Source organism: Rhinopithecus roxellana, chromosome 19 (assembly GCF_007565055.1).
Source record: "Rhinopithecus roxellana isolate Shanxi Qingling chromosome 19, ASM756505v1, whole genome shotgun sequence".
Lineage (NCBI taxonomy): Eukaryota > Metazoa > Chordata > Mammalia > Primates > Cercopithecidae > Rhinopithecus > Rhinopithecus roxellana.
Genome location: NC_044567.1, coordinates 65,024,601 through 65,096,689, shown reverse-complemented (window position 1 = coordinate 65,096,689; position 72,089 = coordinate 65,024,601). Strand labels below are relative to the sequence as shown.

General features: G+C 40.4%; 1 protein-coding gene across 1 annotated transcript; it reads right to left on the bottom strand.

The window, feature by feature from the left end:
- Positions 1-23,474: 23,474 nt before the first annotated feature.
- ZNF624 (zinc finger protein 624) lies at positions 23,475-70,264 on the bottom strand. Its single transcript, XM_010387734.2, has 6 exons — positions 70,181-70,264; positions 66,045-66,133; positions 63,724-63,789; positions 38,061-38,187; positions 36,978-37,073; positions 23,475-27,243 (listed from the first exon to the last, which is right to left on the bottom strand). Exons 2-6 carry the CDS (start codon positions 66,129-66,131, stop codon positions 25,022-25,024), a joined length of 2,598 nt encoding a protein of 865 aa, XP_010386036.2. The 5' UTR covers positions 66,132-66,133; positions 70,181-70,264; the 3' UTR covers positions 23,475-25,021.
- Positions 70,265-72,089: the final 1,825 nt, after the last annotated feature.

Sequence of the window (72,089 nt, the reverse complement as noted above, 5' to 3'; positions counted from 1 at the left end):
CACTTTCCCATGGAGTTTGACATGGGGCAAAAAAGGGCAGACAGTTTCAGGGTACTCAGTGGAGGAAGTGGTTTATGTAGAAAAGTGAAAGTCAAACAACTCCATGTTTCCACAGCTGAGATGTCAGAGAAGCCTAGGAAAAACAAAATTCCCCCAAAGAGGTCACGTTCTAATTGTGTTTTAGTCCCAAGAAAATGACTTAAAATACTCGTTGGATTAAAATATCTGGGTAGTGCCAGGCGTGGTAGCTCACACCTGTAATCTCAGCACTTTGGGAGGTTGAGGTGGGCGGATCACTTGAGTTCGGGAGTTTGAGACCAGCCTGGCCAACATGGTGAAACCCTGTCTCTACCAAAAATACAAAAGTAGCCAGGTGTGGTGGTGTATGTCTGTAACCCTAGCTACTCGGCAGGCTGAGTGCCAACCCAGGGTTACTGGGTAGGATTAAGTAAGCAAATGTAGCAGGAGAATCACTTGAACCCAGGAGACGAAGGTTGCGGTGAGCTGAGATCGCACCACTGCACTCCAGCTTGGGCAACAGAGTGAGACACTGTCTCCAAAAATAAATAAATAAATAAATAAATAAATAAATAAATAAATAAATAAAATATCTGGGAAGTATGAGGTGAACTCAATTGTGGAAAATGAGGGGTAAAGGAGAGAATTTGTGAGATTGAAAAAGCATGGGGACAGTCTGAAATATTTATGAATCATGGAAAGATGGTTCGATTATCAAGGCATAGTAGGATGCCACATATTTATATTTATTCAGAAACAGCCATTGGGAATTTAGTTGACACTGTAATTAGACTGGGTCAGTAACCTAATCATGTGCTCTGACAGATGCAGCCTTGGGGAGGGGAGATATTTGGAGTCATCTGGGGTTGGGCTTGAACAGCTTGACCTTTCCCTTTGAAGAAAGAACATTAGAATTGTTGGCTCTGCCGTGTATGTGCTGAAATGAGTGTCAGTGAAGCTGTGCACTGGAAATAAGGAAAGGTGGGGACTGGTGTTTGGGATGTGGGGTCAAAGCACTGGAGGTCCCCCTGTGGTGGGAGAAAGTGGGCATGGGGAGTAATTGTGTGAACAGGCTGAAAGAAGCGGGGCTGTGGGAAGAGGCAGTGTCTATAATCATTCATCTAAGAGGGGAAATATCCTGGTAAGAGCTGGCTCTGGCACCTACCCCTCAAGATGAGCATGGTTAGGAATCTGAGATTCAGAGAGAACAGAGCTAGGTTCAGTTTCAACCTTGTTTATTTTTTAGGCGTTTAATTTTGTTATTGAGCCCAGAGTTCCAGACTAGCCTGGGCAACATAGAAAGACCCCATCTCTATAGAAAAGAAAGAAAATTGTGTCTATCTCCAATCCAATGGTGAAACTAGGATGTCTGTAATCTCCTCTTAACATCCTGGATCATACATTATTACAGAGCTAGTTTGGTCACATCACTTGTCATGAGGAACCAATCCATAAACAACTAGGTAGGATTAAGTAAGCAAATGCATGTAAATCTCATTTTATATACATTGTTTATTACATTGAGACCTTAGGTAGGGTCTCAATGAATACTACTAGGCTTTTTTCTCTTTTTAGGACTTGAGGGTGAAACGGTCATAATGCTGCCTCTGTTCATGACATATTGTCATTATTTGTCCATGCAGTGTCTTTATTGTTTTAGGTGGTCCTCCACAGTTCACACACTTTTATATGTGTGTGTTATGAGATACAGGGATATTGCTGTGGCTGCTTGTTACTATGCAGAAGTCCAGCTACCATCTCACCAGAACACAGTGAGTCAACCAACCTTCCCTAAACTCTGTATTTTATAAGCCTGTCTGTCCTATGGGCCTTGTGGGTCACAACAGCAGCATAATGACATAGGTGCCCCTGCTTCTCTTATGTGCTAGATTTATGTGATGAGAATTGCTGAACCCTGCAACGTGGAATGAGTCATTACACTGTTCCATCCCACCAATAACAGATTCCAGTGTTGCCTGGCCAAGTGTCCAAGGCCATATGGGGCATAGCTAGGATGGAGGTGCTGATGCTGCCTGAATCCCAGAGGTGGAGGGGCTAAGATGACTGAAGGCAGGTTACACAGAGGGTGGGGTGTGGGTACTGCAGGGAGGGTGGGAGACTCTAAAGGACTGGATGAGTGTTGGAGAACCAGCGCTCATGCACCTAAACAAGAATACGCAAATGAGAAATTCCAGATGGTATCTGTAGTTGTGGAGTCAGGAATCCCCATGCGACCACTCTGAAGGGTTCCTAGGATTTGGTGTCAGAGGAGGAATGAAATTAATACCTCCGGACACAAGGTCTAATGAGAGTATAAACCCTCTGACTTTCATTTCATTATCTGTAAACTGACTATGTGACTATCTCCATGTGAGCAGCAGTGGGGGGAGCCTTCTCACCTTTGACCCTGGGAAGGGAGCCCCCTCCCTCACCCCCACTGTGTGTGTAAGATCACTCTGCATGTGCACATGGGTGGAGATGGGATAGGGTCACTCTCAGGTGAATGTCTGGGGGTTCATGACTGGTGTACCTGAAAAAAGATGGTATTGCATGGTTTTTTGTTTTCCTAGCTTCATTTGCTTAGTTATTGAGCTGTCCCTGAGTGTGAAAAATAAATCCACTCACTGTTTCTCTTGCTTCATCTTAATTAGAAATGAAGACTAGGCTGGACGCGGTGGCTCACGCATGTAGTCCCAGCACTTTGGGAGGCCGAGGCGGGGGGATCACGAGGTCAGGAGTTTGAGACCAGCCTGGCCAATATGGTGAAATAGTGTCTCTACTAAAAATACAAAAATTAGCCAGGTGTGGTGGTGCATACCTGTAGTCCCAGTTACTCGGGAGGCTGAGGCAGAAGAATCGCTTGAACCCGGGAGGTGGAGGTTGCAGTGAGCCGAGATCCTGCCACCATACTCCAGCCTGGGCGACAGAGCAAGACTCCGTCTCAAAAAAAAAAAAAAAAAAAAAAAAAAGACTAATTTGACCACGGCCTCCTTTTGAGATCATTCTTTTGCCAGACTCCTCTGACATCTCAGGCTGACTGTCTTCAAACCTGTCTACGAACACTCCTTGCTGGTGTCCTGTGCAAAGCCCCTCTGAAGAGTATCACGGAACATTCTGAGACCCAGTCCCCGTCCCAGTGTGCCCCTTTCACTATAGCTGCCTTGGAAACCTCCGGCCTGTCTTCAGTTGCTGCAGCAATTTCTCCTATCATTATCTTGATGATGATGGCATCTGAAAGCTCCGTCTAGATTTCATTTAAGGCACAGTCTCTGCGTGTTATAGGCACTTAAGATGTAATACATTTCCAACTGAGGCCCTCAACTTCCTCCCCAAATAAAAAGTTACATGTCCTCTTATCTCCAACTTCAGATAATGGCTCCACTAGTACCCAGTCATGAATCTCTGACATGGCCTCTCAAAACCACTGTCAAGCATAGCTGTGATCTCTACACGGAGCGCCACAATCGTCATTTACTTCCACACCAGCACCCAGACAGTATTCCCACCCCGCACTCACACTGCTCAGTGCCAGTTTAAATGTCATTTTTTCAGATGATACAATAGTTGGCATTTAAAAAACCAAACCAAACAATAATGTCTCAATGTCCAAAACTGACGAACACATTTTGCTTAGTTCTTTCCCAAATGTGGAAGTGGATCTGATATATAATTATTTTCTCCCTCTGCTTCCCAACATGTTCTTCTGACACATAATTTTTAGCCATACCAGTCATAATGAGGGTCCCGCAAAAGAAGTTTTTGTAAGCTGAAATTAATTGACCGCTGTTTAAGACTGTCACTGTGCCATGAGGAATTGTTGGACATGTTCAAATGAAAATGAGATAAGCTAAGAAGTATATTTTAACGATGTTATTGATTAGTTTGCTTTCATTAAAGCCAGGAAGGCAAATGTATTAAAACTTTCCTTTGGTACAAACTATTTAAAGTTACAAATGATGTGAGTTTTAACACACTCACTTTACAGTTTCTTATGTTTTTAAACTACTTTCACGTTGCAGCAAAACGAACCTTAAAGGCTTCACAGAGGCGGGTCCACGGGAGGGGAACGCCCGTCTCGCGGTCCCACCAGGCTCACAGGGACGGAGCGGCCTGGGATTCCGCCCACCCCTTCCCGCCGTCAGCGCTTCCTCCTCCTCCTCGGAGGGTCTGGGGACTTCTCCCAGAAGCCGCCACCTCGCGCGAGGACACAGGGCGTTCGCCGCTCCCGGAGGGAGGGAACTGGCTTGGGGCCCTGCGGCACCGCGCGCGAGTGAGGCAGAAACCCACGCACCATGCAGAAAGCCCAGAAAAATGTCCCTGGAGAAGCCGGGGAACAGCTCCCTCCACAGCTGTCAGGGCCCGAACAGGCTGTTTCCTCACGGAGGTCTCCGCCCCAGGTTGTCACGAAGCCGCCACCACGCCTCCCCGGGGTCCTGAGGGAACGCAGCGCTCCGCCTCACTGCACACACGGCAGTCCGCAAGCGAAACACGCTTGCGCTCCGGCAAGTCCGCCAGGGCGGGTTCGCGCGCCCTCTTGCGGCCCTCTCGGCGCAGTGCAGGGAGCTTTGCGTTTTAGTGACTTGCGCTCCCTCCAGCCATCCTCTATTGTTTTTTGGTATTTTTAGTAGAGACGCGGTTTTGCCACGCTGGCCAGGCTGGTTTGGAACTCCTGACCTCAGGCGATCCACCCTCCTCGGTCTCCCAAAGTGCTGGGATTACAGGCGTGAGCCATCATGCCTGGCCCTGGCCATCCTCTTTAGTTACTGAACTTCAGATTATTCAAAGCCATCATACTCCACTCAACAGCTTCAGAATATCCTCTAGTATTCTCCAACACACATGGAACACTCTCCAGATTAGACCGTAAATTAGGTCACAAAGCAAGTCTCAATCAGTTTTAAAAGACTGAAGTAATACAATATTTTCTATAACCACAATATAAGGAAACATTAACAGAAGAAAAACTGGAACATTCACAAATATGTGAGAATTAAACAACACTCTTAAACAACCAATGGTCAAAGAAAAAATAACATGGGCAATTGGAAAATACTATGAGACAAATGAAAATGAAGCATAACATACCAAAACTATAAGAATCAGTGAAAGCAGTTTCAAAGGGAAAATTTTAAGAGTAAACATTTACCTTTAAAAACCAGAGATACCGGCCAGGCGCGGTGGCTCACGCATGTAATCCCAGCACTTTGGGAGGCCGAGGCGGGCGGATCACGAGATCAGGAGATCAAGACCATCCTGGCTAACGCAGGGAAACCCCGTCTCTACTAAAAATACAAAAAATTAGCCGGGCGTGGTGGCGGGCGCCTGTAGTCCCAGCTACTCAGCAGGCTGAGGCAGGAGAATGGCGTGAACCCAGGAGGCAAAGCTTGCAGTGAGCCAAGATAGCACCACTCACACTCCAGCCTGGGGGACAGAGCGAGACTCCGTCTCAAAAAAAAAAAAAAAAAAAAAAGAAAAAAAGAAAAAAAGAAAAAAAAGATATCAGGTAAATAACCTAACTTTACACCTTAAGGAGCTGGATAAAGAAGAGAAAACAAAACCCAAAGTTAGGAGAAGGAAGATGCCATAGTTTAAATGTGTCCTCCAATGTCCATGTGTGGGAAACTTAATCTCCAATGTAACAGGGGTAAGAGGTAAGACCTTTAAGAGGTGATTAGGCCATGAGGACTCTGTCCTCATGAGTGGATTAATGCCATTATTAAGGGAGTGTGTTCCTTACAAAAGGACAAGTTCAGCACTCTCTTGCTCTCTCTCTTCCCTTTTCTTGACCCTTCTGCTTTCTGCCATGGGACACCATAGCAAGAAGGCCCTCACAAGATGCTGGCACCTTGATCTTGGACTTCCCAGCCTCCAGAACTATAAGAAGATAAATTTCTGATTTTTGAAAAATAAATTATGCAGTCTGTGGTATTTTGTTGTAGAAGACAAATGGACTAAGAAGGAAATAATAAAGATTAGAGCATAGTTAAACAAAATAGGGGATAGAAAAATAGGGAAAAATCAACAAAACCCAAGGTTGGTCCTTTGAAAAGGTCAAGAAAATTGACAAAACTTCAGGTAGAGTAAGAAGAGAAAGATTATTAAAACATTACTATTTTATTATTTTCATAATTATTGAACAATATTTAACAGTACTATAATAAAACTATTGTAATATGAAAAATTTTATATAAAACTAAAATTAAATCAGAAATAAAAGTGGGGACATGACTATTGACTTTGAAGAAATACACAGAATTATAAGAGAATATTAAATCAATTGTATCCCTTGTATCCCAACAAAGTGGTAATCTAGATGAAATGGATAAATTTTGAGACAGAGTCTCACACTGTCATCAGGCTGGCATGCAGTGTCACGATCTCAGCTCACTGCAACCTCTGCCTCCTGGGTTCAAGTGATTCTCCTGCCTCAGCCTCCCGAGTAGCTGGGACTACAGGCTCGCACCACCACTCCCAGCTAATTTTTGTATTTCTAGTAGAGATGGAGTTTCACCATGTTGTCCAGGATGGTCTCAATCTCTTGACCTCATGATCCACCCACCTCAGCCTCCAAAGTATAAATTCTTGGAAGCACCCAGACTTCCAAAACAGACTGAAGAAGAAATAGAACATCTAAGGACATCTTTTTTTTTTTTTTTTTTTTTAGACAGAGTCTTGCTCTGTCGCCCAGGCTTGAGTGCAGTGGCACGATCTTGACTCACTGCAACCTCTGCCTCCCAAGTTCAAGCAATTCTCCTGCCTCAGCAGGAGTAGCTGAAATTACAGGTGTGCGCCACCACACCCGGCTAATTTTTGTATTTTTAGTAGAGACGGGATTTCACCATGTTGGTCAGACTGGTCTTGAACTCCTGACCTCGTGATCTGCCCACCTCAGCCTCCCAAAGTGATGGTATTACAGGCGTGAGTCACTGCACCTGGCCAGGATATCTTTTCAAATAAATAGAATGAATTAGAAAACTTTCAACAACAAAAAGGGCCAGGACCAAATGGTGATTTCTACAAAACATTTGAAGAAGAATTAACACCAATCCATCTCAAACTCTAACCATCTGTCCTACACCCAAAAATAGAAGATAACTGATCTAACCTTTTTTATGAGGACAACATTACCCTAATATTTGTAAAAAAGACTTCACAAGAAGAGAAAACCAATACGATGTTTTCTCAGTACAAACCAATATCTTTCATGCATACAGATACAAAAAAACTTCATCAAAATACTACCAAATTGAATTCAGCAGTATATTAAAATAATTACACACTATGATTAGTTCAATTTATTCCAGGTACACAAATTGATTCCACATACAAAATCAATTACTGCTGTATCCCACATTAATAGAATGAGGGGAAAAAATCTCACATGATTATTGCAATTCAAACAAATATTTGACAAAATTCAATACCCTGTCATGATCAAAACAACACTCAAAAAATTAGGATTAGAAGGGAGCTGCCTCAGCCTGAAAATCCCACAGCTAACATCACCCTCAGTGGTGAGTGTGTGTGATGAAATCTTTCGTCCTAAGATCGTGGATGTCTTGTCCTCTCACCACTTCTATTCAACATCATACGGAAAGTTCTAGCCACAGCTTACACAGTAAATAGAAATAATAGGCATCCAAGTTGGAAAAGGAGTAAAACTATTTCTTTCACAAATGACATCTAGTATATTGAAAATTTTAAAGAATATACACACATGTGCGCACGCGCACACACACACACACACACACACACACACACACACACACACAATTAGTGCTCATCAGTGAATTCCGCCAAACTTCAGGATACAAGATCAACAAACAATTGGTTTTATTTCTATACACTAACAATGAACAATCTGTAACAAAATTAAGAAAACAATTTCATTTACAATATCAATACTAAAAATATTTGGGAAGCTGGACACAGTGGGTCACGCCTGTAATCCCAGCACTCTGGGAGGCCCAGGTGGGAGGATTGCTTGATCTCAGGAGTTCGAGAACAGCCTGGGCAACATAGCAAAACCCCTGTCTCTACAAAATATACAAAAATTTAGCCAGGTGTGGTGGTATGTGTCTGTAGTCCCAGCTACAAAGGAGGCTGAGGTGGGAGGATGCCTTGAGCCTGGGAGACAGAGGTTACAGTGAGTCAAGATGTCACCACTGCACTCCAGCCTGGATAACAAAGCCAGGTCTTGTCTCAAAAACAAACAAACAAACAAACAAACAAAACCAAAAGCAATTGGGAATGAATTTAACCAAGGAGTTGCAAGAGTTGTACACTAAAAGCTACAAAACTTTGTTCAGAGGAATTAAAGAAGGTCTAACTAAATGGAAAGACATTCTATGCAAATTTTAAGATTTAATGTTATTAAAATGGCAATACTACTCAAAATGACCTACAGATGCAATGCAACCCTTATCAATACCTCAATGGCCTGTTTTTGCAGAAAGTGAAAAGCTAATTCTAAAATTCATATGGGTGTTAGGTGTGGTGGCTCATGCCTGGAATCTTAACACTTTGGGTGGCTGAGGCAGGAGGATCATTTGAGGCCAGAAATTTGAGACCAGCCTGGGCAACATAGCAAGACCTTGTCTGATTTTAGGGCAACACAGGATTTTCACCCTTTGCCTGCAGGTCACTGCAAGATGAGCGCATAAATAAAGGCTGAAGATCACAACCAGCGCTGAGTTTCTGAATATCAAGCATGTAGATCTCAGGAACCATCGGGTCACCGTCTCAATAGGTTCTTTTAGCATCCAGGGATGTCTTAAAGCCCCTTGGTGCAAGGCAAATGCATTTATTGATTCATAAAATGTGCAGATCAGTACTTTTCAAGAAAGGAACATTTTGAGGAAGAGCCCCTTTATGGGGTTCTCTGTGCTGTCATGCTGTGCAGTAACTCATCTGCCTGGGGTGAGGGTGGTGGCAGAGTGGAGGAAGCCACTACTGTTATCAGGGACTCGACTCGGGGTCCACTTGACCCTGACCATGTTGGGGAGAGCCTTGACCTCTGACCTCCCAGGCGGGGTCGGAGGATTCTGGTGAACTAATTCTGTGTAAAACCCTCACAGGCCTGCCCCCGCCCTTTCCCAAAGTGCCTGACTATGGGAAGCACTCTTCCTGCATCCAAGGAGTGCTGTCCCGTCCTGAAAGGGAGTCTCCACTATCCGTGCTTCAGCCTTTCCCCTTCTACAGTAGAATTTGTGCCCTGGGCTGCCCCTCTCCTCTCAGTTGGTCTTTCTGCTTGTGTGGACTCACAAAGAGCGCAGGAAGAAGGACGAGGCCCACCGGCTGTGTTGCAGGGGGGCGGCCTTGCTCTGCGCTCCACCCAGCACCATGTTCACCCCCAGGTGCCTGGGGGTTTCGGTTTCTTCTGGCTCACGGGGGTCATGCGAGGACCGCAGGCTGCTGTTCATTGGATTTGGCAGGAATGTTATCATCCTGGGCTTTGGGGAAACCTCTTCTGCCAGCCCCCTACGGTTGTGCTTTGGCTTCCTGATTTTGCCAGGCCTGTTCCACGCCCACGGCTTTACCATCTGTGCCACCATCTTGGCACAACTATGCAATGACTACCGCCATGAGATACTGAATCACCTCTTTGTAAGGCATTTCCTGAGGGCTCAGCTGGGGAAGGGCGGGCAATGTGATCCCACGGGCGTCCTCAAGTCCTCTCACCCTGGGTTCTGCCCCCAACCCCGGGTTCTGGGTTCTTCTCATCAGAAGTTGGTCTTCTGCTGCCCTTGCTATGAGGCCAGTCAAGGGAGGAGTCTCGGTTCTCCAATCACAGGTGCCTTCTCCTGAACCCCAGTTTCTGAGAGCCTGGACCCATCTTTGGCGAGTCCCAGGGCAATTAGAGCAGTTCGGACCTTTCTAAAGGAGCACCCAGCAGCGCCTGATCCTTGCTGAGCATGGTGGGGAAGGGAGGAGTGTGGTAGTGATCTGAGGCCAGAGTTGCTCTGGGGACTTGGCAACTGTCCCATCTCCTCTTTGAGCCTCTGGGGTATGGCGGCCGATTGAGAGCCTCCCATCTCTCTGGCTGATTGCCTCTCTCTGTCTCCACAGAAGAATCATGCCGACCCTGTTGAAACCATCATCCAGGTGCTCTGGAGGCAGCACCTGCCTGGACCACAGCAAGCTCAGCCATGAGCCCAGCCTCCATGGCTCCCTGCTTGGGATCCAAGTGCTTCCACATTGCACCCCTGGTGGTCAAGGTCAAGGTGAGGTGTTCCTCGACTTGGAGAGGGCACTGAGAGGGAAGGCCAAGGGAGCACTGAGACTCAGCAGTGTGCCTCTAACTGGGGGAAGGGCAGTGAAGCACAAGGATCTGGTGCTGGGCTGGACAGAAGTGTGTGCCCAGCGACAAGGTGCTTCTCCTCCGTGAGCTCCAGCTGCTGCCTCTGGAGGGTGCGAGACAGAAGCAAGGTGTGTTGCACTGAGCACACACAGATCATGCATGGGGTTGGAGAGTTTTTGAAAGTTTTTCCTTGTTTTGTTTTTGTGAACTGGGGGACTCAAAATTGTTACCTATGGTTTTTGCTGGCCATTATTTAGGTGCTCTAATGTTCACCAAAATTCTTGTCATTTCCTCTATAAAGCCATCTGCCCATAACTGTTAATGCATTCCTTGGTATCCATTTGTGTTTTCATTTTTAATTTTCTTTGAGGATAAGACTGAAAGTACCTCAAGAGAAAAATATAAAGAAATTTTAAGATGACAGCACCTAAGGATGCATTAACAATAGGATATTATGCAATGCAAAGTTTTCAAGCATAAGAATATTACAATGGCCGGGCGTGGTGGCTCAAGCCTGTAATCCCAGCACTTTGGGAGGCTGAGACGGGCGGATCACGAGGTCAGGAGATCGAGACCATCCTGGCTAACACGGTGAAACCCCGTCTCTACTAAAAATACAAAAAACTAGCCGGGCGAGGTGGCGGCGCCTGTAGTCCCAGCTACTCGGGAGGCTGAGGCAGGAGAATGGCGTAAACCCGGGAGGTGGAGCTTGCAGTGAGCTGAGATCCGGCCACTGCACTCCAGCCTGGGTGACAGAGCGAGACTCCGTCTCAAAAAAAAAAAAAAAAAAAAAAGAATATTACAATGGACACCAATATACTCTATAACCAGATTCATCTAGACTGATTTATTATTTGTGCACACTTTTTTTTTTTTTTTTTTTTTGAGACGGAGTCTCGCTCTGTCACCCGGGCTGGAGTGCAGTGGCCGGATCTCTGCTCACTGCAAGCTCCACCTCCCGGGTTTACGCCATTCTCCTGCCTCAGCCTCCCGAGTAGCTGGGACTACAGGCGCCCGCCACCTCGCCCGGCTAGTTTTTTGTATTTTTTAGTAGAGACGGGGTTTCACCGTGTTAGCCAGGATGGTCTCGATCTCCTGACCTCGTGATCCGCCCGTCTCAGCCTCCCAAAGTGCTGGGATTACAGGCTTGAGCCACCGCGCCCGGCTTATTTGTGCACACTTAAGGTCTCTTTTCCTCTTTCTCTTTTTTCTGTCTGTACACAAACACACACGTACAAACATATATGTGCACGATATTTTTTCTCCCAACCATTTGAGGCTATTTAAACATCATTTGAGGTGTGTTTTTACTAACAATGGAGATATCCTCCTACATAACCACCTTACAATTATCAGCTACTATATTAGGGTTCTGCAGAGAGACAGAACTCATAGGATAGAGAGATACAGATAATAGGTATAGATATAGATACATGAAAGGGGATTTATTAGGGGAATTGGCTCACGTGATTATAAGGGCTGAGAAGTCCCACTACAGGCTGTCTTCAAGTGGAGCCCCTGGGATGCCAGAAGCATGGTTCAGTCAAAGGCTAAAAGCCTCAGAACCAGGGAAGCTGATGGTGTAATTCTCAGCCCGAAGTTAAAGTTCTAAGAACCCAGGAGGCTGTTGGTATAAGTCCTAGTGTCCCAAGGCTAGGGAGCCTGGAGTTCTAATGTCCAGGGGCAGGAGACAGTGTCCCAAATCATTTTCTCTCCTTTTTGTTTTATCCAGGCCCCAAGCCATTGGATGTTGCCTTCCTACATTGAGGGCAGTCCCTCCCCACTCAGTCCTGTCACCATTCACTGTAGAGGAGTTTAAAAACCATGGGAATTCCAGGATATCCTGCGGAATTTCTGGGAGCAAGCTCTTGGGAAATTGACAGAGCTAGCCACGGGCAGGGCATTTTCTCACCACTTTTCTCTGTGCTACTCTGGTTTCACTGGTCGCATATCCCCAATGGACACAGCATTCCCAGAGAGTGTGGAAGGAATCAAGGACCCCAACTCTGTGGGCTGGATCCAGCTTCAGCCTGATTTATACTCTAACGTCCTTCCCTCTGACTTGTAACGCTGTGAGCACAGCCACACAGAAAAGCTACCAGGAGGAAGATAGCAGCTTTTCCCTCAGAAAACATAAGTCCAGAATCTGCCCAGAAGCTGTTTCTCAGGATCGGAAAAGAATAGTGATCTTGCTACACTGATCCTCCGCTCACATTTCCAGATAGACCTGGATTGTCCTGGGACTCCCACAACCCAGGGAAGTGGAGCATCAGGATTTTCTATGGCGATAATGTGGCCGTAAGGGACAGAGTAGTGCACTGCTCCTGTGAAAAGATTAGGAGAAACTGCTGGTGCAGATGGGATGACAGAGTGGAAAGTTTTGAATCCTGCTTACCTCAATTATTACGAGGTAAAAGCTCATTTTCTTCTTCTAGGGATTTTATATGGAAAGAATAAGCCTCCTCTGATCTCTATGGGATGCAAACATTCTCAAATACAGAGAAGGCAATGTCAAAATCACAAGGATGTGATCGCCCAAGGCAGGCAACAGATGCGGGAGCAGGAGGCACTCCCACATGCAGCTGGTGAGTGTGCAAAGGTTTTGGAAGGCTTTGGGCATGTGAATTACAAAGCCTTATCCATATGTGTTACTTTGCCTAAGAAATTCCATCTTTTATGATCCCATGGAAACAATTCGGTTGTTTGCAAAGACTTTCCTGCAGGGTTATCAAAATTGTATTTATAATAGTGAAAAATTAGAAGCAATTTTAGCTCTTGGTTCCATAAATAAAGTCTAGATTTTTGAGGTATGACAGGTGGGGAAAGACAATCAGGTTGGGTTCCCCAGAAAGTTGTGAGATGGAGATTTGTATGGAGGCTTTCATATCACAACCTGCAGAAGAGAAGGAAGTGGGATTGGGTAGAGGGAGAAGTTAGGCTGCTATGCAGTCTCAGTAAGGGCACCAGTTGACCCCAGGAAGAGCTGCAGAACTGAGACAGCCCTTCAAAATTACCCCAACTTTGAGTGAAAGGGCCAGAACTTTGCCCCATGTCAACTAGTCATTGGCTGTGGCTGTCCCAGGAACAAGGTGTGTTCCAGGGCGAGGGGATGCTCTTCGGCTGAGGGCTCTCTGCCAGCCGTACTCCCAGCAGCTGGAGAACAAATTCCTCAGTTCTGAAAGGGGGTCCTGGGTGGCACCACCTGACAGCCGCTGCAGGCCACACCTTCCACCACTTGGATTCACTTCCTCATATAAGTTTTGGGAGAAACAATTCTAGGATTCTGGTGGGTCTCTTTTTCCAGGAAGAAACTTTAAGAGGCCGAGGGATGGACTACAGCCTCCCATCCCCACTGCAGCTGGTCTTAACCCTGCAGTTGACATTGATTGCCGCTCTCCTCTGCTATCCATTCCAGGTGCCCCTCAACCTCTGCTGACACCTCTGCTGGTCTTGGTGGCTTCCCGGTGGCATGATCCAGACATTCATCCCTGAGCTCCTGGTCACCATGTGCCTCTCAGGCCATGGCTGCTGCACTTATCTATCAATCAAATGTTACTATCAAAATGGGGCAAGGTAGTCCAAGGAGCTTTCCAGTATTAAAGTGCATTACCTGGGTGCCAAACATGTTTCTCCCTCCCCCCACTGTGTGTTAATCGCCCTACTTCCTTCTAATAATCAGGATCAAATACCCTTGTTGGGATGGTGACTCCTCTGCTTGCTGGCTGGTTCCTTGGCAGAAGCTGTAGTTTACAGCTCAAAAGAACTCCTGATGTGTTTCCCAAGGGAACTGTTTCACCCTCTAAACCTACAGAATAGAGGTTTGTGGGATAGAGAAGTACATAACCCTCAGCTGGGCAGCTGGGAGTGATGGTGGGCAAGGACTCTCCTGTTTACATTCCTTGGTTCCCAGGCCGCGGATGCTGCTTATCAGGAACACAACCATGTAAAGGCACGATGTCCTTTGATTTACAATGCAGTTATATTCCAATAAACCCGCCTTAAGTCGAAAATAAGTCAAAAATACATTTAGTACCCCAATAAAACATCGTAAGTTTGCAAAATTGTGAGTCAAACCATTATTAGTTGGGGACCATCTGTAGTTGATCAGCGTGATCTACTGGTATTTTAGCTGTCTGCTAAAATAAGACTTAGCTCTATTTAGAGGAAAAGTCAGGGATATCTATAATTTTTTCAACTATAATGTTTGTCATCAAATGAAATATTAGAAGTCATGCAGGGGAAAAAAAATAATCAACTGGCCAGATAGCAACATACCCAGAAGCAATTCATTTATTGCAGTTAATACCCAAGGATTTTAAAATAAATATTTAAAATAAATAATATATTCAAAAAAGAAAAAAGAATGAAGAATTTTAGCAAATAAATAGAATCCATATAAAAAGAGTACTAAGATTCCATAAATAAAACATCTGATTAAAATGAATAATTAAAAATATGGTTTTAATAGATTAAAAACAAGATAATAACAGAAATACAGGTAAGTGGAAAGTACCCAGGTTGATGCGCAGATAGATAAGAATGGGAGATACAGAAAACTGTAAGAGCCATCTGAAACATGATGAAAAGTCCTAAGCTATCTATAACTGGAAACCTAAAATTAGAGAGAGAGAAAACGAGGTAAAGCAATATTTGAAGAAACCCGGGTGAGAATTTCCCCACCCTGATGAAAGACATCATAACACAATCGCAAAAAGCTCTACAAACCCTCAGTATGATTCAAAAGCAAACTCCTGCACACCCAGGCACATTGCAGTAAAACCTATGACAGCTAACAGCAAAGAGAAAATCTGACAAGCAGCTAGAGAAAAAGAAAACAATGGGACTCACAATTCGCAACAGCCTTTTTAGTAGAAACTCTGGAAACTGAAGACAATGGGACGTCATTTTATTTTAGATGTTAAAAAAAAAAAAACCAGCCGAGCGCGGTGGCTCACGCCTGTAACCCCAGCACTTTGGGAGACTGAGGCGGGCGGATCAGGAGGTCAGGAGATTGAGACGATCCTGGCTAACACGGTGAAACCCCGTCTCTGCTAAAAACACAAAAAATTAGCCGAGTGTAGTGGTGGGCGCCTGTAGTCCCAGCTACTGGGAGGCTGAGGCAGGAGAATGGCGTGAACCCAGGAGGCGGAGCTTGCATTGAGCCGAGATCACGCCACTGCACTCCAGCTTGGGCGACAGAGCGAGACTCCGTCTCAAAACAAACAAACAAACAAACAAAAAAAACAAAACAAAAGAAAAAAAACAAAAAACCCCAAATGGCAGCCTAGAACTCTATTTCAAGAGAAATTATGCTCCTAAATGAATGTAATATATATCTGAGAAGCTGACAGAATCCACTGGAAGACTATGATAAAACGCCAGAAGAGTTAATCAGGCGGAAGGAAAATGACAGCAACTGAAACAAGGAGCTTCAGGAAAGAATTAAGAGCATGAGAATAGCTAAATATGTGAGTACATATAAGCAGACATTGCTCAAAAACAATAATGGTAATAATATCTTTGGGAGTTTAAAATAAATATAGAAATAAAGATCTATGACAACAATGGAACAAAAGGCAAGGAGTAAATGAAATTAAACTTAGTTCTTTTCATTGCTTTGAAATGGCAAAATATTAATTTCAAGAGTGTTCCAATGAGTCAAAGATTCATAGGGAATTTAAAGAGTGATTATTTTCAAGCATTTCAGTCTCAGGACTGCTTTACACTTTTTTTTTTTTTTTTTTTTTTTTTTTTTTTTTTGAGGTGGAGCTTTGCTCGTTGCCCAGGCTGGAGTGCAATGCCATGATCTCAGCTCACTGCAACCTCTGCCTCCTGGGTTCAAGTGATTCTTCTGCCTCAGCCTCCCAAGTAGCTGGGATTACAGGCATGTGCCACCATGCCTGGCTAATTTTGTATTTTTAGTAGAGGCGGGGTTTCTCCATGTTGGTCAGACTGGTCTTGAACTTCTGACCTCGGGTGATCCGCCCACCTCAGCCTCCCAAAGTGCTGGGATTACAGGCGTGAGCCACCATGCCCAGCCTGCTTTACACTTTTAAAAATTATTGAGGAACCCAAAGAGCTTTTTAAATATAGGTTATATCTATTGATATGTACTGTACTTGAAATTAAAATGGGAAAAATTAAAAATATTTATTTTAAAAACTGGGCGGGCGCAGTGGCGTGGCTCATGCCTGTATTCCCAGCACTTTGGGAGGCCAAGGCAGGTGGATCACGAGGTCAGGAGATGGCGACTATCCTGGTTAACACAGTGAAACCCCATCTCTACTAAAAATACAAAAAATTAGCCGGGTGTGGTGGGATGCACCTCCCAGCTACTCGGGAGGCTAAGGCAGGAGAATTCCTTGAACCTGGGAGGCAGAGGTTGCAGTGAACCGAGATCGCACCATTGCACTCCAGCCTGGACAACAAGAGCGAAACTCCGTCTCAAAGAAAAAAAAAAATCACTAGGAATGTGGAAGATTTGAAGAAAACTATTAACCTGCTTGATTTAATTAATATTTATAGAATATTAACATCTGATTGCAGAATTTTCAAGTGAAAATTCGTACTTTTGTGTTATTTTCAAGTGAATATGGAGTATTAACCAAAATATACCAGAGGCTGGGTCATAAAATAAGTCTCAACAAACTTCTAAGGATTAAAATAATATAGTGTGAAGCTGGGCGTGGCAGCTGATCACCTGTAATCCCAGCACATTGGGAGGCCGAGGCATGTGGATCACTTGAGGTGAGGAGTTCGAGACCAGCCTGACCAACATGGTGAAACCCTATCTCTACTAAAAATACAAAAAAATTAGCTGGTCATGGTGGCACACGCCCGTAATCCCAGCTATCCAGAGGCTGAGACACAAGAATCACTTGAACCTTGGTAGCAGAGGTTGCCGTGAGCTGAGATTGTGCCACTGCACTGCAGCCTGGGCGACAGAGTGAGACTCTGTCTCAAAATAATAATAATAATAATAATAATAATAATAATAATAATAAATAATATAGTGTGTTCTTTGGTCACACTGGAATTAAACTAAATATCTATAATAGATAAATAGAAAATCCACAAATGCTTTACAACCAATTAACATACTTCTAAATAGTCAAGGGTCAAGGTAGAAATGACAATGAAGATTAGAAAATATTTTTAACTGAATAAAATACAACATAATCCATGGACAGAAAAATTAACTCAAAATTGCATGTAGGACTAAACATAAAATACAAATCCATACAATTTCCAAAAGAAAACAGGAGAAAAAAACTTCAGGATCCTAGGGTAGGTAAAGATTGCTTAAATAGAACCAAAAATGTGTAACAAAAAATAATAAATAAATAAAAGAAATGACAAATTGATATCCATCCAAGTCCAAAACATCTGCTCTTCAAAAGACACCACTAGGAAAATTTAAAAGGAAGCTAAAGACTGAGAGAAGATATTCACAGTATGTATTTATAATAAAGGACTTGTATCTAAATAAAGAGCATTACAACTTAATAACAAGACCAATAACCTAACTCTTAAAATGAGCAAAATATTTAAACAGATACTTCACAATGGAGAGATATAAAGGCCATTAAGCACATGAAAAATGTTCAACACAATCGTCAGGGAAATGCAAAGCAAAATCACCTTGAATCACTGCTACATATATTAGAAAAGTTACAAAATAAAAAAAAACCTGGTCGGGCTTGGTGGCTCACACCTGTAATCTCAGCACTTTTTGGGAAGTCAAGGCGGGCGGATCATGAGGTCAGGAGATCGAGACCATCCTGGCTAACATGGTGAAACCCCATCTCTACTAAAAATACAAACAATTAGCAGGGTGTGGTGGCACACACCTGTAGTCCCAGCTACTTGGGAGGCTGAGGCAGAAGAATTGCTTGAACCCGGGAGGCAGAGGTTGCAGTGAGCCAAGATCTCGCCACTGCACTCCACTCCAGCCTGGGCAAAAGAGCGAGACTCGATCTCAAACAACAACAACAACAACAACAAAACCTGACAATTCAGTTGGCAAGGCTGAAAGTACCTGAAACAATCATACATTGTTGGTGGGTTGTAAAATGGTACAAATTCTTTGGAAAACAACTGGCAGTTTCTTATAAAGTTTTACATATATTTATCTTATGAACTAGCAACTCCAAACCTAGAAATTGATGCAATATAAATGAAAAAAATATGTCTACACAAAAAGTTGCATATGACTGTTCGTAGCAGATTCATTCATCATAACCCTAAACTGGAAACAACTGCCCATCACTGAGTGAGTTAATCAACTGTGGTCATATATTAATATAAAGGTATGCTACTCAGCAATAAGAGAATGAAATACTGACACACACCAAATTAACGGATCTCAAAACTTTACGCTGAAAGAAGGCAGACACAGGAGAGTATGCTGTATCATTCCATTTATATGAAAGTCTAGAAAAGATAATTCTAATCTATACTGACAAAAAGTAGATTTATAGTTTCTTGGAGTCAGAGGTGGGAAGCATTGGCTGGGAAAGAATACAGGAAATTTTGGGGTTGATGAAAATGTTGTTTGATTGTGGTGGTGGCTATATAGGTGTATAAGTTTGCCAAAACTTATCCAAATGTAAAGTTAAACTGGGTACAAATTGTTATATATAATTTACGTCTCAATAAAGGTAATAAAAATCTATTTGATACAGCTAAATAGGTACTTTAAAGAAATGTATAGTGTTAAACACAAATATTAGCAAAAAAGAATTGTTGAACATTGCTTATCTAAGATTTCATTCCAAGAAGCTAGAAAAAAAAACCAGTAAATCATACCCAAATAAAATACATAGAAGAAAATAAAGGAGCCTTTCTTTAGTAAAAAAGAAATTAGCTCTATAAAAGTAGGTGGGTTTTCTTTTTTAAAAAATTAAATGTTAAGTCCTAGAAAACCTAATCAAGAAAACAAAAAGAGAGTACATAAATTACCAACACCAGAACTGAAGAAGGGAACATCACTTTAGATCCTAAAGATATTAAAAACAGAACAGATATTATAAACAAAATTAGATATTTTGGTGAAATTATATGGACATAATTTTTAAAAGAATTTACCAAAATGTACACGAGATAAAAAATCTGATTAATCCTATGTCTATCAAATCATTGAATACATAGTTAAAATTTTTCCAACAAAAATTTTCCCAGGTGCTACTCTGGTAATTTTTACACACAAAATTATAGCAAATAACACCAAAACCAATAATACCAATCTTACACATCTTACCCACACTCTTCCAGAGGACCAAAAACAAACAAAAAACCAAAAGCAAAATAAAGGGAATTCTCAACTCATGTTATGAGTCCATAATTCTGATACAAAGTCAAACAAGGTTATTACAAGAAAGAAAACACAGAAGACAATATGGACATAGACACAAAATCCTATACAAAATTTTGACAAACTTAATTCAATAACATATTAAAAATACTACCCACAATGACCAAATTAAATCTATTCCAGGAATGCAAATTGCTTTAATAGCTAAAAGTCAATTTGTATAGATGAATCTTGAGGACATTATGCTAAGGGAAATAAGCCAGTTACCAAAGGACAAATACTGTATGATTCTACTTATACGAGGTATCTAGAGCAGTCAAATTCATAGAGACAGAAAGTAGGATGGTGGTTTCCAGGGTTTAGGGGGTGAAGTGGGGAATGGAGAGTCATTGTTTAATGGGTATTCAGTTTCAGCTTTCTAAGATGAAACAGATTCTGGAGATGGATAGTTGCACAATATGACTTAATAGCACTGAACTGCACACATAATAATGGCTAGGATTATAAATTTTATGTGTATTTTATGACAATTTTTAAATGTTTAAAATCAAACCACATAATTTAAACACATGAACAGAATGAAAAACTATAAGCATCTCAACAGTGGCAAAAAATGTATTTGATGAAATTCTACACCCATCCTGATAACAAACCTCAGAAAAGTAATTTGAGTGATAGAGACTATCTAAAATTTACACTTCAAGTCATACGAAATGGTAAAATGTTTTGTTTTCCTTTAGATTCTGGGAAAAAGGCAAGGATGTCTACAAATCCTATTTCTGGAGGTCCTAACCAGTGCAATAAAGCAAGAAAAAAGTGGTATAAAGATTATAAAGAATGATGTAAAACTGACTTTACCACAGATGACATACTGTGTACACAGAATGTCAAAAAGAATGAATAATTATAAATAAGTGAATTTAGCAAGGTCACTGGATATAAGATCAACTTTAAAAATCTATTCCATATATATATCATATATATATATATGTATATGATATACCGTATACCTATATTGTGGCAACAATCAGAAAATGAAATTAAAATAATAGCATTTATAGCATCAACATCAAATATATAGTACTAATCTAACAAAACTTCTACAATTGAAAAAATACAGTAACTTCTATAATTGAAAAAATTGCAAAACATTGCAAAAATATAAAAATTGGTGAAATTTTGAGGTCAGTTCCGGAGGCGGGTGAATCACTTGAAGTCAGGAGTTCAAGACCAGCCTAGCCAACATGGGGAAATCCCATCTCTACTAAAAAAAAATACAAAAAATTAGCCAGGCGTGGTGGCAGGCACCTGGATTCCTAGCTACTCGGGAGTCTGAGGTTGCAGTGAGCCGAGATTGTGCCACTGCACTCCAGCCTGGGTGACAAAGCAAGCCTCCATCTCAAAAATCAAAAACAAAAACAAAAGACAAACCCCCCAAATGTTTAAAGTATCTATATAAATGAAATGTTTTGGAATACTCATAAATGTCTCAGTATTCCTGTTCATACATTCATTTTTCCAGAATTAATCTATGTATCTGATGTAATGCCAACAAAATCCTAGCTTTTTGGTATGGGGCAATTGAAAAAAAAAATCATTCAACAATGTATATGAAAATGCCAAGGACCTAAAATAGTGACAATTTTGAACAAGAACAAAATTAGAACACATACAGTTGACCCGTAAGCACAGGTTTTAACTGTGTGGGACCACTTATACATGGGTTTACTTCTACCTCTGCCACCTGAGACAGCAAGACCAACCCCTCCTCTTCTTCCTCCACCTTAGCCTGCTCAACGTGAAGACGATGAGAATAAAGATCTTGACGATGATCCACTTCTACCTAACGAATAGTAAATATTATTTTCTCTTCCTTAGGATTTTCTTATTATTTTTTCTCTAGCTTACGTAAGAATACAGTACATAATACATATACAAAATGTGTTGACTGTTTATGTTATTGGTAAGGCTCCTAGTCAAATGTAGGTTATTAGTAGTTAATTTTTTTGAGGTCAAAAGTTGTACAATGATACTTGATTGTGTGAGGACTCAGTTCCCCAATCCCCGAATTGTTCAAAGGTCAACTGTACTATCAGTTTTCATTTAAAATACTTGGTATTGTTACAATAATAAACGCACAGAACAATGAAACAGAGTATAGTCCAAAAGACCCTAACATGCATGATCATCGGATTTATCATGAATGTTCAACTGCAAAACAAGGGAAAGAGGGAAAGATGGCCTTTTCAATAAATGTTGAACAAATTGCTTATTTGTATGAAAAATATTTTGACCTCTACTCCATACCACACATAAATATTAATTTCAGATGGATCATACGCATTAAATAGTAGATATGTGGAAGAGAATGTAGAAAAATATCTTTATGACCTTGAGTTAGGAAAATATTTCTTAAACTGGGCAAAAAAGCACTAATCAAAAGAAAAGTTATTCTTTATCAAAATTTAGAACTTCTGTTCATCAAAGGACATCATTTGGAGAGTGAAAAGGTAAGCTGCAGATGAGATATTTGTAATACAAACATCTAAAAAAAATCCGTCTCCAGAATATATAAAGAATCCTACAAATGAGCAAATATCAGTTCCCACTAAAAATGGCAAAAGTCTTGAGGTACTTCTCAAAGAAGATATTTAAAAAGCCAACACATTTCGAAAGGGGGGCTCAACAGCATTATCCACTGAGGAAGTGCAAATTAAAGCCATAATGGAATAGCAGCATGCACAAGAGCCAGGCCCTGGGAGCTCAGGCTGCCACTGAAACTGCTCTCGTCAGGTTGGTGTGGGTCATCCCCAGCCCCTTACCCAATGGATACTTTTCAGTTCTTTTGTCATTTGAACTTGCTGACCATGTTCCTCTTCTTGAAGCGCTTCCCTCTAAGGCAGGAATGGGAGGAAGGGTTTAGATGTAGTGAGGATTTGGAGGCAGAATGGAGGGACCAACAGAGTTGGCATTATGCCATGTCAACTCTGTGACAGCAGAGCTTCTTAAAGGTCTGACTCTCAAACCTTTCACTCAGAAAGTGGCACATTAACTATCCTCAGTGAGGACCGGTCTCTTAGTAATAGTCAATAGGTTTCACTACTAAACCTCAATCAAAAATGGTCATTTTAGCCAGAATGTCAAACTGCTCATTCATGATGGAAGATAATTCACATCATTCATCCTTTACCTCCTTCCCGATGTTAAATACATATTTACCCTGGCATCGTGAAATAGGTATTTGATTTTCTTAGCCTCCCTGAAGTGTAACTCATCATGCCTTGTTCTTTTTGGATGTCAGGTCCTTGGTCTGTCAGGGCTTTCTGGTATTAGGGACACAACTTCTGCGTTCCCATTGTTACCCTAGGCCCCTCCTAGCAGAAGTATTTCATAGCGTTCCCAGAACTTCCAAGCCCTCATTTACAGACTTGGGAGTCATTGGCTATTTTCTCTCTCTACACTTCATCATGAAAAGTTCAAAGGCTTTACATAGCCTCTTCCATAAAGACACCTGCTGTTGCCACTATGACCTTTTCTTTGGTGGCATGCTGAAAGTGGAACTTCTTTCTGAGGCTTGTGGTCTTCTGGTCTACAGCCTGGGCAGAAGTTCCAGATATTCTTGGACACATTTTTCATCTATCTGGAATTTCTATCACCGCCTACAAAGGAAACTCAGTGGGTGGTAGGAATAAGGTGCTAAGTAACTTGTTTTGGAATTTAAGTAACATCAGAACCAACTTCCATGCTCTCAGATGCATGAGCACCTCTCCCCTTCATTGTACATCCAGCACTGAGGGTAGGTCCTGGCACACTGAAGGTGTCCAATAAATAAAATGCACAACAAAAAGATTTTTCCTTTTTATGTAAATATTACAGATTCATTGCAAAGAAAAAAATTAACTTAAGAACACAGAAAAGAAAGTAAAAAACAAACAAAAAATCTGATACTCCACTAAAACAGAAATAACCATCATAAATTTTTTGGAGACCATCCTTTCATTCATCTCTCTCATAAGTTCACATAAATACATAATATTACATATATAGTTTTATACCATACATGCAGCATTTACATTTTTCTGTTTTTATAGTCTCCCCTCCCCTTATTGCTACTTCTCCTTTTCTCACTCCCCTCAAGGTAATCAATATTAACAGCCTGGTGTATATTCTTCCATACCTGTCTCCATGTGCATCTAACCACACACACATAAATACAAAATAAATGGGTGTGATTATTTTAACAAAAATGATATATTGTATATAGACATTTGTTATAAAGCAATTATTTATCAATACTTTGTGGAAATACAGTGAAATCAGCTAGTATAGATATAGTTCATTTTTAAAATTACTCTCACACTGTTCCATAATAAGGATATGTCACAATTTATCTAACCATTTCCCTATTAATAGGCATTCATTTGTTTGCAGTTGGGGCTTTGCCCCCCTCTACAAACAATACTTCAACAAACATGTTTATTTATATTCTTAGGCATTGATGCTGCTTTTATTTCTATGAGACAGATCCCAAAGTGAGACTGCTGGGTCTAAGAGTATATATGTTTTAAACTCTTCAATATATATTGTTGGACTGCTGGTGGAAGTATGTTATATAACCTTTAGGTAATAGTACATGGTTTCCCAAACCCCAATAGCAAAAGATCTCTTAATTTCTGCCAAATCCATGAAGGGGAAGTTTAATCTCACTGAGTATTTCAATTTGCATTTCCCTGAGTGCTTCTGAGGTTCAAAATCTTTTCATAGGATAATGATCACCTACAGTTGCTCTCCTATGAAGAACCATCCAGTCCAGAGGAATTAAAGACTTAAGTGTAAAAAATAAAATCATAAAAATCTTAAAAACAAATTTAGGATACTATGTATAACCTGGGATTAAGGAGATCTCTTTTAAGTAAAATGAGTAAATAAAAAATCTAAAAAAGAAATGATATAAATATTTTCCTATAAAAATGTTGTGCCATTACTATAAAGTGTAAAGACAAATGCTAGATTAAGAAAAACATCTGCTACATAATGACAAAGGATTAATATCTAAAATATATAAAAAGCACCTCCAGGTTTATAAGACAGATAAACGAATAGAAAAATAGGCGAATACATATATAGGCAATTAACTAATGATAATTTGTTAAATGAGTAAAGTATGAAATCTGGATGAAGGCTTTCATTTGTTCATTATTTTCGTCTAGTGAGAGTTTCCTTATAACTTCTAAGATTTAATATTATTAAATGATTTCCCACATAATTGTTTATAGTTTCTCTATATACTTTCTGATGAATTCCTAATGAAGATTTTCCTATATTCATAAAATATAGTTTATAAGATTCATCTTGTGGAGTTGACATCTAGGTGAATGACTTATTGTTCTTTATATTAATTGACTTTCTCTCTGATGTATCCTTTGATGTACAGCAAGGCTTGAACTACTCCTGAAGGCTTTTCCACATTCATTACATTTATAGGGTTTTTCTCCAGTATGCATCCTCAAGTGTACAGTAAAGTCTGAGTTAGTTCTGAAGGCTTTTCCACATTCTTCACATTTATAGGGCCTCTCCCCAGTATGAATTCTCTGATGTAGGGTTAGCTGTGATAGAGTAATACAACCCTTTCCACATTCCTTACAGGTGTAGGGTTTTTCTCCAGTGTGTGTTCTCCAATGCACTGTAAGGTAAGAACCCCTCCTGAAGGCTTTTCCACAGACATCACACTTATAGGGCTTCTCTCCACTATGGATTTTCTGATGTTCTGTGACATGTACCATCTGGCTAAATGCTTTCCCACAGTCATTACATTTAAATGGTTTCTCTCCAGTATGTGTTCTTTGATGTGTATTAAAGCCTGAGTTACTTGTGAAAACCTTTCCACATTCATTACATTTATAGGGCTTCTCTCCAGTATGCCTTCGTTGGTGCACAGTAAGCTGTGATGTATTAGTGAAGGCTTTCTCACATTCATTACATTTATATGGTTTTTCCCCAGTATGGGTCCTCTGATGTACAATAAGGTATGATTTAGTCCTAAAGGACTTTCCACAGTCATAACATTTATAGGGTTTCACTCCAGTATGAATTTTCTGATGCTCCTTGAGATTTACCATTTTGGTGAAGGCCCTCTCGCAGTCAGTACATTTATATGGTTTCTCTCCAGTGTGAATTCTCTGATGTACAGTTAAGTGTGATTTTATTCTGAAAGACTCCCCACATTCATTGCACAGGTAAGGTTTCTCTTCAGTATGAATACGCTGATGTATAATTAGAGAAGAAGAACGCATGAAGGCCTTTCCACATTCATTACATTTATAAGGTTTCTCTCCTGTATGCATTCTGTGGTGTACAGTAAGGCATGAATAATTAATGAATGCTTTCCCACATTCATTACATTTATAGGGCTTTTCTCCTGTGTGAATTCGCTGATGTTCTGTGAAATTTGCAATGCGGTTGAATGCTTTCCCACATTCATTACATTCATAGGGTTTTTCCCCAGTGTGAGTTCTTATATGTACGATAAGGCTTGAATTACTTCTATAGGCTTTTCCACATTCATTACATCTAAAAGGTTTCTCTCCAGTATGAATCCTCTGATGCACATTAAAAATTGTGGTGTTCTTAAAAGACTTCCCACACTCATTGCACTGATACGGTTTCTCTTCAGTGTGGGTCTTCTGATGTACACTAAGATATGACTTGTTCCTAAAGGCTTTTCCACAATCATCACATTTGTAGGGTTTCTCACCATTGTGAGTTTCCTGATGTCTTGCAAGCTTTGATTTATCACTAAAAGCTTTCCCGCATTCATTACATTTATAGGGTTTCTCTCCAGTTTGAATTCTCTGGTGCTGATTAAGACGGGCACACTGGCTAAAAGACTTCCCACACACATTACACTGATAAGGTTTCTCTTTAGTGTGAATTCTCTGATGTACCATAAGTGATGAGGAAGCAATGAAGGCCTTTCCACATTCATTACATTTATAGGGTTTTTCTCCAGTGTGGATTTTTTTGTGCTGACTGAGATATGAAGGCTGGCTGAATGTTTTCCCACATTCATTACATTCGTAAGGTTTTTCTTTAGTATGAGTTCTTTGATGTTGAATGAGCAATGACCTATAACGAAAGGCCTTTTCGCATGTACCACATTTGTAGGGTTTTTCCTTATTATTGGATTTTTTCCCCAAAGTAAGTTCTGAAGTCTGCTTTATGGCTTTGCTGCCTTTCATCTCCTTGCAAATTATCTTCCCCAAACGGGAATCTGTAATCAAATTTAAATTCTCCGTGAAATTTTCCTCTTGTGTCTGGCATCTGCTGTGAAGCCCTTCAGTGGCAATGTCTGGTTCTGGAATAAGAACAGATTCAAATCTAAAGCCTCTTTGACTAGTGGGAGTCTTCTTGAGTGGAATTATTCTTTGACTCAAATGATTCTCCTGATTATTTTGTGATCTCAATATCCTATCATTCCATTTCCATAACCCTTCCACTCTGGAGTCCCACAGACCATTCTCCGTAAGTTTCTCTACTACGGCCTCCTGTGATAAATCTTCAGAAGTATCCTTTGTTTGTGTAGCATTCTTGGTTGCACGTTTGGGCTCAATGTCTGGGGTAAAAAAGAGAAAAATCAAGTAATTCCTTTTCTAAGCTGGAGCAATCTCACTAAACAGAACAATAAAAGTAATAAATATATGGATAATGAATATATAGTTTTAATTGCTTTCACACTGACTTGTTTTCTAGTGAGAAGAAGGTAGGGTTAAGGGAGGCCGGTTTAGCAAAAACTAAAGTAGCAAATTCACTGAAACTTTTCTGTTAAAAAAGTCCATTCAGCTGGGCACAGTGGCTCATGCCTATAATCTCAGCACTTTGGGAGGCCAAGGTGAGAGAATTGCTTGAGCTCAGCAGTTCGAGACCAGTCTGGGCAATATAGCAAAACACTGTCTCTACCAAAAAAATACAAAAATTAGCCAGGCATGATGGTGTGCACCTGTAGTCCCAGTCACTTGTGACGCTGAGGTGGGAGGATTGCTTGATTCCAGGAGGTGGAGGTTGCAGTGAGCCAAGATTGTGTCACTACACTTTACCCTAGGTGACAGAGCAAGACTGTCTCAAAAAAAAAAAAAAAAAAAAAAAAAGTGTTGCAGGAAGTCAGGAAGTTAGGGACCTCTAACGGAGGGACTGACTGAAGCCCTGGCAGAAGAACATAAATTGTGAAGATTTCATGGACATTTATCACTTCCCCAACCAATACTTTTGTGATTTCCTATGCCTGTCTTTACTTTAATCTCTCAATCCCACCATCTTCGTAAGCTGAGGATGAATGTTGCCTCAGGACCTTGTGATGACTGTGTTAACTGCACAAATTGTTTACAGAGCATGTGTGTTTGAACAATATCAAATCTAGGCACCTTGAAAACAGGATAAGAGCAATTTTCAAGGAACAAGGGAGATAACCTTAAAGTCTGGCTGCCTGTAGGCTGGGCAGGACAGAGCCATATTTCTCTTATTACTGAAAACAGGTAAGAGCAGTATCACTGAATTCTTTCCCCAGTAAGGAATATTAATAATTAACAGCCCTGGGAAAGGAATACACTCCCAGGGAAGGCCTCTGAAATGGCCTCTCTGGGAGTGTCTGCCTTTATGCAGATGTAGATAGGGATGAAACATGCCCTAGTCTCCTGCAGCACCCCTGGCTTGCTAGGATGAAGAAATTCCAGCCTGGCAAATTCTAGTCAGACCGGTTCTCTGCTCTTGAACCCTGTTAAAATGTTTATCAATGACAATGCGTACACAGTGGGACACAGAAGTTCATTAGTGATTCTAGTTTCGCCCTGACCTTGTGATCTCACCCTGACCTCCTGCCTTGTGATCTTTTGTTGCTCTTAAAGCATGTGATCTCTGTGACCCACACCCTATTCGTACACTCCCTCCCCTTTTGAAAATCACTAATAAAAACTTGCTCGTTTTCAGCTTAGGGAGCATCACGGAACCTGCTGACGTGTGATGTCTCCCCCAGACACCCAGCTTTAAAATTTCTCTCTTTTGTACTCTTTCCCTTTATTTCTCAGACTGGCCGACACTTAAAGAAATAGAAAAGAATCCATGTCAAATTATCAGGGGCAGTTTCCCCCAATAAAAAAGTCCATTTGTGGTTTAGAGCCAACTATTTTAGATGGTATTCTTCAACTTTTGACAACCTCAAACACTGTCATACTCTCCTGCTTTCTATTTACTCCACAAACCAGACATTAGTCCCCAACCATACTTTCTATTTGTTCTTTTTTTTTTTTTGAGACAGAGTCTTGCTGTGTCACCCAGGCTAGAGTGCAATGGTGCGATCTCAGCTCACTGCAACCTCCGCCTCCTGGGTTCAAGCAATTCTCCTGTCTCAGCCTCCTGAGTAGGTGGGACAACAGGCATGTGTCACCACACCCAGCTAATTTTTGTATTTTTAGTAAAGATGGGGTTTCGTCATGTTGGCCAGGCTGGTCTTGAACTGCTGACCTCAGGTGATCCACCCACCTCAGCCTCCCAAAGTGCTGGGATTACAGGTCTGAGCCACCATGCTTGGCCTCTATTTGTTCTCATTCTTGATTGACTAGCTTTGTTGTGAGGGGTTTCTCAAATTTCATTGGCAGAATAGTTTATTCAAGTCTTTGTATATACCTTTTAATAAAACTTTTATGGAAAAAAACACTTTGATTTTCAAAAAGAGCTAAACAACAAACTAATCAAAAGTTAATATTTATACTTACTATTTCATATATGATAATTATTATTTAATTAAGGGTAGATTTAACAACTTTTTTATGGCCCTAAGAACTTTTCTGATAGTTTGTCAAAAATTCACTAAAAATTACACCGTGGGATACTGGTCTTACAAAGTGTTTGTGTCTGCAATTTAATATTTTATTTTTAAGACACTTTAATGCTTTTTAAAACTTCTAATTCATTTTTAGGTAATTATGCCTCAATGTTTAAATATAAGTTCAATAAAAACTCTTGCTGATGGTAGAATGGTTTTATGACCTTTTTTTTTTTTTTTTTTTTTGAGGCAGTGTCTCACTCTGTTGCCCAGGCTAGAATACAGTGGCACGATCTCAGTTCACTGCAACCTCCACCTCCTGGGTTCAAGCGATTCCTGTGCTTCAGCTTCTGAAGTAGTTGGAATTACAGGCATGCACCATCACACCCAGCTAATTTTTCTTATTTTTAGTAGAGAAAGTATTTTGCTATGTTGGCCAGGATGGTCTCCAACTCCTGGCCTCAAGTGATCCACCCTCCTCGGCCTTCCAAAGTGCTGGGGTTACAGATGTGAGCCATTGTGCCCAGCCAATTTTATGATTTTAAAACTCATTTTTAAGCAGTATGATTTGTCTACATTATTTTACTTTTATAACATTTAAATTAATATTTTGTCATGCTGTTGCTATTTATCACTCTTACTTTTAAATAGTTTTAATTAGTTTGAGCATACTTTTGCTGTCGTAGGATATTATATTGCCAATATCTGATAAAAGAAAACAAAACTTTTGCTGTCAGAAAAAAAGCTATAAGGCTGGGTGTGGTGGCTCATGCCTGTAATCCCAGCACTTTGGGAGGCTGAGGCAGGAAGACTGCTTGAGCCCAGGAGTTTAAGACCAGCTTGGGCAACACAGTGAGACCCCATCTCTACAAGAAATTAAAAATGAGCTGGGCATGGTGGCACACACTTGTAGTCCTAAATATTTGGAAGGCTAAAGCTGGAGGATCCCTGAAGCCCAGGAGGTTGAAGCTAAAGTGAGCTATGATCTACACTGCACTACAGCCTGGGTGACAAAGTGAAACCCTGTCTCAAATAAATAAATAAAATAAATAAAAGAAGGCCGGGCATGGTGGCTCACTCCTGTAATCCCAGCACTTTGGGAGGCCAAGGAGGGCGGATCACCTGAGGTCAGGAGTTTCAGACCAGCCTGGCCAACATGGTGAAACCTCACCTCAACACAAAAATTAGCTGGGTGTGGTGGTGGCACATGCTTGTAATCCCCGCTACTCGGGAGGCTGAGGAAGGAAAATTGCTTGAACCCAGGAGGCGGAGGCTGTAGTGAGCCGGGATTGCACCATTGCACTCCAGCCTGGGCGACAGAGCGACACTCCATCTCAAATAAATAAAATAAAAGAAGAAGAAAAGCTATAGAAAACATCTGTAGCACCAATTTGGAATTCAGAAACTAACAATAAATGTAAAAGGCCAAAAGAATATGAAGTTGGAAAGCAGAAAAATGATGAAAAACTTGCAAACATTAGAAAAGAAGAAGAGACATCCAGGATAGGGTGAAAAGGTCTATCACAGATGTAACCAGAGTCCTAGAAGGTTAAAAAGAGAAGTGAGAGAGAATGGACAGAAGCTAAGTCAAAGAAATAATGTATTAGAATTTTCCACAACAGATTAAAAAAAAATCAAGTCACAAATCATAGAAGCCAAATGAATCTTCAGCATGAGAAATATGAAGAAAACTAAAGTACACAGTAGTAAAACCATTGAAAACTAAACTCTTAAAAGCAGCCAAAAAAAGAGAGACAGGGCCAGGAACGGTGGCTTACGCCTGTAATCCCAGCACTTTGGGAGGCCAAGGTGGGCGGATCACCTGAGGTCAGGAGTTCGAGACCAGCCTGGCCAATACAGTGAGACCCTGTCTCTACCAAAAATACAACAATTAGCTGAGCGTGGTGGTGGGTGCCTGTAGTCCCAGCTACTCAGGAGGCTGAGGCAGGAGAATCACTTGAACCTGGGAGGCAGAGTTTGCGTGAGCTGAGATCACGCCACTGCACTCCAGCCTGAGCGACACAGCATGACTCCATCTCAAAAAAAAAAAAAAAAAAAAAAAGAGACAGATATCCGTTTTTTTTTTTTTTTTTTTTAAAAAAAAAAACAGAGTCTTGCTCTCTCGCCCAGGTTGGAGTGCAGTGGATAGGATTACAGGTGTGTGCTACAATGCCCGGCTAATTTTTGTATTTTTAGTAGAGATGGGATTTTGCCATGTTTCCCAGGCTTGTCTTGAACACCTGACCCCAAGTGATCCACCCACCTCGGCCTCCCAACACCTGATCAAAGACAGATGTCCTTTAACAAGCAACAATTAGATCAGAGGTTACAAATTATAACCAATTTGGCCCACCGTCTATTTCTGTATAGCCAGCAAGATAAGAATGATTTTTTATATTTTATTTATTTATTTATTTACTTACTTATTTTGAGACTGAGTCTTACTCTGTCACCCCGGCTGGAGTGCAGTGGGCAATCTCAGCTCACTGCAACCTCCGCCTCCTGGGTTCAAGTGATTCTTGTGCCTCTGCCTTCTGAGTAGCTGGGATTACAGGGCAGTGCCACCATGCCTAGCTAAACTTTGTATTTTCAGTAGAGACGGAGTTTCACCATGTTGCTCAGGCTGGTCTCAAACTCCTGGCCTCAAGTGATCTGCCTGCCTTGGCCTCCCAAAGTGCTGGGATTACAAGCATGAGCCATCACGCCTGGCTAAATTTTACATTTAAAGTGGTTGAAAAATATAGGAAAAGAATGATATTGTGACACATTAAAAATGTATGAAATTCAAATTTCAGAGTCCATAAGTGAAGTTTTAGTGGAGCACAACCACACTACTTGGTTAATGTGTTGCCTGTGGATTCCTTGGTGCTAAAATGGCAGAGTGGAGTAGTTGCAGCAGAGAGTCCTTATGATCCAACAAAGCCGAAAATGTTGCTGCCTTGCCTTTTATATAAAAGTTTAGACAGATGGTTCACTTCTCAACAGGTTCTACATAAGACAGAAAACAATAAATGATACCTTTGAAATGCTGAAAGAATGTAACTGCCAATCTAAAATTCCAAGCTTACCAAAAGTATCTTCCCAAAATGAAGGTCAAATGAAAATATTTTTAGAAAAAAAAGAGAAGAGGCTAGGCATGGTGGCTAACGCCTGTAATCCCAGCACTTTGGGAGGCCGAAGCGGGCAGATCTCATGAGGCTAGGAGTTCGAGACTGGCCTGACCAACATGGAGAAACCCCGTCTCTACTAAAAATACAAAATTAGCCTGGCATGGTGGCATATGCTTGCAATCCCAGCTACTCGGGAAGCTGAGGAAGGAGAATCGCTTCAACCTGGGAGATGGAGGTTGTAGTGAGCCAAGATCGTGCACTGCACTCCAGCCTGGGCAACAAGAGCAAAACTCCATCTCAAAGGAAAAAAAAAAAAAAAGAAAAACAAGAGAGAATATGGCACAAGTATATCTGAGTAAAAGGAAATATTAAAGAATGTTTTTTAGGCAGAAGAAAAATAATCTCAGATACAAGCTCAGCATTGAAAAAAACAGAGAAAGGAAAGGCAAAAATGTGAGTAAGTTTAAATGAACATTGACTGCATAAAGCATAATAATAATATTTTACATGATTCGACATATATAGAATTAAAATATATAATTTCAATAATATATGTGAGGTTAAATGGAATAAGCTGTTCTAAGATCCTTTTATTGCTTGGGAAGAGGGAAAAACCTATATATAACTATTGAATCACGGATGTAGCTTTTCATCTCAGGGTTAATCACTGAACAAATAATTTAAAATGTTATGATTACCAAGTGATCAGAGAGGGCAAACAGAACAACAAAAGGTGATAAATCTAAAGAAAGGCATGAATGGAAAGAAAAAGAATACAGAATGCGCAAAATGCTTTCACAGTTAAATGTAAATGTACTATGTATAAATAGACTGAACACTCCAAAAGACAGGAACTGTCAGATTGGTTAAAATATTAACAATAGGCCAGGCGCAGTGGCTCACGCCTGTAATCCCGGTACTTTGGGAGGCCAAGGCGGGTGGATCACTTGAGGTCAAGAGATCGAGACCAACCTGGTCAACATGGTAAAACCCCGTCTCTACCAAAAATACAAAAGTTAGCTGGACGTGGTGGCAGATGCCTGTAATCCCAGCTACTTGGGAGGCTGAGGCAGGAGAATCGCTTGAACCCAGGAGGCAGAGTTTGCGGTGAGCCGAGATTGCGCCATTGCACTCCAGCTTGGGCAACAAGAGCGAAACTGAGTCTTAAAAAAAAAAAAAAAAAAAAAAAAAAAATTAATAACATACTACTTATAAAATAAAGACAAACAGTACAAGAATGCACAGAAGGTGAAAGTGAGCAGATGAAAAAAGATATACCATACAAACAACAACCAAAAGAAAGATGCTGTAGTAATATTAACATCAGACAAAACAGACTTTAAGGCAAAAACCATTAAGAAATGAGATACTTCATAATGACAAAAGCCAATTTACCACAAAGATAACAATTATAACTTTGTATTTACATAATAACACAGCTTCAAATACAGAAAAAAAAATTAAATGAACGAAATTGGAAACAAATACACAGTCTCGCTAGCAGACTTTAAAAAATCTTTCTCAACTGATAGAGTAAGCTGTAAGCACAGATTTTAACAATGTAATTAACAAACTTAATCTCCTGACACATCTAGAAATTACACTTAATAAGTATAGGCTATACATTTTTTTCAAGAGCACAAAATGCTTACAAAATTCTGCAAAGACTGACATAATTCAGAGCATCTTGTCTGACCATAATAGAATTAAAGTTAACAAGATTGCTAGAAAATTCCCAAATGGCATAAAATTAAGAAAAACATTTAAAAATAACTGAAGGATAAAAGATATCACAATAGAAATATAAAATATTTTCCACTCAAAAATTATGAAGATGCTACATAAAAAAGTGTGATACAGTTCTGATAGCCCTAAACAATTAGAAAAGAACAGCTGAAAATCAATGATATAAGTATCTAATTCAAGAGGTTAGAAAAGATCCACAAATTAAGCTCTAAGAATGTAATAAAATAATAAAGAACAGAAAGTAACAAAACTCAAACATACAAAAAAAGGACTAAAAACAGTACTGTTTTTAAAAGCCAAGTAATGTCATGCATGGTGGCTCACATCTGAAATCCCAGCAATTTGGGAGGCCGAGGTGGGAGGACAGCTTGAGCCCAGGAGTTCGAGAACATCTTGGTCAACATAGTGAGACCCCTCTACAAAACATAAAAATCTTAGGTGATGGTGTGTGCCTCTAATCCCAGCTATGTAGGAGGATGAGGCAGGAGAATCACTTGAGCCCAGGAGTTCGAGGCTGCAGTGAGCTATGATCATGCCACTGCATTCCAGCCTGGGTGACAGAATCAGACCTTGTCTCAAAGAAAAAAAAAAGTCAAGTAAGACTGATAAACTCTAGCAAGACTGAGTAAGATAAAATAAAGAAAACACAAAAAACCAGTATCAGGAATAAGAAGTGGCACATCACTTCAGATCCGTATAAACATTTAAATGATAAGGAGAGGACAGTATGCCAATAAATTTAAAAATTAAACAGAACAATCCCTAAATATAATTTGCTAAACTAAAACAAAAAGAAATAGGAAATATGAACAGTCCTAAGTACTGAAGGTATACAAACTATAATTAAACACTTTTCCCAATAAAAGCTTCAGGCCAAGATGGCTTCCCTGGGGAATTCCACTACCATAAAAAATAACTTTCCCTCTCTCACAACTTTTTCTTCCCTCACCATAAGCTGATGATCTTGCCTCACATTTTAGAAAATATGGCAGCTATCATAATAGCGGCCTCAATCTTCCTGCCCTCAACTGACCTGCAGGTGCACCCATCTTCTCCACCTTTCTCAGTATTACAACACAGGAGGTGAAATCCCCCTTTCCATTCTAGATTTTATCTCCTTTAACCCTGTCAAACCCTTTAGTCCTTCATCTTTGTCTTGCAACATCAATGTCGCTCTCTCCATTAAGGCGATCCTATCAGCACTCAAACATGTCATAGCAGCTCCCATCTCAAAAATAAAACAAGTGTTTTTTCTTAACTCCATTCTTTCCTTTAGCCACTGCTCCATTTCTCTCTCCCTCTTCACAGGGGAAAAAAAAGTCCCTTTCTAAAAAGTTATCTAAAACTATCTCTAATGTCTACTTTTCACTCAATCTTTTAAGCATAAATAATATCTGATATATAAAAATATGTAATGCATGTGTGGGTTGTTCATGGTATCATAATAAAATGAATCAGAATCTATTTATTTCTTTCCATCTCCACTACCGTCACCCAAAGTTCCTCTCATCTCCTGGATAGACTATTGTAACAACCTTTTAACTTACTGCCTGTTTTATGCCTCAAGTTCAATCTCTATAAACAGGGTTATTTTCTAAAAACCCTGCAGTAAAATCTCTCCATGCTTTGGAACTCACTTAGATCATCTACAAAGCCCTGCACAGGCAGGCTCCTACATCTCTAATCTTATTCTGTACCAGTTTCCGCTCACTTTAGTCACAGCAGCTTCCTTTTGATTTCCAGAACACATGGCCTTCTTTGCTGTATCAGATCCTTTGCATTGTTGTTCCCTAGTCTGGAATACTTCCCTTTTCCTCTTCCCCTCCCTGGCTGCTTCTTCTGACCCTTCAGGTCTCAGCTCAAATGTCACCTCTTCAGAAGCTCCCCTGACTACCCTGTTTGAAGCAGGTGTCCTCATCCCACCCCAGTTACTCTTTCTTATCCTCCAATTTGTCTCATAGCTGGGAGGTATGGCAACCACCATTTAGTTTGTTTTTATTTATTTGCCAAATTTCTGTTTCTCAAAATTTAATCTTCATGAAGGCGGGGACCTGGTCCATTTTATTAGGTTCTGTAGCCCTTGTACCTAAGCCAGTTCACAGCATATAGATGTATAATATTGATTAAAAACATCAATACCATATTTTGATTCTCAACTGATTTCTTGTTTGTATTCTCAATTAGTTAAGAACCTGGAGGACAGGTGGTGGGTTCCTGCAAAGTTTCCGCAGCCTTGCAGGTGAAGAAAACTAAATAATGAGTAAATAAGTTTGCCTTAAGAGAAATCAGTGGGGACCCTTATGAAAGCATTTTCAGGTAAATGAAGGAAGAAATGTCAGATAATGGTGAAACAAATGAGAAACATAAAGTTAACTGGAGAAGACAGACCTGAAAGGGATATTTTGTGTATGTCTGAATGAAGAATAAAATAATAATTATGAAAAGCATGTCCCTAGGAAAGCAGAATAGGATGAGATGGTTCCCAAAAGTGGAGGACAGAGAGAGAGGATAAGAGAAGATGGGGGTGAGAGAGACAGGCAGCGAGATGGGGGATCTCTTCCTCTGAGACAGCTTTGAACAAATATATCTCTAAAATTTTTTCAGATGTTGTGTTGAACATCCCCCATAGTCTGTTACTTCAAATAAATCCCATCTTCTTGGTTCTGTTTGACTCACCAGGATAGGGAATTCTTGAAATTTCTCTCATTGTCACCCATGGTCCTTTCCCATTCTCCAAATGAGATATCATGTCTGGTTTGGAAACTGCAAGCCCTGTCCAGAGAAAAATAAATAGGATTTGATTGGAGCCATGAGCAAGAACTCCTGCCAAATTCAGTCTCAGTTCTTAATCTTCCGTGCAGAATGACCATTACAGGAAGTTCTAGAGCCGCACTGTCCAATACAGTTGCCAGTTGTCACATATGGCTATTTAAATTTGAATTTAAATTAAATAAAATTAAGTACAATCTAAAATTCAGTTCTTCAGATGGACTAGCCAAATTTCAAGTGCTCAAAAGGCACAAGTGAGGCTGGGCGCGGTGGTTCATGCCTGTAATCCCAGCACTTTGGGAAGCCAAGGCGGGCGTATCACGAGGTCAGGAGATTGAGACCATCCTGTCTAACATGGTGAAATCTCATCTCTACTAAAAATGCAAAAAATTAGCCAGGCATGGCGGCGGGCGCCTGTAGTCCCAGCTACTTGGGAGGTTGAGGCAGGAGAATGGCGTGAACCCGGGAGGCGGAGCTTGCAGTAAGCTGAGATCTCGCCACTGCACTCCAGCCTGGGCGACTGAGTGAGACTCCGTCTCAAAAAAAAAAAAAAAAAGGCACAAGTGACTAGTACCTGCCATATTGTACAGTGATGTTTTAGACAATTACAAAGACATCCCAAAGGAGCTCAACACTATAATTCTGGTTTGGTGGGATAACAGATTATGGGAATAATCTAGTGAGTTTAGAAAGAAATCGAATACATTTGTTTCTTTCTTCTAGAGGTACTGATAGCTTCCATTTAAGGAAGTGACTAGAAAATACTTCAGTCCAAAATCTGTGGGGTTGTCAACAATCTCCAAGATTCCAGAGAAGTATGTTTCTTACTCTACAATGGGCAGATCATGTAGTTAAGAGTGAGGAATAGCATAACCCAACAATGTGCCCCTAAGATCAAGTACTTCAGTTAAATACTTTAGAGGCCTTTTATCTTTGGCAAACCCAGTCAAATGGACAGATCAATCAACACAGAAGAGAAGTTATCCTTACCCAGGGAGACCAGATTCCTGTAATTCTCTAGCATCACATCCTTGTGCAGGTTCCTCTGTGTAGGGTCCATCAATCTCCACTCCTCCAATGTGAAGTCTATAGCTACATCCTTAAATGTCACTGATTCCTAAAACAATTACACTGTGATCATTTAGAGACTATACAATTAGACTTGTTAGGCAGAATTATACATAAAAAACTGGGGAAGAGCCCCAGAAACCAGAATCACCAAATGATTATGTAGGTCAACCAGTTCATCCCTTAGAGGATGTATAAATCTCTCCAGTGACAAGAACTTGAAACCATAATATGCTGCCTATATAATCTTCAGAGTTTCATCTGATAGCAGAATTTCTTTTCAGACCAAGTCTGGCTTCCTATAAATTATAAATATTGGCTCCACTATATTATCTGGAGTCAAACAGCATGGTTTCCTCCTTCCCTAGAAAGTATTTAAAATATTTGATAACAGCGAGCAGTTTCTATCCAAATCATCTTTCTTCCTTAAAATCCTGGCTTATCTAAAATATCAATTTTCTTTCAGTTCTAATGTATAGACTATGACTTACTAAAATATATATTTTATCATTTGCATTATGGATATAGATTACTATAAGCTTTCTCTTTGAAAAAGAAAAATAAAAAATCAAGGAACTTTGGGGAAGTTCTTTGGTCAGGATATGTACACATATTAAAAAATGGAAGACTAGGCCATAAACACTTTTAATGGTTACCTATTGGAGAAAAGAGGGAGTAGAGAGGACTGGAATGAAGGCTAGACTCCTTTGGCTATTTGTTTTGTAGATTTGACTTTTGGACCATTTAAATACTTTATATTATAAATAAAATAAAAATTTAAAAAAAAATCCCTAAAAATTAAGAGTAACATGAAACCAGGTGGTAGCTATTTATTAGAGAGGAACTATTTTGAGTGATTTTAATAGAGTAATTTTTCTGTATATACCTCACAAGATACACCCTGAGAAAAATAACTGCAAAATAAAAACAAAACCAAAATATTTTCAGTAAATAATCATATTAATTACAGTGACAGACATGCTATTATGTAACTGTTGTGTGGGTAGTGCTGGATAAAGCAAATCAGCCTACTGATGCCATTGAGAACTAATACATTTGGCATGGGAGAAAGAAGACAGTAATGTAATATTGGTAAGATTAGGTTAAAAACTCCATAGTTATGAATCTGAATAGGAAGTATCACTAGAGATTCATGAAGCATTTTAAGGGGAAAAAAATATTTCCTAGCTTCAGCCACTGAAAAGGCCCAGAAACCATAACAAATAAGATGGCACTATGCAAACCAGACTGTAGGCTCTAAATATTACTTCCGCCTAAAAGGAACCAGGGCCTAGAACACCCTGACACATCAAAAAGCAAGGAAGCTATCAAAGACTACTAGGGTCATATCTAAGACACAGGAAACAACTTGAAGAGGCTTCCACTGGCGAATGATGTGACAATTTGAGCATCAATAAGGATAATAATTGCAATGGATTTCAAAAATAGCTAATACAGTTATATTCATGATACATTATTTTAAAAATCTCATCTATCATTTTTGGAGAATACCTGGAAACCGGTAAGTAAGGAGAAAGAATCAAACTTTCATCCTTTCTTACCTATGCAAAGTATACATAGTTTGTATTATAATCAAACATAGTTAAGTAGTTGATGAGGGAAGGTTTCTCTTTATGGAAGTACTCTAGCTAACAAATGAAGAAGGAACAAAAGAGTTAGAACATCACAATTTGCAACTTCTAATGAATTAAGGAATCATCAGCAGCTGCTAACATAAAAGAAAGGCCTCAGTTTGATAGTGTACATCTTCTGGTGGTGTGTACCAGCAATATGAAATGACATTGCTGAAAATATTTTAAGAAATCAAAATCTCAGCTGGGTACAGTAACTCACAGCTGTAATCCCAGCACTTTGTGAGGCCAAGACAGGAGGGTCATTTGAGCCCAGGAGTTCAAGACCAGTCTAGGCAACACAGGAAGATCCCATCTCCACAAAAAATAAAATAGAATAAAGTAGCTGGACGTGGTGGTGCGTGCCTGTGGTCCCGACTACTTGGGAGGCTTATGTGGGAGGAGCCCTTGAGCCCAGGAGGTCAACAGAGTGAGACCCTGTTTAAAAAAAAAAAAACAAACAAAAAAACATCAAACTCTGAATCTGATCAAGGATCTAACTAACAATTTAAAGGCAATACAGATGGGGCAGAGGGGCATGTTAAATAATTCAATGGGGATGTAATCAGTAAAATCCATATCTTGTGAAATTCTAAATTAATGCTGTCCAATAAAAATATAAAGCAAGCCATATAGGTGATTTTATATTTTCTAGTAGCCGCATTAAAAACAAAAAGAAACAAGTAAAATTAGTTTTAATAATGTTTTATTTAATCCAAATATATAAAATGTTATTTCAAAATGCATCAATATAAAACCTCTTAATGAGATAGTTTACGTTATCTTATCATACTGTCTTTGAAATCTGGTGTGTGTTTTAAATTGAGATACCATCTCAATTCGGACTAGTCATGTTTCAGGTGGTCCACTGTCACATGTGGCTAGTGGCTTCTGTATTAGACAACATAGCTCTAAAGTACCAATAACCTGGTTTCTTTAATAAACAGTTACAAAGCAGTAAAAGAAAGAGGGGAAACTTCTACATTAAAAGTGACCCAAGAGGCATATTAACCTGTTGGGAGCAAGTCCCCCAAAATCTGGCCATAAACTGGCCCCAAAACTGGCCATAAACAAAATCTCTGCAGCACTGTAACATGTTCATAATGGCCCTAATGCCCACGCTGGAAGGTTGTGGGTTTACTGGAATGAGGGCAAGGAACACCTGGCCTGCCCAGGGTGGAAAACCGCTTAAAGGCATTCTTAAGCCACAAACAACAGCATGAGCGATCTGTGCCTTAACGATAAGCTCCTGCTGCAGTTAACTTGCCCAACCTATTCCTTTAATTCAGACCATCCCTTCATTTCCCATAAGGGATACTTTTAGTTAATTTAATATCTGTAGAAACAACACTAATGACTGGTTTGCTGTTAATATGTGGGTAAATCTCTGTTCGGGGGTCTCAGCTCTGAAGGCTGAGACTCCTGATTTCCCACTTCACACCTCTATATTTCTGTGTGTGTGTCTTTAATTCCTCTAGCTCTGCTGAGTTAGGGTCTCTCTGACCAAACTGGTCTGGGCAAGTGGCGTCCACTCATGGGGGCTTGAATCCAGATCGAAGGGTTGCTGGAGCGATGGTTGGAATGGAAAAACTAAGCTGGAGGACACCCGAGTACTTTTTTTTTTTTTTTGAGACGAAGTCTCACTCTGTCGCCCGGCCTGGAGTGCAGTGGCCGGATCTCAGCTCACTGCAAGCTCCGCCTCCCGGGTTTACGCCATTCTCCTGCCTCAGCCTCCCAAGTAGCTGGGACTACAGGCGCCAGCCACCTCGCCCGGCTAGCTTTTTGTATTTTTTAGTAGAGACGGGGTTTCACCGTGTTAGCCGGGATGGTCTCGAACTCCTGACCTCGTGATTCGCCCGTCTCGGCCTCCCAAAGTGCTGGGATTACAGGCTTGAGCCACCGCGCCCGGCCCCGAGTACTCTTAAAGCAATCCCCGTGGTGAGTAAGAAGGGGAGCTCAGAAGCGTCAGGGTAACAATGGGACAAGTGTGGGGTCTGGTTCGTTTCACGTTGGAACTTTTTCACACTGATGATGAGGAGGAAGGAGAGTATGGTGAAGTAACAGAAGAGGTTACAGAGCATGTTTATTTGCCAGTTAAAGCTAAAGCAGCAAAGGAGGGAGAGGTTCATCCCTACCCTTCTGCACCCCTTCAATATTATTTTGAAGAAAAAGACCCTCCAGATCTTTCTTTTCTGGAGGACACTGGGTGAAAAGTAGTTGCCCCAGTGACTGTTTGAGCAGCACCTCGAGCAACTGCTCTTAGTTCTATTCAGGCAAGAATTCAGCAAGCTAGACAAGAGGGTGATTTAGAGGCTTGGCAATTCCCTGTTAGAATACACCCCCCAGATCAACAGGGAAATATTACAGTTACATTTGAGCCTTTTCCTTTTAAATTACTCAAAGAATTTAAATAAGCTATAAATCATTATGGACCAGGTTCTCCTTTGTATTGGGGCTGTTAAAGAATGTTGCTATTTCCAGTCAGATGATACCTACTGACTGGGACGCTCTTACTTGAGCTTGTCTAACTCCTGCTCAGTTCTTACAATGTAAAACTTGGTACACAAATGAAGCTTACATTCAGGCTGCTCACAATGCCCAGGTCCAACCTCAAATTAATATAACTGCAGACCAACTTTTGGGGGTTGGCGGCTGGGCTGGTTTAGATGCACAACTGGTCATGCAGGATGATGCCACAGAACAGCTTAGCAGAGTGTGCGCATTAGAGCTTGGGAAAAAATCACTTCAGGTGGAGAACAATACCACTTCCTTTAGTGCTATAAAACAGGGAACAGGGACCAAGAGAACTATACGTTGATTTCACAGCTCAGTTACAGGAGTCTCTTAAAAAGATGATTGCAGATTTGGCTGCTCAGGATATAGTGTTGCAGTTACTAGCTTTCGACAATGCTAATCCCAATTGCCAGGCTGCTCTGTGACCTATCAGAGGGAAAGCACATGTAGTTGATTATATCAAGGACTGTGATGGTATTGGAGGTAATCTGCATAAAGCTACTTTGTTGGCACAGGCAATGGCAGGACCGAGAGTGGGTAAAGGAAATACTCCATTTCCTGGAGCTTGTTTTAAACTGTGGGAAGCATGGTCATACTAAAAAAGAATGTAGAAAAAATCAGCAAGTCAGGCTGCCAGATAGGGGAAAAAGAAAACTGCTGATCCTGAAATATGTCCAAAATGTGAAAAAGGAAAACATTGGGCTAATAAATGTTACTCTAAGTTTGATAAAGAAGGGAACCTGATTTTGGGAAATGCCATGAGGGGCCTGTCCTGGGCCCCCTTCTTTTTTTTTTTTTTTTTTTTTGAGACGGAGTCTCGGTCTGTCGCCCGGGCTGGAGTGCAGTGGCCAGATCTCAGCTCACTGCAAGCTCCGCCTCCCGGGTTCACGCCATTCTCCTGCCTCACCCTCCCGGGTAGCTGGGACTACAGGCGCTGCCACCTCGCCCGGCTAGTTTTTTGTAGTTTTTAGTAGAGACGGGGTTTCACCGTGTTAGCCAGGATGGTCTCGATCGCCTGACCTCGTGATCCGCCCGTCTCGGCCTCCCACAGTGCTGGGATTACAGGCTTGAGCCACCGCGCCCGGCCCTGGGCCCCCTTCTAAACCGGGGCATTTCCAGCTCAGGTCATTCCCTCACCCTTGTACAATGTCTGTCCTCCGCCACAGCCGGTGGTGCCACAGTAGATTTATGATGCACAAAAGCTGTAAGCCTTCTGCCTGGGGAACCCACAAAAGGTCCCAACAGGAGTCTGTGGACCCTTGCCGGGGGCACAAGAGGATTACTTTTAGGAAGGTCCAGTTTAAGTTTAAAAGGGGTACAAATACATACAGGAGTCATTGATTCAGATTACAATGAGGAAATTCAAATTGTTTTATCTACTGCTGTTCCCTGGAAAGCAGAGCCAGGAGAGCATATAGCACAGCTCCTGATTGTGCCATATGTGGGAATGAGAAAAAGTAAAATTAAACAAACAGGAGGATTTGGAAGCACAAATAAACAAGGCAAAGCAGCTTACTGGGTAAATCAAATTACTGATAAACGCCCTACCTGTGAAATAACTATTCAGGGAAAGAAATTTAAAGGTTTGGTAGATACAGGAGTGGACATTTCAATCATTTCTCTACAGCACTGGCCATCCACGTGGCCAATTCAACCTGCTCAATTTAACATAGTTGGAGTTGGTAAAACTGCTGAAGTATATCAAAGTAATTATATTTTGCATTGTGAAGGGACTGATGGACAACCTGGGACTATTCAACCAATTATAACTTCTGTACCTATAAATTTATGGGGAAGAGATTTCTTACACCAATGGGGAGCACAAATTCTATTTCCAGAACAATTATATGGCCCTCAAAATCAACATATGATGCATGAAATGGGGTATGTCCCTGGTATGGGACTAGAAAAAAAAATTTGCAAGGTTTAAAAAGTTCCTGCCAAAGATTAGGATATCATTTTTGATGGCAGCCATTGTTAAGCCTCCAGAACCTATACCTTTAAAATGGCTAACAGATAAGCCAATTTGGATAGAACAATGGCCACTAAGTAAAGAGAAACTGGAGGCTTTAGAGAAATTAGTTACTGAACAATTAGAAAATGGGCACATAGCTCCAACATTTTCCCTTTGGAATTCTCCAGTTTTCGTAATTAAGAAAAAAATCAGGTAAATGGAGAATGTTAACTGATTTAAGAGCCATCAATTCAGTTATACAACCTATGGGAGCATTACAGCCAGGATTTCCTGCTATAATTCCAAAAAGTTGGCCTTTAATAGTCACAGATTTAAAAGACTGTTTCTTTACTATCCCTTTAGTTGAGCAAGACTGTAAATGGTTTGCATTTACAATTCCTGAAGTAAACAACCTGCAGCCTGCTAAGTGTTTTCATTGTTTTACAGATGGGTCTAGTAATGGTAAAGCTTCTTATTTTGGTTCAAAAAGTAGTTTTCCAGATGCCCTATACTTCAGGCCAAAAAGTGGAGCTTGTAGCTGTAATTGAGGTATTGACTGCTTTTGATATGCCTATTAATGTGATTTCTGATTCTTCATACGTGGTTCATTCCCCACAGTTAACTGAAAATGCTCAGTTATGATTTCATACAGATGAACAACTGATGACTTTATTTACCCAATTACAAACAGCAGTTAGGAGTAGAATGCACCCTTGTTACATTGCTCACATCAGGGCTCATACAACTCTTCCAGGACCTTTGACTGAAGGGAATCAAATGGCTGACCGCCTAGTTGCTAATGCAATATCTAATTCTAGACTTTCACAGTTTAACCCGTGTTAATGCCTCTAGTCTCAAATGCAGATACAGCATTACCTGGAAGGAAGCTAAAGTAAAGCTATTATCCAGCGATGCCCAACTTGCCTAATGGTACATTCCTCATCTTTTACAGGAGGAGTTAATCCTCAAGGATTGGAACCTAACTCTCTTTGGCAAATGGATGTCACACATGTTCCCTCGTTTGGGAGACTAGCTTATGTACATGTATGTGTGGACAATTTTTCTTACTTTGTCTGGGCTACATGCCAATCAGGAGAGTCTTCTGCCTGTGTTAAACTTCACCTTTTGCAGTGTTTTGAGGTGATGGGCATTCCAGCTTCTATTAAAACAGTTAATGCCCCAGGCTATACTAGCCAAGCTCTAGCTACATTTTTCTTTATGTGGAATATTAAACACATTACTGGTATCCCATACAATTCTCAAGGACAAGCCATAGTGGAAAGAAAGAATCTGTCCCTTAAATAGCAGTTGCAAAAGCAGAAAGGGGGAGACAGAGAATACAGAACCCCACAAATGCAAGTGAATCTAGCATTACTAACTTTAAATTTCTTGAGCCTGCCCAAAGGCCAGATGTTATCAGCAGCTGAACAGCATCTACAGAAACCAGCTGCAAAGACAGAAGCAAAACTATTGGTTTGATAGAGAATCCAATAACAAATAGTTGGGAAATAGGTAAAATAACTTGGGGTAGAGGTTATGCTTGTGTTTCTCCAGGCCAAAATCAACAGCTGATTTGGATACCATCAAGACACCTGATACTTTATTATGAGCCAGATGCCGAGGAAGAGACTCTGGGAGGATCCCGAGGACCCCCCGGTTGTAGCCATGTCGAGGCTGATGCTGAAGAGGACCCCAACTGTCATGTCACCTGTCAAACACAGCCACCCACCTGGGGACATATGAAGAAGCTGTCACAGATGGCGGAAGAAAACCTGAGGAAAGCGGGACAACCAGTCACAATGAATAATTTAATGGTAGCTATGATAGTAATTATCACCACTGCCGTGAGTATTCCTTCAATAAGGGCTGACACAGAGAACAATTACACTTATTGGGCGTATTTATCAATCTTGGCTGGCAATAATGCCTGGATGCAATCACTCTATGACACAGTTACACATGCTTTCTGATCTCAGTATTCACCATAACACATCTGCTCCTATAATTGAGGCATACCACCCTCAAAAACCTATTTGTAAACAGGATTGGACCCAGTTAGAAAAAATGAACGTACTTGTTTAGGAAGACTGCATTGCAGAACAGGCAGAGGTGCTGCACGACGATTCCTATGGACTCATTATTAATTGGTCCCCTAAGGGGATGTTTAGCCTGAATTGCACGTCCCAGTCTGCCTGCCACGGCCACACTATGTTCAGATGATCTGAACAAAATGGTCAGACGGTAGAAATGATAAGAAGTACGGCAAGAGTTCCTATGATCTGGAATCATGGTGGTATAGTGGCACCTCAACCTCAAATGATATGGCCCATTATAGGAGCTAAACATAAGAATTTGTGGAAACTATTAAATGCTCTTAATAAGATCAAAATTTGGGAAAGAATAAAAAAGCATCTAGAAGGACACTCTACAAACTTGTTTTTGGATATAGCAAAATTAAAAGAACAAATATTTAAAGCATTCCAGGCACACCTGACCTTAATGCCAGGAACTGGAGTGCTTAAAGGAGCTGCAGACAAATTAGCAGCTAGTAACCCATTAAAATGGATAAAAACACTCGAAAGCTCTGTAATTTCAATGATGATTGTGCTTTTAATCTGTGTTGTTTGTCTTTGTATAGTCGGCAGATGTGGATCCTGACTCCTCCAAGAAGTAGCTCACCGTGACAAAGCTGCCCTTGCTTGTATATCTTTGCAAATCAAAGAAGGGGACATGTTGGGAGCAAGCACCGCCCCCCCCCCAAATTCTGGCCATAAACTGGCCCCAAAACTGGCCATAAACAAAATATCTGCAGCACTGTAACATGTTCATAATGGCCCTAGCGCCCACGCTGGAGGTTGTGGGTTTACTGGAATGAGGGCAAAGAACACCTGGCCCGCCCAGGGTGGAAAACCACTTAAAGGCATTCTTAAGCCACAAACAACAGCATGAGTAATCTGTGCCTTAAGGACATGCTCCTGCTGCAGTTAACTAGCCCAACCTATTCCTTTAATTGGGTCCATCCCTTCGTTTCCCATAAGGGATACTTTTAGTTAATTTAATATCTATAGAAACAATGCTAATGACTGGTTTGCTGTTAATAAATATGTGGGTAAATCTCTGTTTGGGGCTCTCAGCTCTGAAGGCCGTGAGACCCTTGGTTTCCCACTTCACACCTCTGTATTTCTGTGTGTGTGTCTCTAATTCCTCTAGTGCCGCTAGGTTAGGGTCTCCCCAACTGAACGGGTCTCGGCATTAATCAATTACACCATATGAGTCAACTGGGGAGACAAATACCAAATGAGTATTTTGGTGAAACAAAGGCCCAATGTTCATTTTTTAGCTGTAATAATAGTAGTATTATATAACACTAAGAATTTAAAAAATTGTCAGAGATATATAATAAAATAGATTAAATAATATAATGTTTTGTATTTGTATCAAAATAATTAGTGAGAGAAGGGTTACAGATGAAATGTGATTGTTCATGGGTTAACTAGTTAAGAGGGCAATAGGTTTAAGGGATTCAAACTACTCTTCCCCATTCTGTGAGTATAATGCTTATCAAGTATCAGAGACTACTCTAGGGGCTTATAATGTATTGAATGAATCATCACAATAAGGAAGGTGCTATTTACAAATAAGGAAAGTGAGGCACAGAGATGTTAGGTGTCTTGCCCAAGGTCAAAGAAGCAGAAGAATCTAGATTCAAATCCAAGCAGTCTGTATTGAGAATTCCAGCTTGTAACCTTGTAATCAATCTGATCCATGGTCTAGTAAACTAAGAGCCCTGAGTAGCTGACTACTCAGGCAACAAAGTCAACTTAGATCATATCTGGCTAAGGTCTGTTTTAGATCAGAAGAAAGATTTCCTCTGGGGTGTTTTTCTATCACTTAGATATGTATGCTTGTCATACATGTCTTATGTATACATATCCCTTTGGCGTTTTCAACCTTTTAGGTTTTTGAAGCATGTTTTAGATAACACTGCTAATAATAAAACATGGCAAATGTAGGAGATGATGAGTTCATAAACTTTATTGTTAATCACTTGACATGTGTGTAATTCAAACTGTAACCAATGTACTGGGTTTTGTTTTCTTTTTCCACCAAGAACTCATCCCCAGGAAAAACCTGAAAAGGCCCTCATCTCTCATCTATGGTTTACCTTGAGGCTCTGTATAAGCAAGAAGTGACTAAGGCAGAGTTGTAACCTGTCTGCCTAAGAGGAAAATGTATGCCCAACACATACAAAGATCCCTCTGGCAGTTGCTGAAGACTTACTGGTTTAAGGCATAAAGAAATCTGTCTAATCATTAACTAATCACCATGTTAACCAAGCAGATATTTTAGTGGCTATACATGATAAAGAATACAGACTTTACAGATTGGTCCAGGAAAGTTTCTAAACAAAAATAGCAGCAGTGCCACCAACAACTGCAATAACAAACCCTAGAGAGGGGAGAATCTGATTTCCAGAGTTGCCACATTATATTATTTAAAATAACTAACTGGGTTTCAAACAAAAATTATTAAAACACACAAAGAAACATGAAAGCATGGACCCACACACAGTAAAAAATAAAGCATCAATGGAAACTACCTCCAAAGAAGTCAAGATGTTGTACTTATTAAACAAAGACATTAAGGCTGCTATTCTAAGTATGTTCAAAGGCCTAAATAAAACCATGTATAAAGATTTAAAAGAAATTGTGAGAATGATATTTCACTAAATGGAAATTTTGGAGTTGAAAAGTATAATAATTGAAATAAGTGTATCAGTAAAACATAACAAATTTAAACATATACTCACCTAACAAAACAGTCCCACAATATAGGAAGCAAAAATGTATAAAATTGAAGGGGCAAAGAGATAATTCAACAGTAGTAGCCGGACAAAGTGAAAGCAGTGCTCAGAGGGAAATTTATAGCTATAAAATGTCTACAATTTAAAAAGAAGAAATCAATAACCTAAAGTTATACCTTAAGGCGCTAGAGAAGGAAGAGTGAATTAAATTTTTTAGAAAGCAGAAGGAAGGAAATAATAAATATTAGAATGGAAATAAAATAGAGAACAGAAAAACAGCAGAGGAAATAAAAAAGGCAAAAGTTGGTTATTTGGAAAGATTAAAAAATGGCAAACCATTAGCTAGAGGGACTAAGAAAAAAAGAGAGAAGACAAAGATTACTAAAATCAGAATGAAAAAGAAGACATTCCTACTGACCTTAAATAAATAAGAAGATTATAAAGGAACACTATGAACAATGGTATGCGAATTTAGATGAACTGGACAAATTCTTAGAAAGGCATTAACTACCAAAACTGACTCAGTGTAACAGGAAATCTGGATAGATCCATAACAAGTAAACTTCCCACAAAGAAAAGCATAGGTTCAAATGGCTTCATGTGAATTATACCAAACATTTCAAGAAGAATTAATACCAATCCTTCACTAACTCTTCCAAAAAATGGAAGGGAACAATTCCAAACCCACTTTATGAGACCAATATTACCTAAACTAGACAAAGACATCAGCAGAACACTACAGACCAGTATCCTTATGAATATAGACACAAAATTCTCAACAAAATACTAACAAAGTGGGTTCAGCAACAAATAAAATGCAGCATATACTACAGCCAAATGGAAATGATCTTAGGAATACAAGGTTTTGTATTTTATGTAATACAAAAAATCAATCAATAGAATAAAGAACTGCACAATCATCTTAATAGATTCAAAAATGCATTTGACATAATTCAACAAACTAAAAATAGAAGCAAACATCATCAACCCGATAAAGACTCTCTGTGAAAAACTACATCTAACATCATACTTAATGGTAAACAGCTGAATGTGATCATAAACAGGACAACAATGTCCCTTCTCACTTTTCTTTCTCTCTCTCTCTTTTTTTTTTTTTTTTGGATACAGGATCTTGCTTATCACCCAGGCTGGAGTACAGTGGTGCAATTTCGGTTCACTGCAATCTCCACCCGGCCAGTTCAAGGGATCCTCCCGTCTCAGCCTCCCAAGCAGCTGGGATTACAGGTGTGCACCACCATGCCTGGCTAATTTTTGTATTTTTTAGTAGAGTCGAGGTTTCACAATGTTGGCCAGGCTGGTCTCAAACTCCTGTCCTCAAGTGAGCCACCCACCTCAGGCTCCCAAAGTGCTGGGATTACAGGCATGGGGCACCATGTCCAGCCATTCCTTCTCACTTCTATTCAACATTATATTCTACATTTTTGCAAGGGAAATTAGAAAAGGAAAAGAAATACAAAGTATCCAGATAGGAAAGGACAAAGCAAATTTCTATTTGCAAATGATATAATCTCTCTATATAGTTAATGTTATCTTGCATATAAAAAACCCTAAGAAATCCAGGCACACACACACACACAATTTAGTTCTATCAGAACTAATAAGCTAGTTCAGCAAGGTTCAGGATACAAGATCTATATGTATGTGTGTGTAAGTCAATTATTTGTATACACTACCAATAACTATTTCAAAAAGAAATTAAGAAAAAAAATCATTTATAACAGCAAAAATAAGAAAACACAGGAATGAAGTTAACAAAAGATGCGTAAAATATGCACACTGAAAACTATAAAACTACAAAACTGAAAGAAACTAAAGAATACATAAATAAATGGGAGGACAACCCATGTTGAAGTATGGAAGACTTAATCTTGCTAATATAGCATTACTCTCCAAATTGATCAACAGATTCAACACAAGACTTACGCAAATTCCATCTGGTTTGTTTTTTCTGAAATGGAAAAGCTGATGCTAACATTCATTTGGAAATGAATTTCTTTTTCAAAACAATATTGAAAAAGAAGAAAGCTGAGGCACTCATACCTCCTAATTTCAAAACTTACTTCAAAGGTAAGTAAGTTTTGAAAGGTACTTTCAAAACTTACTTCAAAGCTACAGTGCTCAAGACAGTATGGTACTGACATTAGGATAGACATTTCCATCAATGGAATAGAACTGACAGTCTAGGAATAAATCCCTACTATAATGGTCAGTTGGTTTTCAATAAGGGTACTAAGACAATGAGTAGAGAATAGTCTTTTCAACAAACAGTGCTGAGACAACTGAATATTCACATGCCAAAGAATGAAGTTGAATCTCTACCTCAGACCATAAACAAAACTTAACTCAAAATGGACTATAAACCTAAATGTAAGTAGTAAAACTATAAAACTGTAAGAAGGAAAGAGGAACATCTTCATGACCTTTGATTTGGCAATGAATTATTAGATATGATACCAAAAGCACAATAGACAAAAGACAAGAACAGATCATTTAGACTTCATCAAAATCAAAAACTTCTGTGCTTCAAGGGACATCATTAAAAACTCAAAAAGGCAACCAAAGAATGTGAGAAAATATTTACAAACCATTTATCCGAAAAGGGATTTGTGTTTACATATAAACAAATAACCCAATTAAAAAATGGTCAAAGGATTTGAATAGACATTTCTCCAAAGGAGATACACAAATGGCTAATAAGTATGCTCAAGAGAAGATGCTCAAAGTCCTTAGTAATTAGGAAAATAAAATCCATAAGATACAGTAAGATACCACTTCACACCCAATGAGATGTGTATAATATTAAGACAATATTAAGTGTTGTTGAAGAAGTAGAGCAATTGCAACACTCATACATTGCTGGTAGGAATGTAATATGGGGCAGCTGCTTTGGAAAGCAATCTGACAGTTCCCCAATGGTTTAACAGAATTATCATATGATCCAGCAAAATTCCAACCCTAGGTATATACCAAGAGAAATGAAAACATATGCTCACACAAAAACATATACACAAATGTATTAGCATCATTATTAATTGCCCCAAAGTAGAAACAACAACTCAAATACTCATCAACTGACAAATAGATAAGCAGTATCTATATCCATACAACGGGAATATTATTTGGCCACAAAAAGGAATACAGTACTGACACAAGCTACAACACACATAAGCCTTGAATATATTACGCTAAAATGAAAGAAGACAGTCTCAAAGGACCACATATTATATCATTCCATTTATATGAAATGTCCAGAATAGGTAAATCTATAGAGATGAAAAGATTAGTGGTTGTCAGAGGCTGTAAGGAGGAGGAATTGAGTACTGCTAGTGGGTATGGGGGTATGGGGTTTCTTTTTGAGGGTGATGGAATGTTCTGGAATTCCACACAGTGATGGTTATCTGTGAATATATTTAAAAACCACTGAAATGAATACTTTATGAATTTTATGATATATGAATTACACCTTAGTAAAACTGTCATTAAAAATACTGCCAGAGGGGCGGTTCCAAGATGGCCAAATAGGAACAGTTCCAGTCTACAGCTCTCAGCATCAGCAATGCAGAAGACGGGTGATTTCTGCATTTCCAACTGAGGTACTGGGTTCATCTCACTAGGGCTCGTTGGACAGTGGGTGCAGGTCAGTGGATGCAGCCCACCAAGTGTAAGCCGACGCAGGGCGAGGCATCACCTCACCTGGGAAGAGCAAGGGGTCAGGGAATACCCTTTCCTACCCAAGGGAAGCTGTGACAGATGGCACCTGGAAAATCGGGTCATTCTCACCCTAATATTGTGCTTTTCCAACGGTCTAGCAAATGGCACACCAGGACATTATATCCCACACCTGGCTTGGAGGGTCCCACACCCACCGAGCCTCGCTCATTGCTAGCACAGCAGTCTGAGACTGAACTGCAAGGCGGCAGCAAGAATGGGGGAGGGGTGCCCGCCATTGCTGAGGCTTGAGTAGGTAAACAAAGTGGCCAGGAAGCTCGAACTGGGTGGAGCCCACCACAGCTCAAGGAGGCCTGCCTACTTCTGTAGATTCCACCTCTGATGGCAGGGCATAGCTGAACAAAAGGCTGCAGAAACCTCTGCAGACTTAAATGTCCCTGTCTGACAGGTTTGAAGAGAGTAGTGTTTCTCCCAGCACGGAGTTTGAGATCTGAGAACGGACAGACTGCCTCCTCAAGTGGTGTACCTGAAAGTAATGGTAGCCTAACTGGGAGGCAACCCCCAGTAGGGGCAGACTGACACCCCACATGGCCGGGTACTCCTCTGAGATGAAGCTTGCAGAGGAACGATCAGGCAGCAACATCTGCTGTTTAGCAATATTCGCTGTTCTGCAGCCTCCGCTGCCTGATACCCACGCAAACAGGGTCTGGAGTGCACCTCCAGCAAACTCCAACAGACCTGCAGTTGAGGGTCCTGACTGTTGGAAGGAAAACTAACAAACAGAAAGGACATCCACACCAAAATCCCATCTGTACATCACCATCATCAAAGACCAAAGGTAGATAAAACCATAAACATGGGGAAAAAAACAGCAAAAAAGTTGAAAATTCTAAAAATCAGAGCGCCTCTCCCCCTCCAAAGGAACACAGCTCCTTGCCAGCAACAGAACAAAGCTGGACAGAGAATGACTTTGACGAGTTGAAAGAAGAAGGATTCAGAAGATCAGACTTCTCCAAGCTAAAGGAGGAAGTTTGAACCCATCGCGAAGAAGCTAAAAACCTTGAAAAAAGATTAGACAAATGGCTAACTAGAATAACCAGTGTAGAGAGAAGTCCTTAAATGACCTGATGGAGCTGAAAACCATGGCACGAGAACTATGTGACGAATGCACAAGCTTCACTTGCCGATTCGATCAAGTGGAAGAAAGGATATCAGTGACTGAAGATGAAATGAATGAAATGAAGCAAGAAGTTTAGAGAAAAAAGAGTAAAAAGAAATGAACAAAGCGTCTAAGAAATATGGGACTATGTGAAAAGATCAAATCTACGTCTGATAGGGGTACCTGAAAGTAATGGGGAGAATGGAACCAAATTGGAAAACACTCTGCAAGATATTATCTAGGAGAACTTCCCCAACCTAGCAAGGAAGGCCAACATTCACATTCAGGAAATACAGAGAATGCCACAAAGATACTCCTTGAGAAGAGCAACTCCAAGACACATAATTTTCAGATTCATTCAAGTTGAAATGAACTAAAAAATGTTAAGGGCAGCCAGAGAGAAAGGTCGGGTTACCCACAAAGGGAAGCCCATCAGATTAACAGCGGATCTCTCGGCAGAAACTCTACAAGCCAGAAGAGAGTGGGGGCCAATATTTGACATTCTTAAAGAAAAGAGTTTTCAACCCAGAATTTCATATCCAGCCAAACTAAGCTTCATAAGTGAAGGAGAAATAAAATCCATTACAGACAAGCAAATGCTGAAAGATTTTGTCAGCACCAGGCCTGCTCTACAAGAGCTCCTGAAGGAAGCACTAAACATGGAAAGGAACAACCAGTACCAGCCACTGAAAAACATGCCAAACTGTAAAGATCATCGATGCTAGGAAGAAACTGCATCAACTAATGAGCAAAATAACCAACTAACATCATAATGACAGGATCAAATTCACACATAACAATATTAACCTTAAATGTAAATGGGCTAAATGCTCCAATTAAAAGACACAGACTGGCAAACTGGATAAAGAGTCAAGACCCATCAGTGTGCTATATTCAGGAGACCAATCTCACGTGCAGAGACACACATAGGCTCAAAATAAAGGGATGGAGGAAGATCTACCAAGCAAATGGAAAACAAAAAAAAAAGGCAGGGGTTGCAATCCTAGTTTCTGATAAAACAGACTTTAAACCAACGAAGATCAAAAGAGACAAAGAAGGCCATTACATAATGGTAAAGGGATCAATTCAATAAGAAGAGCTAACTATCCTAAATATATATGCACCCAATACAGGAGCACCCAGATTCATAAAGCAAGTCCTTAGAGACCTACAAAGAGACTTTGACTCCCACACAATAATAATGGGAGACTTTAACACCCCACTGTCAACATTAGACAGATCAATGAGACAGAACGTTAACAAGGATATTCAGGAGTTGAACTCAGCTCTGCACCAAGAAGACCTAATAGACATCTACAGAACTCTCCACCCCAAATCAACAGAATATACATTCTTCTTAGCACCACATTGCACTTATTCCAAAATTGACCACATAGTTGGAAGTAAAGCACTCCTCAGCAAATGTAAAAGAACAGAAATTATAACAAACTGTCTCTCAGACCACAGTGCAATCAAACTAGAATGCAGGATTAAGAAACTCACTCAAAACCACTCAACTACATGGAAACTGAACAACCTGCTCCTGAATGACTACTGGGTACATAATGAAACAAAGGCAGAAATAAAGACGTTCTTTGAAACCAATGAGAACAAAGACACAACATATCAGAATCTCTGGGACACATTTAAAACAGTGTGTAGAGGGAAATTTATAGCACGATATACCCACAAGAGAAAGCAGGAAAGATCTAAAATTGACACCCTAACATCACAGTTAAAACAACTAGAGAAGCAAGAGCAAACACATTCAAAAGCTAGCGGAAGGCAAGAAATGACAAAGATCAGAGCAGAACTGAAGGAGACAGAGATACAAAAAATCCTTCAAAAGATCAATGAATCCAGGAGCTGGTTTTTTGAAAAGATCAACAAAATTGATAGACTGCTAGCAAGATTAATAAAGAAGAGGGAAGAATCAAATAGATGCAATAAAAACTGATAGAGGGGATATCACCACCGATCCCACAGAAATACAAACTGCCATCAGAGAATACTATAAACACCTCTGTGCAAACAAACTAGAAAATTGAGAATAAATGGATAAATTCCTGGACAAATACACCCTCCCAAGACTAAACCAGGAAGAAGTTGAATCCCTGAATAGACCAATAACAGGCTCTGAAATTGAGGCAATAATAGCCTACCAACCAACAAAAGTCCAGGACCAGACAGATTCACAGCCGAATTCTACCAGAGGTACAAGGAGGAGCTGGTACCATTCCTTCTGAAACGACTCCAATCAATAGAAAAAGAGGGAATCATCTCTAAGTCATTTTATGAGGCCAACATCATCCTGATACTAAAGCCTGGCAGAGACACAACAAAAAAAGATAATCAATATCCCTGATGAACATTGATGCAAAAATCCTCAGTAAAATACTGGCAAACGAATCCAGCAGCACATCAAAAAGCTTATCCACCATGATCAAGTGGGCTTCATCCCTGGGATGCAAGGCTGGTTCAACATACGCAAATCAATACACGTAATCCAAACAGAACCAAAGACAAAAACCACATGAACACATCATCGTCTCAATAGATGCAGAAAAGGCCTCTGACAAAATTCAACAGCCCTTAATGCTAGAAACTCTCAATAAATTAGGTATTTATGGGACATATCTCAAAATAATAAGACCTATTTATAACAAACCCACAGCCAATATCATACTGAATGGGCAAAAACTAGAAGCACTCCCTTTGAAAACTGGCACAAGACAAGGATGTCCCCTCTCACCACTCCTATTCAACATAGTGTTGGAAGTTCTGGCCAGGGCAATCAGGCAGGAGAAAGAAATAGAGGGTATTCAGTTAGGAAAAGAGGAAGTCAAATTGTCCCTGTTTCAGATGGCATGATTGTGTATTTAGAAAACCCCATCATTTCAGCCCAAAATCTCCTTAAGCTGATAAGCAGCTTCAGCAGTCTCAGGATACAAAATTAATGTGCAAAAATCACAAGCATTCTTATACACCAATAACAGACAAACAGAAAGCCAAATCATGAGTGAATTCCCATTCACAATTGCTTCAAAGGAATAAAATACCTAGGAATCCAACTTACAAGGGATGTAAAGGACCTCTTCAAGGAGAACTACAAACCACTGCTCAATGAAATAAAAGAGGACACAAACAAATGGAAGAACATTCCATGCTCATGGATAGGAAGAACCAATATCGTGAAAATGGCCATACTGCTCAAGGTAATTTATAGATTCAATGCCATTCCCGTTAAGCTACCAATGACTTTCTTCACAGAATTGGAAAAAACTACTTTAAAGTTCATATGGAACCAAAAAAGAGCCTGCATTGCCAAGACAATCCTAAGTCAAAAGGACAAAGCTGGAGGTGTCACGCTACCTGACTTCAAACTATACTACAAGGCTACTGTAACCAAAACAGCATGGTACTGGTACCAAAACAGAGATATAGACCAATGGAACAGAACAGAGCCCTTGGAAATAATACCACACATCTACAGCCATCTGATCTTTGACAAATCTGACAAAAAATGGGGAAAGGATTCCCTATTTAATAAATGGTGCTGGGAAAACTGGCTAGCCATATATAGAAAGCTGAAACTAGATCCCTTCCTTACACCTTATACAAAAATTAATTCAAGATGGACTAAAGACTTAAATGTTAGACCTAAAACCATAAAAACCCTAGAAGAAAACCTAGGCAATACCATTCAGGACACAGGCACGGGCAAGGACTTCATGTTTCAAACACCAAAAGCAATGGCAACAAAAGCCAAAATAGACAATTGGGATCTAATTAAACTAAAGAGCTTCTGCACAGCAAAAGAAACTACCATCAGAGTGAACAGACAACCTACAGAATGGGAGAAAATTTTTGCAATCTATTTATCTGACAAAGGGCTAATATCCAGAATCTACAAAGAACTCAAACTTACAAGAAAAAAACAAATGGCCGGGCACGGTGGCTCACACCTAATCCCATCAGTTTGGGAGGCCAAGGCGGGCGGATCACGAGGTCAGGAGATTGAGACCATCCTGGCTAACATGGTGAAACCCTGTCTCTACTAAAAATACAAAAAATTTAGCCAGGTGTGGTGGCAGGCGCCTGTACTCCCAGCTACTCGGGAGGCTGAGACAGGAGAATGGCGTGAACCCGGGAGGCAGAGCTTGCAGTAAGCTGTGATCGCGCCACTGCTCTCCAGCCTGGGCGACAAAGCGAGACTCTGCCTCAAAAAAACAAACAAAAAAAAACCCCCAAAAAACAACCAACCCAATCAAAAAGTGGGCAAAGGATATGAACAGACACTTCTCAAAAGAAGACATTTATGCAGCAAACAGACACATGAACAAATGCTCATCATCACTGGCCATTAGAGAAATGCAAATCAAAACCACAATGAGATACCATCTCACACCAGTTAGAATGGAAATCATTAAAAAGTCAGGAAACAACAGGTGCTGGGGAGGATGTGGAAAAATAGGAACACTTTTACACTGTTGGTGGGACTGTAAACTAGTTCAACCATTGTGGAAGACTGTGTGGCGATTCCTCAAGCATCTAGAACTAGAAATACCGTTTGACCCAGCCATCCCATTACTGGGTATATACCCAAAGGATTATAAATCATGCTGCTATGAAGACACATGCACACGTATGTTTACTGCAGCACTATTCACAATAGTAAAGACTTGGAACCAACCCAAATGTCCATCAATGATAGATTGGATTAAGAAAATGTGGCACATATACACCATGGAATACTATGCAGCCATAAAAAAGGATGAGTTCATGTCCTTTGTAGGGACATGGATGAAGCTGGAAACCATCATTCTCAGCAAACTAATGCAAGGACAAAACAACAACAACAACAAAAAAAAAACCCTGCATGTTCTCACTCATAGGTGGGAATTGAACAATAAGAACACATGGACATAGGGTGGGGAACATCACACACCGGGGCCTGTCGTGGAGTTGGGGGAGGCCGGGTGGGGGAGGGATAGCATTAGGAGATATAACTAATGTAAATGACGAGTTAATGGATGCAGCACACCAACATGGCACATGTATACATATGTAACAAACCTGCACGTTGTGCACATGTACCCTGGAACTTGAAGTATAATAAAACAAAAAAAGAAAGAAAGAAAATAGCTTCAGGATCAAGAGTGTCCTAAAGTACAGCAGTCTGGATAATACAAGTGTTCAATCAGATCTTTCCCTGCTGCCGTGTTCCCCAAATAATAACATGGACCCTCTTTACAGATGCCAATTCCACTGACCCACCAGTACTTGAAAAGGATGCCATGGGGAGTTATTTCTGCCACTCTTTTAAAAAAATAATTCACTTATGAGATGGAGGTAGAAATTCGCAGAGAATTGACAGGTATGGGTTATCTCTTGTAGGGCCTCAGAATAGAGCATTGCCAAGCACCCTTTGGGGGCCTGGTCTTGTGCTACTGACTTTACTGGTCTTCCGGAAGGGCTGCTCCCATTGGCTCTTGGGTGGGATGGTAAATTTGCTAAACCAGGTTCACTGCACCTTCCCCTCACAAAGGAGTATATATGCCTGGAGTGGCTCCATTGCTAGGCTCCATTTCCAGCACCTACCAATTGGCACTGTGTATTTTTAAAAGAACATCATTGAGGCTCCTTGCCTCCTTTCAAACTGTGAGAGAGAGTAAGTTTCTATTCAGTGTTCTAAATGCTATCTGCTTAGTTTGATAGGGTTGTAGTGACTATCATGGGTGTTTTATTGAAGTCCAAAGTATCCCAGAAAATGTACATGCCTCTCTTTTCTTATTAAATGGTGCAAAGGAAAAAAAAAATATTGCCAGAAAGACAATCTTTTTCTTCTCTCCCAGGGGAAATCACGTAAATAAATAATCATAAAAAATCAGAGGTTTGTGTGGCATGAAGAACGAATGAAATATTGATTGTAGAATGTGGAAGTGTGAATTAAGCTTTGAAACATAAATCTGCTGCAATAGTTTTGATGCCTTCCCCCCAAACCTCATGTTCAAAACTGATCCCCATGTTGGAGTGGGGCCTAATGGGAGGTGCCTGTGTCATGGGGCTGGGTCCCTCATGAATGGCTTGGTGCCATCTTCACGGTAATGAGTGAGTTCTCCCTCTATTATTAATAGTTCCCACGAGTGCTGGCTGTTAAAAAGAGCATGGGCTGGGCACAGTGGCTCACGTCTGTAATCCCAGCACTTTGGGTGGCTGAAGTGGGCAGATCAGAGGTCAGGAGACTGAGACCATCCTGGCTAACACAGTGAAACCCCGTCTCTACTAAAAATACAAAAAAATTAGCCAGGCGTGGTGGTGGGCACCTGTAGTCCCAGCTACTCGGGAGGCTGAGGCAGGGGAATGGCGTGAACCCAGGAGGTGGAGCTTGCAGTGAGCCAAGACTGCACCACTGCACTTCAGCCTGGGCGACAAAGCGAGACTCCGTCTTGAAAAAAAAAAAAAAGAGCATGGCCCCTTCCCTCTCCTACTCTTGCTATGTAGTCTCTACACATACTGGCGCTCTTTCCTTTTCACTGTGAATAGAAGCAGCCTGAGGCCCTCACAAGATGCAGATACTGGCAGGATGCTGCTTATACAAACTGCAGAACTGTGAGCCAAATAAACCCTTTTCTTTATAAATAACCCACCCTTGGGTATTCCTTTATATGGCAACAAACAGACTAAAACAACTTCTAAGAATGTTGAGGGCATTTTGATCTTGGTGAAAGTAAATTCACTTAAGTATCCTTTATTCAGAAACTGAACTTTGTTAACCTGAAGAAACTATTACTATAACTAAAGTTTTATTTTTATTGCAAAAAGTTCCTAGGGAGCTAAAAGAGTACCCATTTATTTCAATTGCACCATTCCAGACCAACTCTATTCATAATTTAGACAAAATTGGAAACCCAAAACATAATACCCAGAAATTGCTGATTCTAAGATAACACACTGACGCATACAATGGAAACCAGAAATCATAAGCCTTATATTCTTTACCTCAAAGACATTGAGAAAATAACATTAAGCCAGACTGATGTAAAATTTTCTTTTTGATGGAGTTCGAGAAAGTAAAAATTAGCTTATACTGAGAAAGCAAAATTCTGCCCTTCCACACCTCAAGCTAGAATAGACACAGATAAAACCCATTGAAAAGTTAACAGCAAACAATATTTCTTCTAAGGTCATTCTGCAGCTGTAAAATGTCATAATTACCCGTTTTGAGCAACTACTGCTTTCTTACCCATTATGACACCTTGTCTTTTAAAGTCATAGGCTGTCAGAAATTGTGTAGTCTGAAATCACATCAGACAGAATGAAAGTGACTTTGATGCTGAGAAGCAGTTATTTGCAACTCAGATGCAGACTTTCACATGAGGGGTTTCTGAATATGTCATTTTACATTTAACTTTGTATTTTCCAAGGAAACAGGACCCCAGGTCCATTATGCAGTCTGGACATGGCATTGACTCTTTTATACAGAGCCTATTTTGCTTTAAGTCTATCATATCACTGATCTCACTGAAATTTCATCAGAATGCCCTCCTTCATCAAGATTATATGATAACCCAGTCGGGTGCCATGGTTCATGCCCATAATCCCAGCACTTTGGGAGGCTGATGTGGGTGGATTACTTGAGGTCAGGAGTTGGAAGACCAGCTTGGCCAACATGGTGAAACTCCGTCTATACTAAAAATACAAAAATTAGCTGGACATGGTGGTGGGTGCCTAGTCCCAGCTACTGGGAGGTTTTTAAAAGCTTCTTATTATCTCCTGTTTATCTTGAGGTTATGCTTATCTAGTTATTTGTTGTTGGGAAATTAAGCTGTTCACCAAAAGTTACAACATATATACTGGCACTATGATACTCACTGCCCCTGACCTCACTGGTTTTAGTTTGTGACTTCACTAGCATGTAAGTGTCTTAATCTTACATATGTCAGAAAATATCAAGACTCTTTGTTTTGATGTGTTCCTTTTGGGTCTGATTATAATAATCATGCAATAAGAGTTCTTCATCAATCTTCTATAGTTTCTTTGTTAGAAGTTTGCACTAAAAAAATGTACCTGTAAAATAAAAGACATTTAGCATTGAAAGTTCTTCTTTTAAAGGACTATGCTACAAACAAACAAACAAACAAAAAAAAAACCACTAATTGAAAATGTCAGCCGGGCACGGTGGCTCATGTCTATAACCCAGCACTTTGGGAGGCTGAGGCAGGCAGGTCACCTGAGGTCAGGAGTTCAAGACCAGTCTGGCCAACATGGTGAAACCCCATCTCTACTGAAAATACAAAAATTAGCTGGGCGTGGTAGTAGGTGCCTGTAATCCTGGCTACTTGGGAGGCTGAGGCAGGAGAATCGCTTGTACCTGGGAGGCAAAGGTTGCAGTGAGCCGAGATTGTGCCACTGCACTTCAGCCTGGGTGACAGAGCGAGACTTCATCTCAAGGAAAAAAAAAAAAAGAAAATGTCAACAATACTATAAGAAAATCAAGCAAATAAAAAACCAATTAAATTAAATTAATAACTTATTGATAGTTATCATCAAATCATTGGTTCTATTCAAAGTAAAATTAAACTAAGCTGTGTTCAGTATGTATAAAAAAAAGGACACAGAATTTAGGGAAGAGCCAGACAGAATTAATCTTCTACCAGGGACTCCCTGTCAGAACAAAAATAAACCATATGAATTGTACACCATGCCAAAAAGTATAGCATTTTCCTAAGGTTTGTGGTTCAAAGTCTAAAACTATGAATATTTCTACCTTAAGTTTTTAAGAATCTAAGTTATCATATGTTAAAAAAATTGAAAAATCATTTCAAAAATATTATGTACAAAACTGAATCTCAGAATGTATTTTCTCATAGAAGCAAAAGTAAAAACTACATTTTACACAAAACATCTCTGGAATAAAACTAACCTTCAAAGGATAATCTTAAAAAATTTAAAACCATAATTCTTCTAAAAGCATAGTTAATACTTGTCAAAGATTTACTTAAGGCATTAATGAGGGATCAGCAGCTAGACAAGACAAGTTTAAAGGAGATGCAAGAAACCGATATACAGATAGTGGAAAAAAGAATGCTGGAATAAGACTGCAAAATTAGATACAAACCTGATTAATGTTCTACAGGACAGTAATACCATAACTTTGGGGATTATCTTTTATCCTAGCAAAAATAATTGCAACGTTTCAATCTTGTACAAGTTAATATCTTTTAGGATCTAAATGTTAATTAACAGTAAATGGTAAGTCAAACAACATAACCCTCCCCTGCTATGTCAGATAACCCTTAGACAGGCTTGTTAATACAATGGTCTAATATGACTCTGAAACGGCCTACATTTATCTTTTATTTAGTTCTAAGTTTTGGATAATTTTTCTCATCACAACAAATTTCTGATTTTTACTTTTTCTGGAAAAATCAAGTGGATTCAGTATTCACAAATAAGAAAGCCTTAATAAATAAATTGAAATAAAATATCTAAACCAATTTAAACTCATCTTAACACTATTTCCACAATGTTGATGTACTCTTGGTATTTTTTACTGGCACAGCATTGGGTCTTACAATGCAGCACAAGCATCAGACTATGTGATGATAGAATATTTTACCATTAGTAATCATGATGTGACTATCTGGCCAGATTAGGGCTGCCACCTCTGAGAGAAATGAAATCTGTTAAATTGATGCCACCAGCTCTGGGGCTACCATATCAATCAAATAATCATTGTGAACTCGCAATTAACTGGTAACATTGAGAATCAGAGGCAGTAAAATAGGCATTTTCTCTGTATTCATTATATGTACAACGGTAGGTATTACCTTTACCAATTTTGTTTCTTCTGCCTGAAGGTGAAGATCTTCATCTGGCTGGGTAACTTCAGGGTTCTGATGGGATACAGGATAAGATCACTCAGTGATAGGCTGCCTATGACCTACAGCAGAGCCTCAACGAGCACCACCAATCCACTGTGGATGCAGTGTATATGGGATGACCTCGTCTACTGTTTAACTTAGGGCTGAAATCAAAGTCCCATTGTAACATGCAATCATAATCTTTCACTTTGTTTGGGACAATGACAAACACATGTAAGACTGACAAAGATATAACTGCTTTTAACAAAGAACCTATCAAAACAAAAATAAACTTACAATAAAGGGCCTTCAGACACTACGTAAGTCTGCTTTTTCATATTGGGATGAAACCTATTTCTCAGAAAGTATCTATCTTGCTCAAGAATAATATTCAAAACCTACTATGTGTTTTCCACAATTGAAAAATCATTACAGTGTTTGGTGGGGGGAGATGGCTCAGCAGTCACTCAGGAAATATTTCAGCAACCTCTCATAACATTGTTTTCTTCCAAAACTTAGAAACTGTATCTCCATGAGGTCCTTATTTATTTATTTATTTATTTACTTACTTACTTATTTTTGAGACAGAGTCTCACTCTGTCACTGCCCAGACTGGAGTGCAGTGGGGCGATCTTGGCTCACTGCAACCTCTGTCTCCCAGGTTCAAGTGATTCTCCTGTCTCAGCCCCCTGAGTAGCTGGGACTACAGGCACGCACCACCATGCAGGCTAATTTTTTGTACTCTTTTTTGTAGAGACAGAGTTTCGCCATGTTGCCCAGGCTGGTCTTGAACTCCTGGGCTCAGACACTCTGCCGACCTCAGCCTCCCAAAGTGCTAGGATTGCAGGCATGAGCCACCACTCCCAGCCCATGAGGGCCTGATTTTATAAATGAAATGATATTTTACTTTATCTTCTAGTAATAGTTATCCATTTCAGATTTTGTGCCATTTAAAAAAATTATGGATAATAAAACTACATATTTAAAGATCATTATGAAAAAATGTTAGACTAACTCTCCCTCAACAACTTCTTGCCTAAAAATGCACAAATATTCAGATTCCAGAAAATTAATGATGATGTGAATCTTCAATCACTGATAGAGACAGGTTGATCCAGTGATACATGAAAAGACAAATACGGTTGTACCCAGTGATCAAGGGCAACATTTTGGGTTTATTTATCTTTTCAAGGGTATGTTTTAAGGACTATTTACATGTTACATGTTCTGGCTACAAAGAATAAAAGACCAGAATCACAGGTTATTACAGATCATTACTATAACAAATTATTTTTGTTGGTATTCTCTTTCTTCGGAATCTATTTTAAAAAGTCACTGCTAAAGCACAGCTTTTATCACATTAATACTAATCCTAAGGACACTCAAACACACACACACATTTCAATGCCTTCAGGGAAACATTAAAAGATTCATCTCAAATATCTAATTTCCAGCCCTATCTGTCACAACTTTCCAACTTGAATCACAAGCTCACCCACCGTTCTCTGCCTCTGAAGCCTTGCCCTTAAACCCCTTAATCATCTGAACTATGTTCACAAATACTTTATGACAATTAAAATCCCATTTTTAATTCAGTACCAGCTTAAATCTAACTATCCTCATGAACTTTCTATGACCAGTTTAGCCCACACTATCATCCCATTTCTTTCTTTTCATAGTACTCATCATCTTTATCATACTGATAAGCAACTACTATTCACCTAAATAATGTAATTATTACTTTTGTACATTTTACCTCGATGAAACTGTAAATTCCCTACAGCCAAGCACTGTCTTAAACATATTCTCTCAATGTAATCTATTAAATCTGATCACTTCCTAATGGGTAGAAAAGAGATCACTGACAGTGGCACAAGGGGAATGGCTCCTATAAATCAGGACTGGGGTATGTGTTTGTGTACATATATTTTCACCAAAATTTCCTAAATAAAATTTTCCAATTGAAAAATATTCCATTCTGCTGTCCCAGAAATAACTGAAATTTCCTGGGAAAAATACAAATTTAATATCAAAATTAAGATGTCTGTCATAACTAATGACAGCTCAGATATTTTTTGAAAGATCATGTGTCCTGATATTTGGCTAAGTAAGTATAGTGAATCCTCCCATAGTTTACTCCCTTTACTGTGAACTCAATTTTCATAGGTCTATTTAGTTAGAGTTCCCAGAAGCGGTGTCGGGGAAGTAGAGAAGTCACAAGCCTTCGGGAAAAGTAAACATGCTCTCAAACCAAGAGAGTAGGTCAAAAACAGGGAATCCCAACTTACCAGAGGTCCAACTGAAAAAAACACAGCAGCCATAATCTCTGCCTCTGGTTTCCCCTCTCTGGAACGAGTGGAGTCTTGCAAAGACATATCTAAGGAAGAGAAATAAGCCATGAAAACCAATCCTGTCTGGGGAATTTCAGACTTACCAAGTTGGAATCCTGACATACAAGTGAGCATGACCTCCCTAAGGAAGCACAAGAGTAACCCTTAAGATCAGTGAAGGACAAAGGCCCTTGCTCCTGCAGAGCTCGAGATTTTAGCGCTGTTAACTATAGTCACAACTAACAGGCTAGCCATTGTACAAGGAGGTTTTAAAATATTTTCTCATGTTATTTTCACATCAACCTAATAAGAATATTCCCATTCCATAGATGAGGAAACTGAGTCTAGAAAAATTAAACTACCCAAGGCCATGCAAATACATGACTCCAAATCAATCTAATTCCAAAGCCCATACCTTTTCCACTGAATCAACATGCTGTGTGAAGTACAACAAAATAATACTTCAATCTTTCTTTGCCATAATTACTTACTCATCTAACAATTAAATATTCTAAGAATCTCCTTTTCTTGCCTTTCCCACGAACAGTCAATTTCTTAACATTTTCAGAGATCTGTTTCGTGTAAAGAGAACACTATAACTTCAAAATTTAAATGATATTGGAAGTCTTGACTTACCCCCTCCCAATCTGATATTCAAATAGATCTTTATCCTTTCTATATCAGGTAAACTTAAATAAAAAGGAAGCAGGTATAATAATAATAATAATAATAGAAGACACATGAAATTCAGTGCACAAAACATTAAGCTGTAGTCTTTCTATATTGAAAAAAAGTATATACCTAATAAAAGTTTTATACTATGGAGGAACAGGGTGACAGAGATCTTTTCCAGGGATGCTTGGGCACTGCTTTTCTACCTTTAGCTAATGGTATGTATGGCCTTGCTGAGGCTGAGTTTGGTTCAAGAACCAGGAGTGCCTGATGTAGGATATCAAACAGTACAGATTGTTAATATAAATTCTTCTAGGATGGTAATATTAGCCTCATGAATAAAAGGGCAGTGACATAATAAGTATTGAGTTTTTGAGAAACTCTACCTTGTGCAAAAAGTGTTATAAGCAATTATATGGTCCTGCAGCTAGGGCCTTTGTTATGCTTAAACATGTGGAATCTGCTCCTTCCCTGAAAGTGCACCTTGCTTTTCATAAGGTTCAGTAGATTTGCTCAATAAACATAGCAGAACTCAATCTAACCTTACAGTGTCTAATAATCAGAAGCTTATCTGAAAAGGTATTTGAAGTACTTAACCATTATTCTTTGAAAAACAAGAATATTAATATATAAAGCAAGGTTATCAAGAATGCAAAGAATATTAGAGATACAAAAATTAAATAATTAAATAGATTTGGGTATACTGAAACTTATACTGTCTGATTAATGTACTAACTCAAGGAGGAGACCAGGTTTAGTTAAATCAAGAAAATACGTAAATATCTTGGCTGGGCATGGTGGTTCACACCTGTCATCCCAGCACTTTGGAAGGTTGAGGCAGGCAGAGCACCTGAGGTCAGGAGTTTGAGACCAGCCTGGCTGACATGGTGAAACTCCGTCCCTACTAAAAAATACAAAACAATCAGCCAGGCGTGGTGGCGCACACCTGAAGTCCCAGCTACTCGGGACGCTGAGGCACGAGAATTGCTTGAACTTGGGAGGTGGAGGTTGCAGTGAGCAGAGATTGCATCACTGCACTACAGCCTGGGCGACACAGAGAGACTCCGTCTCAAAAAAAAAAAAAAAAAAAAAAAGTGAGTATCTTAAAAATGTAGAGTGGTTTCTTTCATGACACTGGGACTTTCTTAGGCAAAATGAAAAGGTTTTGGTGGAAGAGAAACAATGAGAAGTTGAGGGAGGAAAGCAGTGCAGTGTGGAGATAAGAGGTAAAGAAAGAATAGTCTGAGGGGATTCTTGTATTGAAGCCTCAAGGTAACCAACCAGTAAGTGGTTTTGCCTTATACCAGTGTTTCTCTAGATTTTTCTGTCATAGGGCCTTTTGCAAACCTAATGAAAATTATGACTCCTCTCCCATTTTCTAATGAAAACACTCCATGTATAATTAGAGGGGTCTCAAATCTGAGAATGCAAAAGACTCACTGGATATGCTTATTAAAAAGGAAATTCTTTGGCTCCATCCAAGATCAAAATCAGGATCTCTAGATGTGAGGCACAGAAATATACATTGCTTGAACAAGTACACAAGAAATATTTAGTTTAATATAATATGTTAACATGTCAATTATATAATATATAATATGTTAAATTATATAATGTTTTAGTTTTAGCGTAGTCTTTTAAGAAATACTGTCCTGATACACAATAGGGATTCTGAAGGGTGAAGGAGTGGGAGGTGGGTGGAGAATAAGGAATTACTTAATGGGTATAATGTACATTATTCTGGGGATGGATACCCTGAAAGCCCTGATCTCACCACTACACAATCTATGCATACCAGTAAACCTTAACTTTTTTGGGGGTATGGACCCATCTGAGAATCTGACCTTGTCCACAGAATAATGCACATGCATATATGATGTTGCATATTACTTCAGAGAGCTTGAAAACTGACTCTCCCTCCCAAGCCCAAACACTGACCCCCAAGTTTTACAAGGTTGCAAAGAAAAAAAAGAGCCAAGAATATTTCACACCCCCAAGCCCCCGAACACTAAAGCTGATGTACAAAGAGCAACATAAGGCATTTTCAATTCCTCAGGTCTAGAGTAACGGTTTTCTGCATCTTTAACATTTATCAAGAGTGAGCTGAGTCATTTAAAAAATACTTGTAAATATTAATAAACTCCGCGACAATACTTCACGTAAATTATGCTAGTAACATATGTTTAACAACCAAACTGCAATAAACACTTTATTTTATAATCAGAATGAACAATATTTAACATTTAATATATTCAGCTTGATCTCAATTGTGTAAATACAATGCATAGAAAAAAAGACTGTGAGTAAGCCAAAACTCTACTGAGACCTCTGACACCTGGGGCTGTGATGTTTACCCTTCTTTCTGCTTTTCTGTACTTTCCAACTAGACAAGAAGAAGTATCTACATATACATAGGAGTCTGGAATAGGAATAACATCTCAGAGCGCCTGGTCACAGCCCCAGGTTCTAACCGTGGTTTGGCTACTGTAGAACTGTGACTACAGGCAAGTCACTTGAGCACAATGAATCAGCTATTAGTACATGAGAGTAACCACATTATATGTTCCTACTATCCCCTTTGTCATTATGCAGAAGATATCTAGGCCAATATTCCCCAGTTATAATTTCCCTAGATATTTACAAGCTCTGTCTTTCCAGCTATTGCAAAAGTATCCAGAGACTGAAGGAGAAACTTTACTTGTTCTGCTTCCTTGGCCAGTGTAGTTATTTAGAAATAATGAAGGGTCCATGTTTTTGCTAAGAATCTCAGCGCCATGCACCAGTCCAGCATTTCCCAATCAATGCAATAACACCATGGTCATGACAGGGAGTGACAAGTGATTAAAAGGTGCCTACAGTATTTGAAAAGCTACATTTCAGGAAAAGCTGCCTCGGTGACTGAGTAGCGCTGATCCCCCGATGTGAAACCTAGTTTCATCCCTGCCAGTTCAGAAGCCAGAGCGGGCATGGACATGCTCCTGCCAACCTCGCCCTCTTTCCCTAACTGTTCTCCTCTACCCACTCCGGGTATGCCCTCCTCAGGGCCAGCAAGGCGCGGGGCTGGGAAGACAGGAAAGGTCGGGTCAGGGGCCCGCCCGTCCTACTCGAATCCCAGCTCACGCCCCGCACCCGGCTCTTTTTAACCCCAGCGCCGCCAGGCCCGCCAGGGAGGAGGTTCCCGGGTTCGGACCCGGGTTAAGAGTCCTCAGAGGGCACGGGGCCCGACCTATGAGGGGGGCCGGCTGGTGACTGAACCCACACTCGAGAAGGAGGCCTAGCCCCAATCGCCTCTCAGGGGTGGGCGGGTCCGCTCAGGGTCTGGGGCTATAGAGGGAACGGCCACGCCCCGGACGCCGCCGGGAGCCAAGCGCCAAGGGAGGGGCGGCGGGCAACCGAGGCCAGGCGCCCGGGACAACGAGTACCTGGCGGCAGAACTGAGGACAACTGAGGGCACTCGCAGAGCAGGGCGGGAACGCTTCCAGCAATGGCGGCGGTTCGGCGGGGCCGGCCTCCAGGCAGGGCATTGCGCCTGCGCAGCCGGAGCGTCGGAACTACAGTGCCCAGAATCCTCAGCGCCTGAGCCCCCTCCGCCCCCCGCTCCTTTTGTCTGCGTTAGCGAAGGAATTGGCTCTTTCGGGGTGCGAAAGAATTCCAATTGGATACACTTCTGTTGAGAAGCCTTGACTATGTGTCAAAAGCAATAGCACTAGAGATACAAATAATGACACAACCCTTGCCTTGGAACATTTAGGTGGGACGAAAGAAAGCCATTGAGAGAACAGATAGCTGTGATCCAGACAAATATGTGAACAAGTTCTCGGAAACACTATTTCTGAACAATTCCCTTTACGACAATTTCCTCAGAGTTGGAAGAGACGGCAATTGATGACAACAATGCCAATTAAGTAGAATGGATATGAATGCCTGAAAATACAAATTTTAGGCCAAAATTATTCGAAATACAAAGAAAAAATCTTTTTGAAGACAAATAGCTGTAGAAGTTCTCCTCAATGCATACAAATGATAATTCTTTTTTTTTTTTTTTTTTTTTTGAGACGGAGTCTCGCTCTGTCACCCAGGCTGGAGTGCTGTGGCCGGATCTCAGCTCACTGCAAGCTCCGCCTCCTGGGTTCACGCCATTCTCCTGCCTCAGCCTCCCTGGTAGCTGGGACTACAGGCGCCGCCACCTCGCCCGGCTAGATTTTTGTAGTTTTTTTTAGTAGAGACGGGGTTTCACCGTGTTAGCCAGGATGGTCTCGATCTCCTGTCCTCGTGATCCGCCCGTCTCGGCCTCCCAAAGTGCTGGGATTACAGGCTTGAGCCACCGCGCCCGGCCACAAATGATAATTCTTAAAACACAATGACTGAAAGTATTTACTTGCAACAAATTTATTTGACCACTTATTCAAGGGCTGCTTGTCCAAGAGCTATATTAAGGTTTATTTACTTTCTTCCCTACCAAAGATGATGTTTTTTGATGATAGAAACTACGTCTCATGGAGTTTATTACTCAGAGTGCCTACTTCAGAGACTGCTCACATAATGAATGAAACGAAGGAAGAATGAATGAATGATTTAGGACCCTACCTCCCAACAAAATGCACACGGAATTGTCTACATCACTATCAGCATTTTGGTCAAAACCATTCAACAAGTCTCTAGGAAGCTCCAAATGTTCCCACATCTTCCTGTCTTTTTCTGAGCTCTCCAAACTGTTCCAACCTCTGCCCATTACCCAGTTCCAAAGTTGCTTCCACATTTTCCAGTATCTTTATAGCAGTGCCCCAAACTCTTGGTACCAATTTCCTGTATTGGTCCATTTTCACACTGCTATGAAGAATAACTAGGCCGGGCGCGGTGGCTCAAGCCTGTAATCCCAGCACTTTGGGAGGCCGAGACAGGCGGATCACGAGGTCAGAAGATCGAGACCATCCTGGCTAACACGGTGAAACCCCGTCTCTCCTAAAAAAATACAAAAAAACTAGCCGGGCGAGGTGGTGGGCACCTGTAGTCTCAGCTACTCGGGAGGCTGAGGCAGGAGAATGGAGTGAACCCGGGAGGCGGAGCTTGCAGTGAGCTGAGATCCGGCCACTGCACTCCAGCCTGGGCCACAGAGCAAGACTCTGTCTTAAAAAAAAAAAAAAAAAAAAAAGAATAACTGAGACTGGGTAATTTATAAACAAAAGAGGTTTAATTGACTTAGAGTTCCGCATGGCTGGGGAGGCCTCAGGAAACTTACAATCATGGTGGAAGGCAATCGGGAAGCAGCAACTTCTTCACAAGGCATGAGGAGAGGGAAGAGCCGGCGAAACTGCCACTTGTAAAACCAAC

What these genes read in the sequence shown, in the direction of transcription:
- ZNF624 (XM_010387734.2), bottom strand. Translation starts at nt 66,131, where the DNA reads ATGTCTTTGCAAGACTCCACTCGTTCCAGAGAGGGGAAACCAGAGGCA. An exon ending in TTTTTTCAGTTGGACCTCTG is followed by an intron (nt 63,790 to 66,044) that starts GTAAGTTGGGAT and finishes GTATCCCATCAG; the next exon opens with AACCCTGAAGTTACCCAGCC. An exon ending in TTCAAGAATTCCCTATCCTG is followed by an intron (nt 27,244 to 36,977) that starts GTGAGTCAAACA and finishes TTTTTACCCCAG; the next exon opens with ACATTGAGCCCAAACGTGCA.